This window comes from Ctenocephalides felis, unplaced genomic scaffold (genome assembly GCF_003426905.1).
Source record: "Ctenocephalides felis isolate EL2017-DRISC unplaced genomic scaffold, ASM342690v1 CF-g0.4_SCAFFOLD_03572, whole genome shotgun sequence".
NCBI lineage: Eukaryota > Metazoa > Arthropoda > Insecta > Siphonaptera > Pulicidae > Ctenocephalides > Ctenocephalides felis.
This window is the reverse complement of record NW_020539726.1, coordinates 23,305,298-23,376,933: the sequence shown is the minus strand read 5'-3', so window position 1 is coordinate 23,376,933 and position 71,636 is coordinate 23,305,298. Positions and strand designations below refer to the sequence as shown.

At 28.8% G+C, this 71,636-nt stretch overlaps 6 protein-coding genes and 1 long non-coding RNA gene across 7 annotated transcripts; 4 read left to right on the top strand and 3 right to left on the bottom strand.

Annotated features, from left to right (window-relative positions):
• The first annotated feature begins 1,530 nt into the window (after window positions 1-1,530).
• LOC113387742 (eukaryotic translation initiation factor 3 subunit E-like) lies at window positions 1,531-4,655 on the top strand. The gene is made up of 10 exons (XM_026625110.1): window positions 1,531-1,672; window positions 1,744-1,860; window positions 1,917-2,078; window positions 2,406-2,528; window positions 2,865-2,993; window positions 3,100-3,203; window positions 3,397-3,531; window positions 3,914-4,108; window positions 4,211-4,445; window positions 4,517-4,655. Exons 1-10 carry the CDS (start codon window positions 1,577-1,579, stop codon window positions 4,541-4,543), a joined length of 1,323 nt encoding a protein of 440 aa, XP_026480895.1. The 5' UTR covers window positions 1,531-1,576; the 3' UTR covers window positions 4,544-4,655.
• Window positions 4,656-5,840: 1,185 nt separating this feature from the next.
• Window positions 5,841-23,146, top strand: LOC113387738 (protein vav-like). The gene is made up of 17 exons (XM_026625107.1): window positions 5,841-6,164; window positions 6,272-6,447; window positions 6,581-6,646; window positions 8,364-8,502; window positions 9,731-9,901; window positions 10,083-10,286; window positions 10,528-10,641; window positions 10,802-10,918; window positions 11,070-11,240; window positions 11,319-11,440; window positions 11,955-12,035; window positions 20,082-20,199; window positions 20,406-20,536; window positions 20,614-20,745; window positions 20,816-20,965; window positions 21,059-21,227; window positions 22,961-23,146. The coding sequence occupies exons 1-17, from the start codon at window positions 5,955-5,957 to the stop codon at window positions 23,015-23,017; spliced, it is 2,328 nt and encodes a 775-aa protein (XP_026480892.1). The 5' UTR covers window positions 5,841-5,954; the 3' UTR covers window positions 23,018-23,146.
• A 3,159-nt stretch (window positions 23,147-26,305) lies between these two features.
• LOC113388240 lies at window positions 26,306-27,798 on the bottom strand. The gene is made up of 3 exons (XM_026625639.1): window positions 27,620-27,798; window positions 26,957-27,120; window positions 26,306-26,370 (listed from the first exon to the last, which is right to left on the bottom strand). The coding sequence occupies exons 1-3, from the start codon at window positions 27,796-27,798 to the stop codon at window positions 26,330-26,332; spliced, it is 384 nt and encodes a 127-aa protein (XP_026481424.1). The 3' UTR covers window positions 26,306-26,329.
• Window positions 27,799-34,136: 6,338 nt separating this feature from the next.
• LOC113388239 (intraflagellar transport protein 122 homolog) lies at window positions 34,137-47,665 on the top strand. Its single transcript, XM_026625637.1, has 23 exons — window positions 34,137-34,198; window positions 34,446-34,676; window positions 35,114-35,324; window positions 35,466-35,634; window positions 35,914-36,083; window positions 36,154-36,351; window positions 36,444-36,554; window positions 40,130-40,300; window positions 40,365-40,529; window positions 40,730-40,971; window positions 41,148-41,301; window positions 41,478-41,636; window positions 41,905-42,080; window positions 42,317-42,496; window positions 43,321-43,415; window positions 43,486-43,630; window positions 44,154-44,250; window positions 44,649-44,746; window positions 45,024-45,144; window positions 46,353-46,509; window positions 46,580-46,728; window positions 47,375-47,518; window positions 47,582-47,665. The coding sequence occupies exons 1-23, from the start codon at window positions 34,137-34,139 to the stop codon at window positions 47,663-47,665; spliced, it is 3,489 nt and encodes a 1,162-aa protein (XP_026481422.1).
• A 227-nt stretch (window positions 47,666-47,892) lies between these two features.
• LOC113387669 lies at window positions 47,893-48,155 on the bottom strand. Its single transcript, XR_003368151.1, has 2 exons — window positions 48,056-48,155; window positions 47,893-47,966 (listed from the first exon to the last, which is right to left on the bottom strand). It is a non-coding gene; the product is annotated as an uncharacterized LOC113387669 (long non-coding RNA).
• A 6,810-nt stretch (window positions 48,156-54,965) lies between these two features.
• LOC113388238 (probable RNA helicase armi) lies at window positions 54,966-62,161 on the top strand. Its single transcript, XM_026625636.1, has 11 exons — window positions 54,966-55,021; window positions 55,069-55,519; window positions 55,821-57,043; window positions 57,429-57,677; window positions 58,025-58,200; window positions 58,385-58,566; window positions 59,303-59,531; window positions 60,459-60,574; window positions 60,750-60,875; window positions 60,950-61,120; window positions 61,703-62,161. The coding sequence occupies exons 1-11, from the start codon at window positions 54,966-54,968 to the stop codon at window positions 62,132-62,134; spliced, it is 3,411 nt and encodes a 1,136-aa protein (XP_026481421.1). The 3' UTR covers window positions 62,135-62,161.
• A 64-nt stretch (window positions 62,162-62,225) lies between these two features.
• Window positions 62,226-64,370, bottom strand: LOC113387715 (putative gamma-glutamylcyclotransferase CG2811). Its single transcript, XM_026625081.1, has 2 exons — window positions 63,991-64,370; window positions 62,226-62,551 (listed from the first exon to the last, which is right to left on the bottom strand). The coding sequence occupies exons 1-2, from the start codon at window positions 64,305-64,307 to the stop codon at window positions 62,386-62,388; spliced, it is 483 nt and encodes a 160-aa protein (XP_026480866.1). The 5' UTR covers window positions 64,308-64,370; the 3' UTR covers window positions 62,226-62,385.
• Window positions 64,371-71,636: the final 7,266 nt, after the last annotated feature.

Sequence of the window (71,636 nt, the reverse complement as noted above, 5' to 3'; positions counted from 1 at the left end):
GATATTTCATCAAACATCAGAATACAGTTTTTGCTATTCACATATTTTTTCTGTGCCATAGCTGAACCCAATGTTTACATTACAAGGAATTTACAATACAAGGAATTGCTGAGAGCAACTTTCTCAATGTTTGAGGAGCAGGCAAAACAAATATTTTTCTCCACAAGTAATAACCTCTTGGAGAAATTTTATGCAGAGTTAAAGCAAGAATTTTATCATTAAGTGTAAATTTTCAACCTTTTGGCTTTTTCGTATGTTCTCTTAGTTGACTTAATATAAAATTAGGAGCACTCTTATTTAATGTAGCTGGGAGATAAGCAAAATTTTCAGCACATTTGAGACTTTCTCGTAACTTCTGCCTCAATGTTTTTTTTGTATATTTATCCTTCTGATTTCTTTTCTCAACACATTTGTTATATTGTATAAATTTTGTTATTTTCATAACTGGTCTCTGCACGGCTTATATCTTGAGTTAAGAACCTCTGCTAAAAAAAAATAAATCTAGAATCATTTGCTACGAACATAAATTGTAGTATAAAAAATTTTAAATAACAAATCTTTCAGGGACGGTTTTCCTTCTTCGGTTTTGCCTTTCTTTTGACTTCAACATTCCTTGTTGCTCTACTGCTGTCCAAGAAAGTCCAAGAAAGGCACAATAAAATGTTATATTAGAATAATATAAACAGATGAAAGCTCATTTAATGATAAAAGTTATTTACTTGGCCTGTCCATATCATTCACGCATGCATTATGAGACGATTCAAACATTCCTTGTGTCTCTACTAGTGTAGAGTCCAAAAAAGCTACAATAAAATGTTATATTAGAATAATACAAAAAAGTGTTATAAAAAGAATAATTTTTCAATAACATACCTTCCAGAAAGGGATTTAGTAAGACGGGTGTCTTGTATTTATAACCTTAAAATTCCTAGCATTGATACTGTTAAATGTCTCAGTTATTAAGCTACAATAAAAAATTATATCAGAAGTGCTAGTAATACATGCGAGTATTTTGTTGTGTGCATATTGATAAAACTTCTTATTCCCCTAGTTCTCACCATCAGTGCTCAGCCCGGGCTCCAGTTATTTTACTAACATTTTACATATTACGTCATTTTCTGCAGGAAATACATGCATTTTTGCATATTTGTTGGTGTTCCGCATTGTTGTACACCGCACTTTCACATGATATTTGTTATAAACTTTTAACAAACATTTGACACTTTGACACTAAAATATTATTCCGCCATATTAGATTCTCAAATATTTTCTTTAGCCCGTTTTGTAGCGCTACCAGCACTCCAATCGCGGGAGACGGAACTAAAAACGAGATTACAGATGTTTGTTCCGGGATTACCGGCCATGTAATTTACGTTGAGCCCAAATCGATAAACAGTTTCGATAAACTATCAGATATCGATATTTAATAACCATTTCAAGTTTATCATCTCAAGTCAATCCTTTTTCTCTCTATGGTAACCTTTCCGATGCTCACGTTCACAAAAGTTTTGTCATAGAAAAAGCATCGTAAAACTTCAATTTTTATGGTTTCATTTTACGTGTAAGAAACTTAAATATGACAATGTCAAAGTTTGATTTAACTTCCCGTAATGGTCAATATTTAGATAGACATTTAGTATTTCCATTATTAGAATTTTTGTCGGCTAAAGAGGTAATTACCATGTGTCAGTTTTGATTTTTTGTTAACATGGATATGTAATATAATATAATATTGTCTTGTAGATTTACGATGAGACTGAACTTCTTCAGGCAAAACTCGACATACTGAGTAAAACTAATATGATAGATTATGCTATTGATATTAGAAAGCAATTGTATCCTAATGAGGAAGTTCCAGAGGTGAGTTGATAAACATAACACGAGCCCAACAAGTATTATATAAATATTTTATATAGGAACTTAAGAGCCGAAGAATTCATGTCGTTGCTCGATTGCAAGAACTACAAACTGAAGTGGATCCTATTTTGAAAATTATGGGAATGGAAGATGTAATGAAAACTGTTGAAACCATGAGGGATCCCAAAACTCTTATAAACTATCTTACTAAAGAATTTGATGTGAGTATTAAACAGTTAAATTTAAGTATTTAGTTTCAAGTGCTTTGAATTCTTAACAAGTTGTGTTATATTTGAATATTTAAAATTATAATCTGATCAATATTATCTTCTGCCAATTCTTCATTTCTGTTACATATCACAGTTTAAACATGGTTTAAAATTAATTAATATTTTAATAAGCTTAGTAGAAAATGTCGTAATCAGTAATGACAACTCGATTTCTATAGACATAGAATAGAATAGAACTTATTTTTCATCTATCATTTGATTCAATTTATTTATGTTAAATAAATTTTATGATTTTTAATTCAAAAATTTTACATTTAGTTCAAGATAGAGATGATTGACAGTATGTATCAGCTAGCCAAACACCGTTATGAGTGTGGAAATTATTCCGTTTCCACCAGTTACTTATACTTCTGCATGCTGGTTATGCCTCCAACTGACAAGGTTTGTAATACTTTTGGGTAGATATAGTAATTAATTGTATCTTTATTTAATTCTATTAATAATAATTCGGAATTGCAATTTAGTTGTAAAGGATTTCACAATTATTTTGTAAAGTTTATGTAATGAATTAATGCTTCCTTTTTTAAAAACTATTTTCCTGTAATAATTATAATATCAATTTAATAATTTATTTGATCATATATGTTTAAAATTAATCATTACTGTGATATTATATTCAATGATTTTCAATATATAATTAGTAGAATTAGTAAAATTTTTCTTAATTGAAATCTATTCAATCTTGAGCAATGTTAAAATAGCGTTTTTTCTTTTTAGAATTATATTAATGTGCTTTGGGGGAAATTAGCGTCTGAAGTGTTGGTTCAAAATTGGGATGCTGCATTAGAAGACTTGAATAAATTGCGTGACTATATTGATAATAATTCCTTTGGAAGTAATATTCAGGTAAGTTAGCTTTCATAATTTAATTTCATTATTATGAGCTATTTGTTTTGTTATGAAATTATGAAATATGTCTTAAATATCTACATTACTATGAACATTTTTTTAGGTTCTGCAACAAAGAACTTGGCTCATTCATTGGAGTTTGTTTGTATTTTTCAATCATGCTAAAGGCCGTGACCTGATTGTGGAAATGTTTCTTTACAAACCACCGTAAGTATTTAGTTCTTATTTTTAATTATTTAAAAATAGATATTATAATCTTTTTTCGTCTTGACTTTAATAAAAATAATCAAATTAAAATGTTCAATATTGTATTGTATATTATTATATTATTAAAAAAAATTAATGCTATTGATATTATATTTTTCTAATTAAGTCTCTAATATTTGCTCATTTATTACAGTTATCTAAATGCTATCCAAACTATGTGTCCACATGTACTACGATATTTGGCAACAGCAGTCATAATCAATCGCACTCGTAGAAATGCACTGAAGGATTTAGTGAAGGTTATTCAACAGGAATCATATACATATAGGTGAGTATTAATTAAAAATCATTGTATTATTGAAAAACTATATCATTCTGATTATCTTTAATCTGCAGACACAGTTTTTATGATCTACCAATAAATATCTTTATTGATAAAAATATTTCTAAATATATTTTGAGATGATTTTTTTTAAAACAAAAATATTTTATTTTTTGTTCAAACTACTGTGTGATAAAACTTTTTGAAATAGGATGTAATCTCATTCCATATTTTTTAATTATAAATAATTTTTAAAACAAAATTATGATTATTATCTTAAATGCTTCCAAAATTATGTAATTATACTTCAGGATTTTAGTAGACCTATTTGAATTATTATATAAAAATAAGTTCTCTTTTATTAATAATTGTGTACTTAACATTGCAGAGATCCTATAACTGAATTCATAGAGCATCTTTATGTAAACTTTGACTTTGAGGGAGCACGTCAAAAACTTCACGAGTGCCAAACAGTTTTGTACAATGATTTCTTCTTGATCGCTTGTTTATCTGAATTTGTAGAAAATGCACGATTAATGATCTTTGAGACCTTCTGTAGAATACATAATTGCATCAGCATTGGGCAAGTATATAAAATATATATTATATATATATATATATATATATATATATATATATATATATATATATTGTTTTACATTTTTACAATATTAAAAAATTACAGTATGTTAGCTGAAAAACTGAACATGAATCCAGAAGAAGCAGAATGCTGGATAGTGAATTTGATAAGAAATGCTCGTTTAGATGCTAAAATTGACTCTAAATTGGGGCATGTTGTTATGGGCGGTCAACCACTTAGTCCATATCAACAATTAATTGAAAAAATAGATTCGTTGGCAGTCAGGTCAGAAGCTTTGGCAGGTTTGGTTGACAGGAAACATAAAGCTAAAAATCAAGATGTAAGATCCATTTATGTAGATATAATATTTTAATATGTACAATATTTGCAAGTTTTTTTTTTCAATTTTAGATACGTTGGGGAACGCAGGAATTTTGAGCAGTATTTTTCTCATAATTAACTATAACGTGTTTTAGCAACTTTTTCTGCAGAACCTAAATAAAATGTTTATAATATTTTGTGTTTTTAGTACTTGCTAGTTTCTAATGAGGTTACTGTAAGAGTTGTGAGTTTGTTTATCAGAGAAATCAGATGGTATTCACGGTAAAAAGAGAATCTTGATTAAAATTAGTACTAAAAGCTTCGAATCACACGGATTCATAGCAAAATGAAATAAAGTTATTTATTAAACACTTATAAATTATATTAAGTATGTAATGTAATTATAACCACATTACATATTTAAAGTAATCACTCATTTTGGTTCAACAGAAAAATTTTGATATATTAGCAATTAATTATCAACATTATTCAACTTTTGTAGTGAGTGAATCTGGCAAAGGTAACTTTTCTCGCCTATCAAAATAGGGACAAGTCAGGACAGTAATACATGTTTTATGAGGTTGTCTATGCAGGACATGCAAACTGGGCAAACGTTTTCCCACTTTGGTTTAATTCTGTGCACACCTCCCATCATATTATTTTATTGTCTAGGCCTCTCATTCTGTATTACTTTAATTTCATATTTTGAAACTCTTTCACTATTATATTTTCTAAAACGGCGGCCTAAAACAAAGCAACTAAGCAAAGATTTTTCAAAAATTAATTTCAAGTGGGGCATTTCGAACTTGTCATTCGATTTTGATAAATAATTCATTCGTAGCATACCATAAAACATTCATTTCATCATTTAAAGCTTCAAAATTTAATGATTTATCAAAACTATACAGTTCGAATATATTATTTCAATTATTTTATATACTTTTCAACATAATCTCATAGACGAGTTTGCAGCAGAAAATATGAAAAACATTTTTCTTCCCCATTAAGTTATCATTAAAAAAAAATTAAATAATCTGAATAAAATAATTGAAATATAAAAAAATATATAAATATATAAAAATAATATATATAAAAAAAATATATAAAAAATGATATATGTATTTCAACTTAACCTCAAAAACATTTTTGTAACAGATTTTTTTTTTGTCTGTTGGTACCGCTGTGATAATCAGTTCTGACTTCTGATACTTTAATGAAGGTTAAGGATGTGTATGTCAAAAATATGTAAAATGCAAAATAAATTAGATTTAATTGAATATATATAGTAATATATATTAATTTATACCGAAAAAGTAAGTTTTATATTTTTTGCCACGCCCATTGTGATAAGCCGCGCTGTTCAAAATCTTCTGGTAGAAAATAATCTACTGTATGGACGTATATTATCAATTACTTCAAATGTCAGTTTGAGTTAAGTTGTGCAAAGTCGTGGTCTGATGAAATAATAATAATGGAGAAATTAAAGTGATCTCTCATATTACTCGAATAATAATTAAAGTTTGGTACAATGGAGCCTGAATTGTGGAGACGTTGTGCAGCTTGGTTAACTAGATGTGGAATTCTTAGAGAAGACCACAAAGCAAATTGGCCTCAAAGTTCAATAGGAGACTTAGCCTACACTTTAAGGGATGGTGTTTTATTGTGCAATTTGTTAGTAGCCTTAGATCCAATATGTATGGATATAAAAGAAGTGAACCAAAGACCTCAGATGGCACAGGTACTACTATCAAAACAACAATAAGTTGCAAATAAAGAAATCTATTTTTTTTAATTTTTATTATAAAATTACTTAAACCAAGATGTATTAACAAAATATTTTTTCAGTTTCTCTGCTTAAGAAATATAAAAATCTTTCTTCAAACATGTCGAAATGTTTTCCGACTGCGAGATACAGAATTGTTTGAGCCCTCAGAATTGTTTGATCTAACTGGATTTCATAAAGTGCTAATTACACTCTCAAAATTATCACAATCCAAAAAAATACAACATAAAAATATATTGTAAGTAAAATTCAATATTTTTAAATACATTCCTAATACATTTTTTATAATTATACTTATATATTTTACATTCATAATACATATTTGTAAATTATATAAGCTGAAATCTTCTTATTCGAATAATCTTTTACAGAGGATTCTCTGCAGATTCAGAAGTATTTGATTCCCAAGAGGATATTTATAAGGACTTACAATCAAAGTAAGTAAAATATAAATAATTCTTGTATAATTTTATACTTATTATACATATGTACAAGCTTTAACAACTGTAATTTATCAAATTTATAAGATAAATTACATACACATATGCCCATATACTTGTTGATATAAATCAATTTAGCGATTAATATCACAGATATTTTAAAGAGTTAGAAAATTGTTATATGTTTTGGGTAATGATGTGAAATATTTTGATATTTTAGTCAGGGATTCTTAAAAAATACCAAAAATCTTGAGAGAATATTTTGGTTCAAATGTTTTCAAAAAATTTTGTATTCTCATTTTGGGAACATAATATATTTGATACAAAAGGATGCTTTCAGATTTCAAAAAATATGATCTAAAATTTTTTGAATTATATTACAAATTTTAAAATTTGTTTAATGGACTTTATTTTCTGTGAAATTGACTTCTTCTCATAACATTTGCAACATAAATTTTAGTAATCAAATAATGGCTGCTACAAACGGTAATGACAGTTGGGTTTCTTTCACTATAAAATGCCCACCATTAGATGATTGTGTTGAAGAAATATATGAAGATCTATGTTATGTCACATTTTCATCGAGTTTGCCGGAGGTACAAATTCTAGTTTCGTCTTGCTTATGAATTGGCCAATTTATGTTTTTATTTAGAAATGTTTTTATATACACTTTTATACAAATTTTGTGTGTAGCAAACTTTTTAATCAATTGGGCATAATATTTATTGCGCTTTTGAATGCAAATGTAGGAACATTTGTCATATGAATAGTATTTCTATATGCGAATCTGTTAATGTTGCACCAATTATTTTATTTATATTATGGTTTATATGATTTATTATGTATAATTAATTCTGCACAATTATTTTTTCTAATTAGATTTTATAAATAATGAACATCGAAATCGAACATAATTCTAGTTTTGTTTTATAACTATTGAGACAAGTATAGTTTTATGTGAGAGTAGCAAATAGTTATGTAATCTCTAGTTGCATTTTCAAATATTTATTATTTATTTGAGTATGTATTAATTATAAAATTTAGAAACAGCTGGAATGTAAGATTTGATCCTTTATACATGATTGTGGCATTTATATATTTTTATATGCTATCTTTGGAAATAGCAGCACCAGACTATAGTTTGTCTAATCATCAGCGTTTTCATAAATAACTAATTTTGATTACTTATGGTAATGTTATCTTCAAACATTGTTTTTTGTGAATAATATAACTTTACAATGAAACTTAAGTAACTAATATTTATGAAGTGAATATACCATAAGAAATAATTTAATTAAATCATTTTTCATTTTTCATTTTTCATGAATATTTTCTATATTAAGAGGTTTTATTGATAGAAGGCATAGAAAATGTTAGAATAACTGTCATAATGTCTTAAACTTTAGAACTACAATAATAATTGTTTAATTGTAATTAGCATTAATTGTTTAATACTGATACTTCTACACTAGAATTTGTTTAATTAAAAGTGAAATGTATTATCGAGTTATAATCAAAACATTCCATCTGTTTTAAAAACGTTTTTAAAAATTGGCAAAACTTTTTTAGCTTTTGTTAGAATGCAGTGCAGAATTATTTCCCAAAATGCATCTTTCTTATGAAAATGGCATCAGTATTTTCATGTACGCTTGTTCGTGTTTTTTTTTTTTCATTTACCTAAACGTGTTTGTGGGCATGACGTGAATGTGTTCAGTGGCGCATCAGATGGTGCTCGAGCTAGTGGGGCGCACAGACTATCTGGTGGAGCATTTGGCCATGATTACTCCATGGTACGGGAAGAGGAGACTTATCAAGATCTGTGCGCTGTTCGTAAGGCCACCAGAAACTCCCAGGTAGAATATGTTTATATGCTATGGTAGTTGTGAAGCTCTGAATAGTCGAAATATATGTTCTTACTTGAGATCTAAACTGTAACACTAGCACTTTTTATTACTATTTTGATTTCTAGTTTTGTAATACAGTTATTATTTATTACTATTTGTCATACAAGACAGTTATTAATAAACCTTTTTAAAAGAAAACTCGTTGAAATAAACACAAATAAGAACTTTTCATTATGGCATTGTTTTGTTTTATTTGGTACAACTATTATAAAGGGATACCCCTTAAAAGAATAATGGGTTTTTGTATAAGTTACTGTTAAACTTCAATAGAAATGATTCTGCATAATTAAATTTATCCAAGGCTATAGCATTTAAAATTTTTAATTAAAAATACACGTTGCACTACATTTTATCAAATTCATAGATACAATTTTAAATTGGTATCAGCTAATAAAATTATATTATTTGTTCAGAATATTGTTTTTTACAAAATATATTGAATTTTATAAATTTTAGTGTTCAACTAAAATATATATTAGTTTATATATTAATTTATATCAAAAGATAGATTATTTCATATATTTCAGTCTTCTACATTGTATCGAAATTCCTTTTGCATTACATTTGGGATTAATATATATAATTTTGATTGTTTTGCATGAGATCTCTTGTAAACTCGATTCTTTCGATAATTTTGGCCTTTTTATTTATTTATTTAAATAACTTTTGAAATACATATTATAATATAGAGGATGCCAGGTATGTTACATTATTTTTGCATCTAGATCTTAATGTTATGAGAGAATGAATTACTATATTTTGATATTGCTTGCCATTATATATATATATATATATATATATATATATATATATATATATATATATATATATATATATTTAAAGTATTTTGCAGCCCAATCAGAGAATTAAAAAAAGATTAAAATAGAGAAATTATTCTATTAAACGTATTGACACTTAATGTGTGTCATCATTCAGTTATCAAACCAGGACAAACACAAAAAAAATATACAAATTTATTAAACACTAAACTTGTACAAAAGAACATCATAATAATAAAAGGAGAAATTAAAGGAGCATTGTAACACAACCAAATTTAATTCAACGATTGGGCTGCAAAATCCTTCAAATATGTATCATTGTAGACAAAACTATCATATAGGAGTACTTCGAGGATAAACTATTTTTATATTACTAAAATTTAATACTACATTTTTAGCTCGCTGCCAATATCCAAACTATGGAAAAGCGAGATCATGTCATCAGAGAGCTAGTTGACACTGAAACAAAGTATGTAGAAATGTTAGAAAATTTATTGAATAAATTTATGGTGCCCTTATCAAACCTCATGCGTCCAGCCGATCTTCGGATTATTTTTAACAAAATTCAAGTAAGATTTTATTAAACCTATTTCAATTATTTTAGTTTAAAATATATTCAATATGCCTTGCCTAACAATAAATTAAAATTTTATTTTTGCATAATCAGGTATTCCCACCAGCTATGGTCTTGTTCCTAATTGAAATTACGCGGTTTAAACATTATTTTTAAATGTCTATATATTTTTTCAGGAATTGTATGACATTCACTTAGAATTTTGCCAACAATTGCAAAGGGCGACATTGCCTAAGCCCGAAATTAAGTTGAGCGAAGTTTTTCTAAGCTGGCGAGAAAAATTTCTAATTTATGGTGATTATTGTTCAAATTTAACATTGGCTCAAGATACATTACGTGATATAATGAACAAGGAGGAATCAGTTAATCAGCAAGTAATTGTAAGTATCGGACTATTTTATTATTAATGATGAATTTTAGATTCATTTACTAACATGGTTTTCTTTAATGGATATTACATATAAATATAATGTATCACATATAAATTATATTTTTTTAAATATTATATGTTTAAATGATAAATTTTTGATAATTGATAAAGTTTAATTGAATTTAAATGTGAAATAGACAGCTATATTATATTGGTATACTATTTATGGTTTTTTATTATTCTCAATATAGAAATGCCAAAAGGAACATAGTGATGGTCGAATTCAATTACGAGATATATTACCAGTGCCAATGCAGAGGCTATTGAAATACCATTTGCTGCTGGATAAATTAGTTTCTGAAACAGTACCTGTAAGTTTATTACTTATTAGAATGATAAAATTAATAATGCAATCAATTTTTTATATTTTTAATATAATTTTTTATATATGGTACTCTAAAATGGTATAAATTAAGTTTACAGTTACATCAGATATAGTACTAGCTCAATTTTTTTCATTCGTAGACCCATGAGGATTATCGAGGCTTGGAGAGAGCTAAAGAGGCAATGATTGATGTTGCTCAATATATTAATGAAGTGAAACGTGATAGTGAACTATTAGTAGTACTGAATAAAATTCAAGTAAGTTTTTTTTGTTAAGTATTTTTGTGCTTACATCCTATCTTCACAAAGAATATGCATTTTTGAAACAAATCTATTTTTGTTTATTTTTAAATTTCAATTAAAATGCGCATAAGATATGTATATGATTATATCTTTGGGCTTGTTTTAGGATAGTATATCAGAGTTGTCACTTCCTGAAGGAACAGATCTTCGGTTATATGGTAAATTAATATTAGATGGTGAATTGAGAATAAAAGCACATGAAGATCAGAAACAAAAAACTAGATATGTTTTTATATTTGATAAAATAATGCTTCTGTGCAAAAATGCCAAATTAGGGGTAAGCAATTTCTGTGCATGTTTTATGCTATGAGTGCTGCTTGTATATATAATAATTCATCAATATATTTAATTTTAGAATGCTCAATATACATTTAGGGAATCAATACCTTTACATGAATATAGAATAGATGACTCACAAACCAGAAGGACTTTGGGCAAAGACACTAGGTTTCAATACAGTTGGTTTTTAGTAAGAAAGTAAGTTCTGTCATGTAAATTATTAATTTATGTACATAAACAAATATTAATTTATTTATATAAATTTAATCTGAAAATTTTCCACAAAAAACAGTTTCAATTCAACAGTTCAAAATAAAATTGCACAATCACATAAAATGGATCGCACAAAAACAGATTGAACACTGAACATATATAAACATGCACGTACATGAAAACTGTGTTGAGTTTGGAAAGTTTTCAGACCATTATATATTGTGTATATATATATATATATATATATATATATTTAGTTTTATCACATACCTATGTTTAATTTGTGAAATATAACTGGTTGATTAAATCCGGTCAGTCAAATTACTCAAGAAATTTTCTTATTTTTAATATCTATAAATTAAGAACAAGGTGTTTCTACATTTAATATGAGTTGTATATAAATAACATATGCCATACATTAATTATCATAAACATCATTACTTAATATTTATTACTTGTTTACATCTTTGAAAAAACTCAAACTTTTATACATTTTTAGAAGAAGAGAAACGGCGTATACGTTATATGCACATACAGAAGAGAAAAAAAGAAATTGGATCCGAGCTATGCAGGAAGCTATGTAAGTTTAGATATTTTATTTTTAATTATAAAAACAATTAACAGGAAATGTCTTTGCAAATCATATGTAGAAGCAGCAATGATATTGTTTTAATAAGTTATTTCATCATAAATCTTTTTACCATAATGAATTCTGCTTGTTTTCTTTTCATGGTAATTTCTTTCGTTTAGCTGAGTTTCTATTTGGTACATTTCTTTCATTGAAACTTACATTATGTAGATTATTTTTAGGTTTGTCAGTTTTTATTACCTTTTTCTTAATTAATGTGACACTGTCGCATAAACAAGCGGTATTTATATATTTATTGGAATATTTGTCACAAGGTTTTACTTTTTTATATCTCTGGTTCATATCTGATGCAAGAGAATTATTTTCTTGTGAACTTTCTTGAAATAATGTGCCTGACGAATCTTTATGTTTACTAGTTTTTATATCATATTTTTTGCATAATTGTTTATTATTCTGAAACGCTATAGTTTTGCAATCACAACTGTCTGCACACACTCTGTGGTATCGTGTGCCATCAATATCCCAGCATCTGTTGTCGCTTCTATGATAGTTTGTTACTATTGATGAATTGGAATCGCAAATATCGAAAGAAGATGATTCATCTGATTTATGAAATTCTATTTGTTTGACGTTATTTGGAATACTTGTTATGTAATTAGCATGCACGGTTGTATTTAAAGGACTTCGAATTGTAGGATATTTACACATTTTCATTCGCTCCAGATCTATGTAGGAATCATCATGGTCTACCCAATATGAATTTGTTTGTTTTTTTGGCTTGACTTTCAAAAAACCTTCATCTCTTTTGGTTGATTTACAAATTGGTTTCTGGGTTACCTGTTGATTTTGTTACATTTCAAAAATGTAATAAATTATATAATTAGTCATGTTTTTATGGTATATATTTTCTTTTACCTTTGACTGAGGGGAAGTTGATGGATCTCTGCTGCTAGAAGTGCTTGGTGTATTAATATATGAACTTGTCGATGGGCTGCTCTTCTTTGTATTCTATTTTATTAATATTTATTCTTAGGCTTATTATTAAAGAATTTAAATATATTTGATTAAACATGTAATTCTATAAAACCAATTATTCAAGTACCATTTGTTTTGTATCACAAGCGATGATATCACTGTCGTAGTTGTAGCATCTAATTTCTTTCTCAGATGAAACAGACGTTTTACCTGATGTTTTCCTCTTTTTCTTTCTTTGAGATGATGTTGGTCTAGTTTTGTGTTTTACTGCTGGGGATTTGCTTCTTGCTGTAGCTAATGTAATTGATACAATTATAAATAAAGGAAAAACGTAAGGTAATAAAAATGTGTAACAAAGGGTCTCTAACTTATTACATTCGCTAATTGATATCAAATTTAAACCAATACCAATAATGTAACTCAATGTGTAATATTTTTTTTTAACTTCCCGCAGAAGAAGTTTGTTTTCATCAAAAAATCCGATATGCTAATTTTATGTTTTCTCGGCGTTTCAAGCTATTCTGAATCAATGAGACCAAATTTAGAAAAATTATGTGTGTGTAAGCTTATGTGAACAGATTTTTTGCCATAAATCGACGTTTTCTCAAAAATGGCTGGACCGAGGACTAGCGTTTATCAATATGCGCTTCGATCTGCCAAGCTGTTTCTTTGTAAATAGCAGAAAAGTGAAACTTTTTTCACCCACGTTTTAACCCGCAATTCTGAATCGATTTTGAAAATTCAAAAACTGTTCGAAAGATATATGGTTGGAAATCGTGCTGATTGGTGTTTGGTAAAGATCAGTCGGGCCGTTTTCTAGTAATAAAGTGTTAAAAAAAAATTTTTCGACGATTTTAATGTTTTTTTGTTTGACGATAGGTTCCATAGTCTTGTAGATCATACTAAAATATAACGGCCCTACGACAATACGTTTAATTTTAAAAATTCTTCGAAGTTTGCAAAAATTAATTCATAAATTAATTTATTTTATATTGAATAAGTCGATTATTTAAACATATCGGGAAGTTCATGCAACTTGCCTGAAGGCAAAATACAAATACCAACTAGTTTCTTTTTAATATTTATTCGTGAATATTTTATAAACTTGTTGGTCTGTGTTTGAAAGCTTTGTTTTATAGATATTATCTTACCATTCCCTAGTTTTGGTGGACCGTAGTAATCAACCCAAGTTTTTTTCTCAAATCCTTTATTTGTTTTCGCACATCTGTTCATGACTAATTCATTTTATACATTTTCTATTAGAACTTTCGCGTTGACTTTCTTCCTAATCTTATTCGTCATAGTTTTCAAATTATTGATTATGTTCTTCAAATTTTTAAGTTGTCATGCTTATTCGCAACATGATATTTAAAATCATATTTTTATATATTTTTATAATTTTTTATAATTAAAGTAATGACATTTATTAATTTTGAAGATTTTGTTTTTGACTTATGATTTTTTTCAACTGTCGATTTGCCTTGGTGCTTATCATACTATTTTTTTCGCCATATAGCCATATAGACTGAGAGCCAGTGAACCTTTTGAATAACGGTGTTCCTGTAAGGCTAAAAAATTTTGTACAGGTGATTCTTAACGTGCTAAGTACGGAAACGACGGTCTGGCAGGTTTTAGCCCTGCACATCATGGTCGTCCAGGCGTTTGAAAGTGTAAAAAACACCCGAAAATTAAACTTGTTCCTGTAAGGTTCAAATTTTTATACGATGTAATTTACTCATTGAGAAGTTCGAAAATCAATCTGCCAGACCATTTCGACCTGCACAAGTACCTGCCAGACGAGCCGGAAAGTGAGCAAAAAATGCCCCAAAATAAACTTTGTCCTGTAAAGCTGAAATTTACATATGTGTTTATCTAAGCAATTCTAAAAAGGTCTGTGCAATTGCCAGACCATTCTGGCTAGCATAAGCCCTTGCCAGTCGAGGGCAAAAATGCTATGGCGGGAGGCGAGTAATAGGCGTTGCGTGAAAACTTATAGCATAAATTACAAATTATGGTCAAAATAAATTCAATTAGTCACAATAAAATATATATTATCATGAATTAATCATCATTATCAGATATATCGCTAATTAATACTTCAATTCAGGCTTCTATTGAATATCAATTGAATTTTCTGAAAATAGGTGAAAGTTGGAAAGAAACATTTATTTCTGAATGTTCAACGGAGGGTAACAGATTTGAAGAAAAAATTTCACAGGTAAAAATTATGACTTTCTTTTTCAGAAAAAAAAGAAACCTATTAAAGCTAATAATAAAATTCACGAAATTCGTGTCCAACGTGATTTGGTTGGTCGCCTGTTGGCGCGATAAATCCAATATAATATTGATCTTCAAAAAACCTGATCATATCTCATTACAATTGTTAGCTACCCGAAGAAGTTTGTTTTCATCAAAAAATCCCATTGGTTAATTTTATGTTTTCTCGACGTTTCAAGCCATTCTGAATCGAATGAGACCAAATTTGGAAAAAGTGAACAGATTTTTTTCCGTAAGTAAATCGACGTTTTCTAAAAAACGACTGGACCGATTTAAAAATTCATCAAAATTTGCAAAAATTAATATCGCTTTTTTGGCATTTGTCAAAATTAGACCTTTTATCGACGTTTGCTCAAAAACGCCGGAACCGATTTCAAAAATTCAAAAGCCATTTGATGTACATCGATGAGAACTATCGTTTGTCAGTTTTGTCCTACGATCTGCCGTTTCTTTGTAATTTGGAAAAATGTGTTAAACTTTTCATCCACATTTAAGCTCATACTATCGAATCGATTTTAAAAAATCAAAAACTGTTCGAAAGATATTAGTTGGGAATGATATTGATTATGGTCTTATAGAACTTAGTGAAATATTACCGCATTACGACAAGTAGTTTAATTTTAAAAATTCATCAAAGATTGAAAAAATGAGTATGAGCACTTTGTGAATTTTTATTTTCACATTTGTTAAAATTAAAATTAGACGACTTACTTGGTATAACGATAGAGTACATGGTCTTAATGAACATACTGAACCATTAAAGTCCTGCGAATACTATTTCAATTATAAAAATTATTGATTTGTGAATATTTGCTTTTAGAAAATACTCCGAGTTAACGTGTTCGTTCGTTTTCAATTATGTGTAATAAATCCACTCGGAATACTCTTAATCACTCATAAATTAATTTATTTTTTATTGATTAAGTCGGGAAGTTCATGTAACTTGCCTCAAGGCAAAATACGAATACCAACTAGTTTTAATGTCACTGCCACGCAGATGGAACTATCTATAAAACCGCGAAAACAGCAATGATTGAAGTCTTACAAGCAAATATAACTGATAACGAAACAATTTGGTATAATGCTGTTGTTTTCGATGGACTTTATTTACTGCATTCAATGAAAAATATACCAAAAACATTCGGTAATATTTCGAAAAAATAATGTCTATTTTAGCGCCAGCACATGCTGCACGAGTAGATATAGTTTTCAAATAGTCATTTAAAAGTACCAACAATTCTTAAATCTCAAAATACTGGCTGGATATTGATTGAAAAAATATTTGATTTCAATTAGTTTGTGGAATATACCGTTCCTTCTTCAAATTTTGAAATAATAACATCTTTCTCGTATTGCTGAGGAGGATGCAAACAGAGCTGATCAACACATAGGCGGTAATGTTAAAATTTTTAAATTTGTAATATTTTATATTTATTATATTATTAATATATTTAAATTTGTTTTTTTTTTTATAGACGATAAGTCAGCAATGCCGAATCTTATGACGATGAAGTATTAATTAGCGATATATCTGATAATGATGATTAATTCATGATAATATATATTTTATTGTAACTAATTAAATTTATTTTGACCATAATTTGTAATTTATGCTATAAGTTTTCACGCAACGCCTATTACTCGCCTCCCGCCATAGCATTTTTGCCCTCGACTGGCAAGGGCTTATGCTAGCCAGAATGGTCTGGCAATTGCACAGACCTTTTTAGAATTGCTTAGATAAACACATATGTAAATTTCAGCTTTACAGGACAAAGTTTATTTTGGGGCATTTTTTGCTCACTTTCCGGCTCGTCTGGCAGGTACTTGTGCAGGTCGAAATGGTCTGGCAGATTGATTTTCGAACTTCTCAATGAGTAAATTACATCGTATAAAAATTTGAACCTTACAGGAACAAGTTTAATTTTCGGGTGTTTTTTACACTTTCAAACGCCTGGACGACCATGATGTGCAGGGCTAAAACCTGCCAGACCGTCGTTTCCGTACTTAGCACGTTAAGAATCACCTGTACAAAAATTTTTAGCCTTACAGGAACACCGTTATTCAAAAGGTTCACTGGCTCTTGGTCTAATAATATATATAAGAATTTTTAATTTGTCATATTTTTGAACAACTTCATACAATTTTTTAAGATTGCATAAAATTTAAAATTATTTATTAAATTTTCGAACTTTGTTTCCACATTTAAAAACAAAACTTAATTAAAAAAAATAGTTTTTTTTATTAAAAATTTAAAAAAAACTAGTTGGTTTGGTATTTAGCCTTGAGGCAAGTTACATGAACTTCCCGATATGTGTAAATAATCGACTTAATCAAAAAAAATGTGTAAATAATATACTTCATCAATCCTACTTTAAAAAAAACGATAATAATTTTAGCAAACTTTGACGAAATTTAAAATTAAACTACTTGTAGTAAGGCCGTAATATTACAGTAAGTTCTATAAGACCATGATGTATATCGACAAAAAAAGTTCCATGAAAATCGGCTTAAATTTTTTTTTCAACAGTTAATTACAAGAAAACGGCTCGGTAGATTTTCACCTAAAATTAATCAGTATCATTCCCAACTAATATCTTTCGAACAGTTTTTGATTTTTTAAAATCGGTTCGGTAGGATGAGCTTAAATGTCGACGAAAATTTAACACTTTTTTTCAACAGTTAATTACAAGAAAACGGCTCGGTAGATTTTCACCTAAAATTAATCAGTACCATTCCCAACTAAAATCTTTCGAACAGTTTTTGATTTTTTAAAACCGGTTCGGTAGGATGAGCTTAAATGTCGACGAAAATTTAACACTTTTTTCAACATTAATTACAAGAAAACGGCTCGGTAGATTTTCACCTAAAATTAATCAGTACAATTCCCAACTAATATCTTTCGAACAGTTTTTAATTTTTTAAAATCGATTCGGTAGGATGAGCTTAAATGTCGACGAAAATTTAACACATTTTTCAACAGTTAATTACAAGAAAACGGCTCGGTAGATTTTCACCTAAAATTAATCAGTACCATTCCCAACTAATATCTTTCGAACAATTTTTGATTCTTTAAAATCGGTTCGGTAGGATGAGCTTAAATGTGGACGAAAAGTTTAACACTTGTTTTTCAAATTACAAAGAAACGGCTTGGCAGATCGTTGCACAAAACTGACAAACGATAATCCTCACCGAAATACATCAAATGGCTTTTAAATTTCTAAAATCGGTTCAGGCGTTTTTGAGAAAACGTCGATCAAAAGTCTAATTTTGACTAATGCCAAAAAGACCATACTGATTTTTGCAAACTTTGACGAATTTTTAAAGCTGAACCAGTTGTCGTAGGGCCGTAATATTTTAGTATGATCTAGAAGACTATGGTATCTATCGTCAAAAAAATAATCATAAAAATCGTCGATTTTTTTTTTTTTTAAACTTTATTACAAGAAAACGGCCCGGCCGATCTCTACCAAAAACTAATCAGCATGATTCCCAACCAATATCTTTCGAATGGTTTTTGAATTTTCAAAATCGATTCAGAATTGCGGGCTAACGTAGACGAAAAATTTTTCACTTTTCTGCCATTTATAAAGAAACGGCTTGGCCGATCGTCGCACAAAACTGACAAACAATAGTTCTCGTTGAGATACATCGAATGGCTTTTAAATTTTTGAAATCGACCCAGCCGTTTTCGAGAAAACGTCGATTTACGGCAAAAAATCTGTTCACATACACACACACACACATACTTTTTCCAAATTTGGTCTCATTCGATTCAGAATGGCTTGAAACGTCGAGAAAACATAAAATTAGCGAATCGGATTTTTTGATGAAAACATAAACTTCTCCTTCGGGAAGTTAATATTACTATTTTTATTAAATTTTTCTGAGAAATGTTCAGAACAACTTGAAACAGATAAAAAATATTTGGTTTTTAGAAATTTTAACTTAGGGAATAAGTTTATTGCAATTTAAAAATAAACTAGTGGTGTTTGGCATCGTGCCTTAGGGTAAATTGCTGGTACTTCCCGTACCTTAATGAAATATTAGAGGAATATTAAATGTTTTCAAATAGATTATTATAAATAATGTTACTTTCATTATTCTTATTTTATAAAAATTAAATAAACAAAACTTAATCAATCGGGTTTAAAATGAAGAACATTGTCATATTATATAAACTGAATTGCAAAGTTAAAATTATTTATTTGAAGTATTATATGAAAGTGATATTTAGAACTTTTTCTAGAATTAAAATTAAAATCCAAATTATTTCTTGATATACAAAAAAATATTTTTTTGAAAATTAAAAAAAATTGGAAAAAAAAATCTTTCCCCAAAAGCAACCGTTTCGTCAACACAAGCAAAAAGTTTTTTAATTCATTCAAATCGGATGCTTAGATCTCTCAAAAATTGATTTTTTCACCTTTAGCTCTATATCTCCGAAACGGCTGGACCTGCCTCTGCTAAAATCTAATCACCACTTCTCCCCAACATTACAAATCGAATGTTTTTTGGATCATTCAAATCGGTTGATCCGTTCTCTTAAAAAACGACATTTTTAGCACTTTTTCCATATTTTCCATATTTCCGAAGTCGCTGAACCTGCCTTCGTCAAAAACTAATCAGCACGTCTCCTCATCAATAGAAATCGAATGTTTGTTGAATCATTCAAATCGGTTTATTTCATTTTCGATTTTCGGCCCATTACTATGCTGCGGGAAGTTAAAATATATTATTTATTTTTATTATCCATAATTTATGTCATTTGATTTATATATATCACAGGGATAATGTGGAACCGGCAGTGTGCATGAAAACCGATCACAAATTTGTTTTGAAAACATTTGATCGACCTTTAGCTTGTCATCACTGTTCGAAATTTCTTAAAGGGCGAATATTTCAGGTATATATTATTTAATTGAAAATAATTCATGTAATTTATTTATTCATTTTCAAAATTACTTTTTTTAATAATTCACATTTGCATATAAATTAAATGTAAAGAGCTAATTCAGATTATGGGAAAAATAAATTTTTTTCTCCAAAGTTATTTTTTAATTTTAAGTGATTAGAGAAAGTATTTTTTACTCTAAATTTATTTTGATACAGGGTTACAAATGTGAAAGTTGTGGCATAGCAGTCCATAAGACTTGCATAGCGAATTCTGGGCGGTGTGGCCCACCTCAACCACCGCCACCACCAGCAAATGTGGTCGATAGACAATTAGCGGAATATTTATGGTAATATTCATCACTAAACCATAATGGTATAAATGTTAAAGAATGATAAAAAAAAATCATATTCACTTCTTTCGTAGGTATGTCGGAGAAATGGGTAGAGATTGTGCGACCAGGAAATTAGATCAAAGAATAAATGGTACCTATTTATTACGAGTTAGACCTCAAGGGCCAACTCATCCCGATGAGACCCCTTATGCATTGAGCCTAAAGTGAGTGTTTATATTTCATTTATTTTGTTCAAAATTTTTTCAGATAAGATTTAATTTTAATTTTTTTCAGGACTGATGATAAAGTAAAGCATATGAAAGTATATAAAAAGCAAGTAGAATTAGTACCACAATATTATCTATCCGAATCTCGATATTTTAAAAGTATTGTTGATTTAATTGCATATTATGAGCGTACAAGTCTTGGCGAAAATTATGTTGGGTTTGTATTTTAGTATTTATGTCTAAATGACCCCAGTCTACATTTTATATATTAATTTATATGCATCTTTTTAATGTCATTCAACTTTTATAGATTGGACGTGAGTTTGCAGTGGCCTTTTCATCAAATTTTAGCTATAGCCGAATACAATTTCGAGCCCGATGAGACTAATCAATTGCCTCTAGTCAAGGGATGTGAAGTTCTTATTTTGAGCAAAGAAGGCGATGAGCGAGGATGGTGGAGGGGAAAAGTCATGGACAGAGTAAATATAAATTTGTTAAAATATAGCATACTATTTTTACGATAACTGACTATTCTTACTTGAATTATTTTTTTCAGAACATATTTATTTAATTTTAGCATTATGTTAATTATATGACAAGGCATATTTTAAAAATTATTTTTTTTCATATCCAAATAATATCACATTTATACTACATTCATATCACTAAGGAACGATGTATTTATCTCTGGTGTATATTTTATTAACTTCCCGAAGAAGTAGATTATGTTTTCATAAAAAAATCCGATTCCATAATTTTATGTTTTCCCGACGTTTCAAACCATCGAATGAGACCAAATTTGGAAAAAGTGTATGTGTGTGTGTGTGTGTGAGTGTGAACAGATTTTTTGCCGTAAATCGACGTTTTCTCAAAAACGGCTGGACTGATTTCAAAAATTTAAAAACTATTCGATGTATCTCGATGAGGACTATCATTTATCGTTTGCGCGACGATCGGCCAAACCGTTTCTTTGTAAATAGCAGATAAGAGTAAATTTTTTTGTTTTAGCATTTCAGCCCGCAATTCTGAATCGACTTTACAAATTCAAAAACCGTTTGAAAGATATTGGGAATCGACCTGATTAGTTTTTGATAAAGATCGCCCGGGCCATATTCTTGTAATAAAGTGTTAAAAAATTTTTTTTCGAATATTTCTATGATTTTTTTGACGGTAGATTCCATAGCCTTATTATAGATCATACTAAAATATTACGGCCCTACGACAAGTCGTTTAATTTTAAAAATTCTTCAAAGTTTGCAAAAATTAGTATCGTTTTTTTGTCATTTTTCAAAAATAGACCTTTCATCGACATTTGCCCAAAAACGCCTGAACCGAGTTTGGAAATATAAAAGCCATTGTATGTATCTCAGTGAGGACTATCGTTTGTCAGTTTTGTGCAACGATTTGCCAAGCCGTTTCTTTGTAATTTGGAAAAAAGTGTTAAACTTTTCGACCACATTTAAGCACAAACTACCGAATCGATTTTAAAAAATCAAAAACTGTTCGAAAGATATTGGTTGGGTATGATAGTGATTTGTTTTAGGCGAAAATCTACTGAGCCGTTTTCTTGTAATTCGTTTTTGAAAAAAAAAATTGAGTCGATTTTTATGAAACTTTTTTTGGCGATATATATCATTGTCTTGTAGAACCATACTGAAATATTACGGACTTATGACAAGTAGTTTAAATAGTAAGTTTAGTAGTTTAATTTTAAAAATTTATCAAAGTTTGAGAAAATAAGTAGATTTTTTGACGTTTGTTAAAATTAAAATTAGACGATTTACTTGGTATAACGATAGAGTACTCACTCCTAATGAACATACTAAACCATTAAAGTCCTACCGAAACTGGTTCGATTATAAAAGTTATTGATTTTTGAAAATTTGCTTTTTGAGAATACTTTGAGTTAACGTGTTCGTTCGTTTTCAATTATGTGTAATAAATCCACTCGAAATACTTTTAATCACTCATAAATTAATTTATGTTTCATTGATTAAGTCCATTATTTACACATAAACAAAAAGTTCATGTAACTTGCCTGAAGGAAAAATACCAATACCAACTAATTTTAGAATTATGTTGATTATATGACATATTTTAAATATTATTTTTTCATATTGAAACAATATCATATTTATACTATGTATATGTATGTATTTTATTCTAAATTACCTATAAAGATCTTACTAATCCCATTATTTCATTGTTTCAGGTTGGTTTCTTTCCAAAAGATTATGTAAGAGAGACTCGACATGTAAGTGATTATTAGTGATAATCAAAATGAAGAGCTTATCGGGTATGTGTGCATTTGTTTTGATTTTAATTATTATTTGCAGAAAATTTGTACAATTTTAGAATCATGTTTATTCATACTCATGCTTTGACTTTTGCAGTAATGCGAATTTTTTATTTAGTTGTCGAACATTGGAAACATCTATTGTTTGTTATAGATATAATTTTAATTTTCGACATAGTCATTTTATGTCGCTGACAATATATTTTTACAGAACATATTCTCAATGTTTTATAATTCAAATAACGTTGTGCTATGAACAATTTACAATTTTAGTTGTGACAATTTTAATTAAATAAAATAATACTTATCATCATATTAATTATTGAAAGGAAATGGTTGGCATTGTATTTTTATTAAAATTTAGATTGTTCAAAAATGTATAATGCCAGCAGGAAATTTTTATTTTTTGTATTTACTCAATACAATTTAAAGATTTAGAATGTAACATTTATCTATAATACTTATGATTGTATCTGTTGCATATTTATATTTACAAGAAGCTTGAAATTTATGTGGTATACCATTTCATAATATAGTGAATAATAATAGATATATAAATTCTATAGAAAATTATGTATCTATTAAGTGAAATAATGAGTCTAAAAATGTTAGTGACTGTAAAATGAAAAGAAAAACTTAATAGTTTTTCAATAGATTAAAATACATACTAAATTGATTGAATTGCTCACATAGAATATTTAAATTTCTGAATTCAAATGTGAAGTGCAAAATTAGTTAAATGTATACATTTTTCTAAAATGTATATAAAGCTTCATGCAAATGACATGAACTCTCTCTCTCTCTCACACACACATATATATATATATATATATATATATATATATATAATTATATTTGTATACATACATACGCCCTAATTAAGAAAAGTGCCAAAGGTCTAATTAGTTTTTCAACTCTGATTTGTAATACAATTCGGTGTATAAAGCGCATTCCACAAAATTTGAAATTATTCATACATATCTAACACGTCCATTTACTTAATTTTTCTTGTAAATATATTATTAACGGAATATATTAAAATACAGATTATTATATATTGAAAATATAGATATATATGCATTTAATTGATTCTAAGGAAAATATATTTTATAAAGTACATTTTTGATGAAATCATAGTAACTTTTAAATACCATACGAAAATATTCAAAGACTTTACCAATAATATGATTTGAAATAAATAATAGCATTGCTTATTTTATTAAAGGGTTTTTTGCAATTGATTGAATGCTATTAAAATTTAGCGTAAACTATATATTTGCGTTTCGAATATTTAATTTTTTGTTTACTATAATTTAAATGATATTTCGAATATGATTGTGAATTTACACTAAAATTAATTTCAAAATGTTTACTAGCGGATATTAATTTACTACGAGGTATATTATAGTTTTCACTTCTACCATTGAAGCAAAATATGATATACTTATAATAATCTGAGGTATTTTTATTTAAATTAAACTATACATTATAACATCATTTGCCAACATTAATTTCAATATTAGTACTATATTTAAAACAAGCATTAATTTTAATAAAATATCGACTGATGAGTAAGTGGCCCATTTAACAATGGTATCGAAATATTTTTAAGTCCAATATGAATTTATAGCTTTTTATCTTTACATTTGAATTACTTACTTGTGGATCGATACACCGCTGAAAATCATACTTTTTCTTTTAAAATCTTGCTTAATATTAAATGCCTGCAAATTGCGATTAGCCTGTGCATAATTTTTTTCTCTAGTGATATTAGATTTATGAATAATGAATCGTGTCATGGTTAAAAAGAATCTATTTTTTATATTCTTTTTTTGTACAATGTTACTAAAACAATATCGATAGTTTAAAAGCATGTGGACATATTTTTAAGTTATTGAATTTTTAAAAAAAAGTTAATATAAGCCCAAATTAAGAATTTGGTAGTCAATTGATTGCATAAACGTTATTTCGAATAATTTTAAATTTTATGCAAATATTATATTCAATGCTATCATGCGTGTTCGAAAAATATATAATATTTATATGATTTAAATGTGAATATATTTATGTGTATAAACCTTGACTATAGAAATTAAATTCAAGAGTTGTTAATGTTGAAAATGCTTAACGAAAATACAAAGTAAATATAATACAAGTGAGTTTTTGATTTTTTAAATTATTTGAATTTATTTTTTGTTTGTTTTAAATGTTACGGTAGACAAATATGCTATTTCGTTACTTAATCGATTATAACTCGTTCAAAATTAGCTGATTTTGGACAAAAATCGATAACAATTCAGATATTATACAATCTTAAAAGATAGGTGGAATTCTATAGTGTTATGAAATAAGTAGAGAAATAGAAAAATTTCATTTATTAGTACGGAACCCGACCTTTATAAAATTTATATCATATTTATGCAATATTTTAAGTTTATGAGATTATTAATTAAAACACGATTTTGATTATTAGCGGGTACTGATCAAAATTACTCAAATTATTTTAGCTCAGAATAATTTCTTATAATCTTATCCTAAGGTAGGATTTTGAAATAGATATATTTAATTTTAATAATAAATTAAATATATCTATTTCAAAATCCTTTTTAAATTTATTAAAAATTAAATATATCTATTTCAAAATCCTTAAGAGCTTAAATATTATGAGTAATTTTGATCAGTACCCGCTAATAATCGAAATTGTATTTTAATAATTAATCTCATAAACTTAAAATATTCCATATATATATGATATCAAACACCATAGAGTATAAAGAAATTACAAAGTTGCTGAAAAAAAGTATTAAGTAATAACTAAAATAGTGCTATTATTTGTTTGTATGATCCATTATCATAGTTTATTATGCATTATTCTAATTTGGATAACTAATGCCTTTCAAAACCTTCATAAAAATTGGAATATTCCAATCGAGTAATCTATTGCTATTATTGCAAATATTTTGAGAATTCATACATGGCCTAAGACCAAATTGATAAAAAAATCATAAATTTTAAATTAAGTCAAAGTTAATCAGATTATGTACTACTGGTATTTCTGGAATAGAAAAGATCAACAGTTGTTAATAAAACTAATCTAATTAAAAATTAGAAAGTGCACCTTATAACAACAAACATATTTTTATTAATATTATTGATTATATATAAAAAAAGTATTTGGATAATATACAAGAACTTAATACAATTTTATAATAATAATTAACAACAGAATAACATTAAGTTTTATGTTTTAAATATTTTGGAGACTAATTATAAGTGTTGTCGGTTTTACAGAGGGGCACATGTTCCAAGGCGCACAAACTGAATATCTGAAATAATAAAAATAGTTTACAAACGGAATAGAGATAAATGAAAATATAATTATAAGTTCAAAAAGTTTTGTTGAACTAAAGTTCGTGGCACTCATATAGATAGTGGAGAACAAGAACATTGTAAACCGTACGTTTAAATTATAATTTGTTTGTAGTAACTGTTACATTATCTTTCAGCATCCACACCGATATGACAATCCACACCGATTGTCATATTTGTCTTACTATACTTGAGCAATATTTTTGTTTACTTTTTATTATTATCTAGCAATATACCATGCACTGAATCATATTTGAGATCTATAATCTCAAGTGAAAATCTGTTGGCCGAGATTGGGATCGAACCCGGAACTATTGATGGTCTACAAAACCACGGCTTACTTTTGGTCCGGGTGCTAGCAACGTTTTCGAGAAAGAACTTTAGGCAGGCTGATTTCTTGATATGTGGTCCTTGGTGCTCTGTGAAAAGAGCACAATGACCGCATACCAAAAAATCAGCCAGCCTAAAGTTCTTGTTTTGAAAACGTTGCTGCCTCCTATACTATTTATTTACATAACACATTTGACAAATTAATTTTCAAACCTTCGGATGTACAACTATTTTGACACATCAGCCTCTGTCTATTGTGATAGGTGTTGCCATCACTGGCACAAACAGGATTATATTCAGGAGTTGTGGAACATCTAGCAAGACATGCGGCCAATTGTGGTGAAGGCGGCATTGCAACTGTTGGATCCGGGAAGGAACTAAAAATGGTAAGAAATATAAATGTGGACGAAAATGTTTAAATACTTTCAAAATTAGTCTTTTATTTTATTTGCCGTATTCTATATTCGGCATTTAACATTTAACCTCAACGAGGATTGGATTGAAAATAATCTAATATCCCAAATTAGAATTGAAGTGCCCTAGTTTGCGAATCAGGTGAAAATGCAATAAATTACTAACAGTTTTAGTCGGTTTTAATAATAGGTTCAAATTTTAAAATAATTTAAAAAACATACATTTATAAAGACATTCATGGATTCATTTTAGGCATAAAAGATCATTTTCGGATCTTTTGATATATGAATGTTATAGCAATACATTGATTACAAATATTTGTGATTAAATAATAACTATCTTATCTCTATAAATTTTTGTAAGTTATATTTTATTGCATGTATAAATACTTTTTTCAATTTGTACCGTGATTTATTTGAATTACTTAAGCCTAATTTTAAATTTAGGAGTTTTTATTCATACTTAGTATCATCAGATGATGAAGGAGGTGGTCTTCTCGTGGTAGTTCTTATCAAAGAAGGCTGCTGGGTGTTTCCAATTGGTCTTGAAGTCTGTGTTTGGCCCCAAGACCAACCCTGTCGTCTAAAACGATTGTATGGCGCAACATAGCTTATAGATACACCTGTTGATAAATAAACCATGAGGCATAATTTATTATACAAGAACTGATTTTATAGAGTTATTGGATTTTTTGTGCAGCAAGTCGTTCAATTTTAAAAATTCATCAAAGTTTGAAAACATGAGTAGCATTTTTGACGTTTTTTAAAATTAGCTCTTTCATCGACGTTTTCTCAAAACCGGCCGAACCGACTTCAAAAATTTAAAAGCCATTTGACGAAACTTGGTAAAAACTCGCGTTGGTTAGTTGTTTGATACAATCGCTTTGGTATAAAAAAACGACTTCCTTAAAGTTACCAGAAAAATGAGTTTTTAGGCCGAGTTTTACCCAAAAATTCTAATTCAAATACTATTCGAAAGATATTGGGTATCGTGCCGATTGATTAGTATAGGTATTGGACAAAGATTGACCTTTTTTTTTGTAATTGATACGTGAGAAAAAAAAACTATGATTTTAATGATATTTGGTATGGGATTTTTAATGATTTAACAATTTAGTCCAACTTCGAATTAGTATTTTTCTTATTATTTGATCATGTTGTGATATTTTAGATTTGAGTTGTATAGATATTGGAATATAATAAGAATTAGTAACAATCCAGTCGGAATGTAACAAGAACTAATAATTGTCGAACAATACATATATATATATATATATATATATATATATATATATATATATATATATATATATATATACACACGTTAGTACAAACATCTAATTATCAATTTACATTGATAAGTATACATCTGTACGTATGTTATTATCAAAAATTAATACGGTCAGAGGTTAATTTATGGGTTTTTCTTATCAACAAAGATTTCTATGAAATCATTAAAAAAGCAAGGTTTTGTTGTACATAAATTATATAAATTTGACATAATATAAACACATTATTTTAATGTAGAAAACGAAATACAATAATATTATCAAGAAACTTCATATAAACCAATTTTGAATCTTAATCATAATAGTGATTTATTTTGTGAATACTAGAATAATAACAATTACTTATTATCTTATATTATGCTATATCATAATATTTTGTACTTAATACGAACTTGAGTGAATATAATAATTCAGATTTCATATTGAAATCTGAATCAGATTTTATATTGAAATAGTATTTTATCTTGTTTTAGATTAAATAAAGAAGTGGAAAACAGTAGGAAAAACTTAAAAATGCACTCTAGACTAGCTGTTTAGAGTGCATTAGAGTCTAGCTTTAGATGCATCATTTGATTTACTTCTTCGAAATTTGAATAATTTAAATTATTATTATATCATAAAAAATATATAACTTAATTTCAACAGTTTTAAAATTATATTTATTTAATTTATGAAGTAAATTTTAGTTTATAAAGTAATCAAGAAAAATATTATGTTTAACACTCGCATCGATACAATCGCAATCGCACGCTTTATTTCTGAATTTTATTGACTAACACTCAGTAATATATATATATATATATATATATATATATATATATATATATATATATATATATATATGTATATATGTATATACGTATATTTATATGTGCATGCAATCCGAGAGAATTTTAAAACGGTTATTGAAGATCTTGCATTGGAAAAGTTCGTTAAACGCATTGCAGTGGAGTGAATGAACGGATGATAGTAGGTACCCAAAGTACTATAAGGTTTTATCCGAATATAAAGTCACTCATTTTTTAATCATTAAAAAATACATATATTTAAGCAAAAAAAAATATTATTTATTTGATGAATTTCTAGAATTAATAGAAATTGTTCATATGATTATTATTATCATATGAACTTAACATTTAAAAGAAAAATATATAGACCTTGATTATAAAATATTCTATATTATTTGTCCTTGTGCACTTCATGAAAGCGTGAACAAGTGCGCATCATAAATATGAAATTTCTAATAAAATATTCATGAATATTTAATTTGCAATATATTTTAAATTACTAACAATTTTTACTAATTTATCTAAGTGATTAATATTTTAGATAATAATTATTATCTTATAAGCTTTTTACGATAAATATTATAGGGGTAGTACTTATGTAGTATTTATTATAATTTGTGGATTGATTTTTCATTTATTTTTTCTGCGCTTCATTGGTACAATGGTAAACATTTAAAATACGATTTATGCTTATAAGTTTAGTGAATGTAAAATTTCATATGAGTGTTTAATAAAGAAAATAGATTTTATGATTCTGAAGAAGGGGCATCCCATGCCCCTGAAACGCAAGAAATATTGATGAATGAGAAATTAATTAAAAAATATTTTTTGTACATATGTTCAAAATATTTAAAGCTAAGTCTAAATAATATATAAATAGAATATATTATTTATTTCAGCAACAAAATTCATATACATATGTATATGAATGCGAATGCGATACGTTGCGCTTACCTAAAAATACTATAATGAATATGAATTTCATTGTCGCTGTCTTCTTGTCAAACTATCTCACAAACACATGCAAATATCACTTTAATTTTATATATGTTCAGATAAATTTTACACTTAAAATATTAAATTTCTATTTAATTTTATAAAGAATTTACACAAAAGATGTTTTTAAATATATAATTCAAGTTCAAATGATAACAGTTGTAAGAAACACAGCGTTGGGAAGAAGCTGCTAGTGACTAATGATCTTAGTGTAGCATGATAAATATTGTTTATCAAGTTTTTATAAATTACATGGAATAAATATTTTTCTTACACAAAAAACAAGCAAACAAAAGTAAATATTAATTGAAATACGTATTGAAATTGGATGGATATGGATTTGGATACTGGATGTTGCAGTTGCAGCATCATTATTGCGGTTCTTGTACAGAGCATTGGAGTAGGAAGCAATAAAATTTAAATAAAAAACTACTATAAATGAAGGAGTAGGGGGGATAAAAATATTTATTAAAAATGAACTTCTCAGGTAAGTTTCGTAGTTTAATCTTTTTCCCACTATATGCAATACCCGTTTGACAACTTTTGTGTGTACGAGTGCCGTCTATGAACATCCACTGTCTCGATTTCAAAATTTATCATTATGAGTTAAACTATTGTGTATTCTAATTTTTTATTGTGGGTTTTAGTTATTTAGAATTGCATTTTTTATTTATAAATACATATTCATTGATAATGATTGGAAAATCTCAAAACATTCGTGAAACAAATACTTAGGCAGCTTTTTAGCTTGGACACTCTTGCAGAAACCACCGCCGTAATTAGAGAGTTAAATAAAATTTACTAATTTAAGTGTACTATTTCAGTAAATATAATTTATAAAAACTATGTCAGTAAAGTATCTAAAACTCGTTACTGAAATGATATTATTTTTATTTTTATTCATTACTTTTTTTCTCTGGATTTTCTATTATTTTTCGGTTGCTGAAGTTTAACGATTTGAATCTGAAACAAAAGTGTTTCAGGCTAATCAACTTATATAAGCATATGGATGTATAACCCTTTCAGGTTAGGGTGGTCCTTAATGTGGATATTTTTGAAATTCTTTTTACCCATGGACTCAAATGTTTCCAAATTGATAAAAAATTCTGTGAATGTTTTAAATATTAATATTAACCTTAAGATAGTTCCAACAAAAGTTTATTATGGAAATAACATGGGAAAATTCAATCTGTTTTCTAGAATTTTATAACTTAGCGGCAAATGAATGAAAATGCGAAATGCGCCCAGTATACACTACATGTTGCCGTAATGAAGCTTGTGGGTTACAAAGTTATATAACAAATGTAATATAAATGTTATATAACAATAGATTTAAAAAATGAATTTTTTCAGTAAACATCGAATTATTTTACAAATCTTATGTCAGCCCTGAGAAATTTCCGCTTTTGAAAAAAAACGCAAATCAAATTATGATAAATTCTTTTTTTGAAAGTACGTATGCGCGCGAACAATTACACAGGTCCACAAAAGAAAAGTCGCTGGATAATAATTAAATTTCATTCAGAAAAAAATCTAGATTGAAGATTGTGCCAGTTTTTAAATGTTTTTCAATATTATGTGCCCCAATTTCAACCAAAAAATTCATAAAAAATCACCATGTATCAAAGCTGGGTAAAACATATCAAAGCTGCATACGCGTTGCATTTCGCATTAAAAAAAAATTAAAATAAAGAACAAAATCTAAAAAAACGGCTGATATTGATCAGCTTATTTAAAAAAAGCAGTGCTAAATTAAATTAAAGTTTTCAATTAAAATTTTTTTTTATTTAAATATTATTTGTTTTTATTTTGTATTAATATTTATAAAAACTTATAATATACACTTGGAATTATATAAAATATATACTTTGTTCAATTTTATATTTTTGTTCTTTTTTGTGGCAATTTTGTAATTTTGTTGCCGTTACATTATTCCCGTACTCAGTCAATGAATGTTTTGACTTAATTTTAGATAAGTCTTTTATCAGAGTTTATGAAAAAGCTTCAATTTTATTAAAAAAAACTATTTATTTTTATCATGGCTTGTAAGGCCATAACAATTTTTTTTTAAATTTCGTTCTTTATTTTAATTTTTTTATGCAAAATGGAAAACTGCAGATAACTCCAAATTTTTATTATTTTATAATAAACATTTTAACAGTCCAATCATTTTTTATTTAGATCGGTAATCGATCAATTAACTATTATCGTCTTTTTTGTGAACGTTTTTAATTGAAATTCGATCAAGATTTTTCTGATCTTATAAAAAAGCTTAAATTTATCCGCTCTCTCCGCTGCAACATTTTAAAAATGGCAACGAAATGGTTACCTCCGATAAAACTAACTGATTAGCAGGCTTATCCCATTGTACAAATATTTCTCGATGTGCATAAGAAGTACATCGTTTTTGAATGTCTCACAAAAGGAGCTATTTCAGCAAAAAAATTAGAAATTTAATTTTAAAATCAAGAGACAAAACTGTTTTTGAGAGGAAACTGGATTTTTTTTCAGAGTATAACATAATTGCAATATGGATGTTAGTATTTTAGCGTTGCAGTGGGTAAAATTATATTAATTAAACGTAATAATATTTATACATTACGGGATCAGTTAGTCATTTCTTATACTAATGATTTTCTAAAAATATTATCCGTAGCTAAAGGTTCGCCGGGTCTGCTAGTATACACACACACATATATATATATATATATATATATATATATATATATATATATATATATATAAATTACGTGCGGCCCCCCAAGAAATTTGAAAATTTAAATTGGCCCGTGGGTTCAAAAGGTTGCTCACCCTTGATATAGTACATCAAATCATTTGTGAGAACTCTTTCGTTATATCCGCGAGACTTGTATACTAATAGATTTAAAATCAGAAGGCCCACTTAGCCACTTATTATAATTTTGGCTATATTCAACATAATGCATATGCTATCAATTGAATATGTTAATATTTTTTAACTTCCCGTAGGGTAAGTTATAGTAAAGGGCCGAAAATAGAAAATGAAAATTTTTGCATTTCTCGACGTTTTGAAGGTTTCTGAACATTTTAGCATACTTCAGAAACAATCAATGTGTGTGTATGTTTTGTGTGTCCGCATTTTTTCGATCACTTTTTCGTTCGCACGGATTAACCGATTTGAATGGTTCAAAAAACATTCGATTCCCATTGATAGGGAGATGTGCTGATTAATTTTTGGCAAAGACAGGTCCACCCGTTACGGAGATACGGAGCAACGAGTACAGAAAATATAAATCGAGCTTTTGAGAATATAGAGTATCCGATTTGAATGATCTAAAAAGCATTCAATTTATAATGATTGGGAGAAGAGGTGGTTAGTTTTTAACAAAGGCAGGTTTAGTTATTTTGAAAATACAGAGCTAAATGTGCGAAAAATGGCAGTTTTTGGGAGAACTATGCATCTGATTTGAATGATTCAAACCGTCTGCTTTGACAAAATAATAGCTTTTGGGAAAAAAATGTGTTTCAATTTTTTTGTATATCGAAAATATTCAGATTTTAATTATGATCCTGGCTAAAGTTCTGAAGCTCATTTCAATTCTTATAATTATTAGACAGTACTTATAATAATCTAATTTATTTGAAGACATTTAATATTTCTCGAACATTTCGTTACGCTGAGGAAAGTTCCAGCAATTTGCCTTAAGGCTCGGTGCCATGCACCACTAGTTAAAGTAATTTAATTTGACTTGCGCAATAACATCAAACGTCCAGTCGAACGCTACTTCCCAATTTAACACCTGTTTGCAGAACAAAATATTAGCTGCTAGGCAACGCCGAAGAAGTAAACAAAACAATTTGATGTAAAAATACAATTTAAAATAAAAATTGAGAAGTTTTATAACTATTAATAAAGTATATTGCTAAAATGCGTATAATAACGAAATGGACTGAAAAAATTCACAAAGGGGATAAATATGATGCACCACCGTACGTATTTTTATCAAAATATTGATTGAATATGTCTGAAATGTGAATATTGATAGAATGAAGTATACTGTGTAATTCTATGACATTAGTGTGTAGTTTATAAAAAATCATTAAGATTTCCGATTGCAAATCACTTTGCAATTTTATATGTTTTATTGCAAAAAAACTTTGCCGAAGGAATCACAGCCTGGAAGTGATTTTCAAGCCATATGTAACTACATTTGAATTCTTGTAATTTTTTTTCTAGAATACATTCACTATGTTTCAACCCCGACGGAAGCCAACTGGTAGTCGGTGCAGGTGACAAGATCTTAGTATATAATCCAAATGATGGATCCTTACTACACACTTTAAAAGGACATAAAGATAATATATACTGTGTAGCTTATGCAAGAGATGGCAAAAACTTTGCTTCGGGAGGAGCTGATAAAACTGTTATCATTTGGTCATCAAAGATGGAAGGAGTTTTGAAATACTCGTACTTATTTATTGGTTATTAAGTAGACTTATAATTATAGTTGATCAAAATCGTGTTCAAGTTATATAGACTGTAGTCCAGTCATTATAGTAAGTTCACCTCGGAATTCGAGATACCCAGCTGTAGGTCTGTATATACTTGTATTTTGCACTTTAAAAGTTGTCTCAAAACCTACATATGTTTCATACATCCTACAACTTTCAGGGTGCAAAATACAAGTATTTGCAGACTTACAGCTGGGTATCTCGAATTGCAAGATTCCTGCCTAATTTAAGCTTAAATAACTGGACTACTAGACATGATTCGTGAACGATACATAAATTTGAAAATTATTTCAACTATATAATAAATGCATAAATCGGTATTTTACGATAAATACAGCATATTAATATATCTTGATAATAAACATTTATACTGAAGTACTTGATTTTATATAGACATGCAGAAGCTATTCAGTGCCTAGCTCACAATCCGATTTCTCACCAGCTTGCATCCTGTGCAATATCGGATTATGCCATTTGGTCATCCGAACAGAAGTCGGTCCAGAAATATAGATCTTCATATAGGATAACATCATGTGCTTGGACAAATGATGGACAGTTTTTGGCACTTGGATTGGTTAGTGGACACGTTTCTATACGAAACAAGGTAAGAAATATATACTTCTTATCATCTAATTCTATTGAGGAATTAATCATATTGAGATAGGGTGTGATGATTATTATTTTTATTTTAATTCTTTAAATTAATATTCGTTCTATCTATTAATTCAAATATTTACTTCCGAAGACTGGTGAAGAAAAATTTAAAATAGAACGTTCAAGTAAAGCTATTTGGTCAGTAGCTTTTGCACCACCTTCTGTTGGCTCCACAGATACTTTAGTAATTGGCGATTGGGGCCAACAGCTATCTTTCTATTCCCTAGCTGGCCAAGCTATAAACAAGGAACGACATTTAGGTAAATAAACAAAAATATTGATTGTATTATTATATACTTACTCCTAACAACACATTTATTCGTTTATTAATTGTTTTTTAAAGCTGTTTTATCTTTGTTTTACATTATTTTATTGCATAGATTTTCTCATATCCTAACGGACATATCATTCGAATGTTTTTGCAAAAATATGGTTTGAATTAATAATGATTGAATAATAATTGAATGAATAATTTTGCATAATTATGTATTGAAGTGTACTATAATATATAAATTTATATACTGACTTATGATTTTTAGGTTTTAATCCTTTGTTTATTAGCCATTTTCCTGGTGGTGAATATATGTTAATAGGAGGTTGCAGTAATTCGATAATTTTGATGGCAAAGGACGGTGCAAGACTTACAACGTTGGACGATCAACCGTCTTGGGTGTGGTGTGCCAAGGTTCACCCAAATGCCAACGTTATTGTAAGATTAACGACTATTATTTTGTTTATTTTTAAATTCGTATTAAATATATTAAACGATCTTTTTGCAGGCCATAGGTCGTCAAGATGGAACGATATGTTGCATTCAGCTAAATTTTACTATAGTACATGCTCTTTACAGAGAAAGATATGCTTATCGGGAAAACCTGAGTGATGTAATAATACAGCATTTAGTTTCAGGACAGAAAGTCAGAATCAAATGTCGAGATATTGTCAACAAAATAGCTATTTATCGAAACAGACTAGCAGTAAGATGTTTTTATTTATATTTCATTATAAAGCCAATTAAATTTGCTAAGACTGATTAAGTGTTTTAACAATTCATTTGAACTTGTTTCAGATCCAGTTACCAGAACGTGTAGTCGTGTATGAATTAAATTCTGCTGAAAATCAACCAATGCATTATAAAGTTAAAGACAAAATTTCCAAGCAAATCGTATGCAGTTTTTTGGTATGCATCAGATTCTAAAATTATAGTGCTATGATCAGTGGCGTACCTAGGGGGGGGCGGTGGGGGCGGTCCGCCCCGGGCGGCACTTATTTTGGGGCGGCATTTTTTAGTTTATTTATACATAGTTGTAAAAAGCAACTTATTCATTTTATATTTATTAACTTCCGTAAGGTAAGTTATAGTAATGGACCGACAATCAAAAATGAAATTTTTTACATTTCTTCACGTTTTGAAGGTTTCTGAACATTTTGGCATACCTCAGAAAAAATGGAAGTGTGTGTGTTTTGTGTGTCCGCATTTTATCGTTCACGTTTTCGGGCGCCCCGATCAACCGATTTGATGGTACAGAAAATAGAAATCGAGTTTTTGAGAGAATGAAACATTCGATTTGATTGATGCAAAAAACTTCAATTTGTAATGATGAGGAGAAGTGGTGATTAGTTTTTGGCAAAGGCAGAGATACCAAGCAAAATGTGCAAAAAATATCTGTTTTTGAGAGAACTAAGCATCCGATTTGAATGATTCAAAAAACTTTCTACGTGGATTTTATTTTGAATTCTACCTAAAGTTCAAATGCTCACTTATATACTTGAAATAAATAATTTTAACTTTGTAATTCAGTTTATATATTTCTTATAAATATTAGACAATGCCCTTTATTTCAAATTTGATTGAGTTTTGTTTATTTACTTTTCTATAAACATATATAAGTTACAGTATTTATAATTATATATTTGAAAACATTTAATTTTCCTCCTTACAATTCCATACACCACTAGTCAACTTCCCCAAGGAGAAGTTTATGTTTTCATCAAAAAATCCAAATCGCTAATTTTATGTTTTCTCGACGTTTCAAGCCATTCTGAATCGAATGAGCCCAAATTTGGAAAAAGTATGTGTGTGTATGTGAACAGATTTTTTGTCATAAATCGTCGTTTTTTCAAAAACGGCTAGACCGATTTCAAAAATTTAAAAGCCACTCCGATGTATCTCGATGAGGACTATTATTTGTCAGTTTTGTGCGACGATCGGCCATGCTGTTTCTTTATAAATCGCAGAAAAGTGAAAAAAATTTCGTCTACGTTTTAGCCTGCAATTCTGAATTGATTTTGAAAATTCAAAAACCGTTTGAAAGATATTAGTTGGGAATCGTGCTGATTAGTTTTTGGTAGAGATCGGCCGGGCCGTTTTCTTAATAAAGTTTAAAAAAGAAAAAATTCGACGATTTCTATGATTATTTTTTTGACGGTAGATACCATAGTCTTCTAGATCATACTAAAATATTACGGTCCTACGACAACGGGTTTAGCTTTAAAAATTCGTCAAAGTTTGCAAAAATTAGTATGGTCTTTTTGGCATTTGTCAAAATTAGACCTTTGATCGACGTTTTCTCAAAAACGCCTGAACCGGTTTCAGAAATTTAAAAACCATTCGATGTATCTCGATGAAGCATATCGTTTCTCAGTTTTGTGCGACGATCGTCCGAGCCGTTTCTTTGTAATTTGGAAAGAAGTGTTAAACCTTTCGTCCACATTTAAGCTCATACTACCAAACCGATTTTAAAAAATTAAAAACTGTTTGAAAGATATTAGTTGGGATTGATACTGATCAGTTTTAGGTGAAAATCTACCTAGCCGTTTTCTTGTAATTAACTGTTGAAAAAAAATTTAAGCCGATTTTTATGAAACTTTCTTTGGCGATGTATATCATTGCCTTATAGAACTTACTGAATTATTACGGCCTTACGACAAGTAGTTTAATTTTAAAAATTTATCAAAGTTAGAGAAAATGTTTTTTTGACGTTTGTTAAAAATAAAATTAGATGATTTAGTTGGTATAACGATAGTGTATAATACTTGGTTTTGAACATAGTAAACCATTAAAGTCCTACGGAAACTGGTTTAATTATAATTATTGATTAATTAAAATGATTGATTTTTGAAAATTTGCTTTTAGAAAATACTCCGAGTTAACGTGTTTGTTCGTTCGTTTGCAATGATGTGTAATAAATCCACTCGGAATACTTTTAATCACTCATAAATTAATTTATTTTTTATTGATTAAGTCGGTTATTTACACATTTCGGGAAGTTCATGTAACTTGCCTCAAGGCAAAATACCAGTACCAACTAGTTTTCTTTCTTGAATTATAAATGATCATTATGATTTTTATTATTGTCAATATTTGATTTATATAAATTATGATTAACCATATGATTTAGAATTTTATTCCTCGGTGTATATAAATGTATATTTGTGTAAATTTTGAATTCTAATTTAAGAACAGGTTAATAATTTTATTTTATTGTATTCATTAAAATTCGTTGAATTCGTATAAGCATCTTTACGATTTTGTTCAGCGATTTTTCTTATTTGTTTATATCAGCTTATAAATGTCATTTCTTTTGAAAAGTTTAAATGATTACTTTGAAGTGATTTATCAATATTTTTTTAAATCGTCAATTTTTCTTTTGAAAATCAGGTCTGGCGGAAGGTGCAAAGCCTTAGGGCATTATATAAATATGTTGACGAGTGCATATAAATATGTCTGAAAAATATTACTCTGTGTATTAATTAATATTGATTAAAAACTTAATAATTTTTTAACTTCCGTAGGGTAAGTTATATATAGTCATCGCAAAAATGTCGAAAGTGAAATTTTTTATATATCTTTACGTTTCAGAGGTTACTGAATTTTGGCATATCTTAGAAAAAATGGATGTGTGTGTGTGTTTAGATACAAACTTTTGTCGATGATTGTAGAAACACGCATCAACCTATTTGAACAAAACATTCGATTCGTACTGATGAAACGTGCTAATTAGTTTTTGGCAAAACGGGTCCAGCCGTTCCAAAGATACGGGGCAAAAAAGCCAAAAATTGTAATTTAGTTCTTGAGAGAGCGAAGCGTCCGTTTTAAGTAATTCAAAAAACATTTTATTTGTATTGACTAAACAAAGAACTGTTTTTGGGATGACAGGTCTAGAGGTCTAGCGATTACGGAGAATCAATAAGAAAAAGTAAAAAAATGACATATTTGGCGGTCCAAAATGATCATTAGATATATCCACGTCAAATTATCTGATATTTTCTAGAGATTTTAATAATAAGAACAAATTTAATTTACATTTCTATGGGTTCCGTATCAATGTCTAGCCGTTTCGCTTCGATATTTCGTCTCCAAAACAGCTGCGCAGCGCGATTTATTTGAAAAAAAGTTACAAATTTTCAATAAACTTCAAAATATAAAAGAAAAATTTCAAAAAAGCCATTTTTTTTTCAAAATTTTCGAAATTCTCAAAAATATATTTTTTCCAGATTTCAAAAAATTTTCAATCTTTTTTAATCTTTTTTAAAAATTTTATGTTTCGGTACTAGAAGTGCCAGCAATTTGCCTTAAGGCACGATGCCATGCACCACTAGTTTATTTGTATTAATTTATGAAAACTACTATTTGACTGACTTATAATTGAAAGGGCGGCAATCTGGAGACCGCCCCGGGCGGCAAAAGTTCTAGGTACGCCACTGGCTATGATATTTGCAAGTTATTTATTAATTAAATGTTTAATGATAAAGGTTGTGTGTGCAAAACATTTACTTCTGTGCCAAGAAAAAAGATTACAAAGCATGACATTTCTTGGAATCTTGGAACGTGAATGGCAATTGGATAGTTATATAAGGTACATTAAAGTTACTGGTGGGCCTCCTGGACGAGAAGGCATATTATTGGGTCTAAAAAATGGCCAGGTGACAAATTAGTGTCACATTCAAAAAAAGTTGCATTTTAATTCATATTTTATATTTCCTTTAGGTCTGGCGTATATTCGTAGACAATCCTTTGCCAATAAAGGTGACCCAGATTAATGGTCCTGTTCGATGCTTAGATCTTAGCTTGTCTAGGACGAAATTGGCAGTTGTGGATGAATCTAATAAGCTTCTAGTCCGAGATCTTAGAACAGATAATCTTTTATATCAGGTTAGCAAAAAATAGCGATAAAATTACAATGGCTAATACTAAAATAATAGATTATATACTAAATATGGATCCGGAGCTGGCGAATCTGATTCGAATAAATTCGTGGTGAACTATTGCTGCAGTCTTAGATCCGCATTTTGTGCTTATGTTTGTCCGATATTATCTACTAAATTTTAAATAATTTATTTTTCACCGCTTAGGAAAATAATGTGTCATCCGTGGCTTGGAATATCCAATACGAAACCATGTTATGTCATTCTGGATCTTCTGGAATGGCAATTAGAGCTGGGACTTGCAGTCCTAGATTTTGGTCTCAAAACGGAGGTATGGTAGTTGGTCTAGCAGGATCCACTGCTTTTTATCTTCAAGGCAGTACTGTAGCTGATGTCAAAGTTCCATTGAGTGCGACTATGTACCAATATTATGATTGTGGTTTGTACAGGTTGGTTCAATCCAAAAATATTTAGTTCATATAATTCTATAAAATCGTAAGTAAAAATCTATATACATTTTTTATGAAAATGGCGGTTTTTAAAGTGGATTCCAAAACTAATCCAAAAATGTCAAAACTTTTAAATTTTTATATTAACACTACTTATGTGTAAATGATTTTTCTAGTGAGGCTTATGAAATTGCTTGTCTCGGAGTGCCAACGCACGATTGGGAAGCACTGGCTGAAGCTGCTTTAGAATCATTGAATTTGGAAATAGCACGAAATGCATATATTAGAATTAGGAATTTAGAGAAATTACAATTAATAAATGATTTAGAGGTAAATATAAATATAGGATATACTATAGTTTCTCTAGAACTGGAGCAGATACTCAAATTATCTCCGTATGCTAAGCAACTCTTGCTTCCATTCGGTTCTAGAGGATTTCAGTTATCCCAAAATTTTACTTGAACATTATCTAATAAATATTAATTTCTTTCCTTTTATTTATTTAGGAGCGTCAAAAAAATAACGAGCATCCTGATTCAATAAAAGCTACAATCTGCGCCTGGTTAGGCAAGTTCAAAGTAGCAGCACGCCTGTACCAGAACGCTGGTGAAAATGTTAAAGCTATGAATATGTATAGCGATCTCAGAATGTTTGATTTAGCTCAGGTATGAGGATTTAATTAGATGTAATCAGCTGGGTATTCATTTGTGCTAATATTTTATTAATTTTTTTACCTTCTAATTCGTACTTATATTGTTCTTTGTCCTTGTATACAATTTTGTAAAAAAAATTATTCTGAGTGAAACTAATACTGAATTTCAGAAAACTCAAATATTATTTATGATCACACTATAATGTGTAGTCAATGTATAAATATGCTATTACCTGATCATTAATTTATTTTTAAATCATTTTATTTCGATGAATATGCAGGAATGTCTAGATGCTAACAGTGCAGCAAGCGAATCTGAATCCAAGAGTCTGATCAAACTTCGAGCTGAATGGGCCAGATCAGTTCAGGAGCCTAGAGCAGCAGCAGAATTACTGTTGGCAGCAGGCGAAACTTTGAAAGCTGTACAGGTTGTCGCTGATCAAGACTGGCCAGACGTGTAAGTTAATAGATTTTTAGATACTGCTCAATTAATTCATTCATTCATTATATAATGCATGGGAAATATATCATATATAAAAAATATATAAATATAAAAAATAAAAATATAAATCATAAAGCTCTACCAATAAATATAAGGCCTCAAAAGAGTGAAGAGTGAAATATTTCAAATATTTTTGTTATATTGTTTGTCCTAAACCATTTATTTTTAATTATCGTATTTTTTATTTTTAGGCTTCTAGATATCGGAAGGCGTTTGGATAAATCGGAAAAACCAGCTTTGGAATTAATAGCGCAAAATTTAAGGCGATTAAAGGCAATTCCTTTAGCTGCTGAAATTTATCAAAAACTAGAAGACGATAAACAAGTTGTCCAGTTGCATATCGAGGCAGAAAAATGGGAAGATGCTTTCAAGTAAGAGCTTTTAGATTTGCTGTTTTAATAGGATATATAATATATGATTATTTTAGATTTCAAGATTACATTATTTATGTATGTTTGAACATAATATTATCTCGATGTTTCCTAAAGTATGATTTAATGTGCACTGTACTAACTACAGATTTTTTTTGAAATATTTAGGTATCGCAGGCGCTTTAAAAAGCAGCAGTTTAAGTCAATATTTAAATAATTAAAAAAATATTAGCCGCGGAATTCACAACGAGTAATTTCTTGAAAAGTAATTGGTTTAAACTTTTACTAGCTTATTATTCTAAATAATAATAATTAAGGAGCTTTTAAGTACATTTAATTTTTTAACTTTACAAGAGAAGTTTATTTACTTTCCATAGAATATACAACTTCCATGGAATATATAACTTCCATGGAATATATAATACAACTTATCATTAACGTTTTTGCTACAAATTTTGAACAGGCTCGACCGCGTCTTTTCTTTGCATATAAATTATTTAAATTTTTTTAAAAAATACGTTTTTAATTAAACTTTGTGAAGTGATTAATATCTAATGATAGTTATAGAGTCTGACATGCTTTAAACGAATATCGATGATTATGTCGATTATTTATGCATATTGTGAAGCTTATGCAACTTTCTTTAAGGTAAAATACCACTTCTAGTTCAATATTTTAGTTACTTAAGTAATTAGTTCACATAAATTGCTATTTACCGATTAATTCGATCTACATGATAACTGAATATTTTAGCATTTGCTATTTATTTGTTGATTTTTATTTATTAATTAGTGCAATACATAACATAGTTATATTGTTTTTAGATTAGCTGAGCAAATGCCTGATGTCATAAAGCATGTACATCTTGAATATGCAAAATGGTTAGCCGAGAAAGATCAGTTTGTTGAAGCTAATCAAGGTATGAATGAGCTATTTAAAATAAATAGCATGTTTTACTAAATGTATTTTCAATCCTTTTGTTTTTTAAGCATTTATAAGAGCAGGCCAGTCTGATGAAGCGTTTAGGCTCTTATCGAAACTGGTGCAATGTGCTATTTGTGAGAAACGTTACAAGGATGCTGGTTATTTTATGTGGCTGAAAGCTGTACAATCGTTGGAATTATCCAGGCAAAGGTAATAATAATATAATACAAAGTTGTTTATAGCATAATTAACATAAATATGGTCTTTGATATTCGCATAATGCGCAAAATCAATCAACTTTTGCCTATTTTTTTGGGTGGCGTTTATTGAAATATATTTTATGCCAATCATATACACAACTTCTTTACTTATTACTACAACTATTCTTTAAAAAAAAAAACATTGCAAATTCTTTATGACAATTATCGTAGTTCTGCAATAGCTGACACCGTTATCTTTAGGAGGTAATATTTTTTGGGAATTTGTTTCATACTAAAATATTTTTCCATCTCCCCGTTTTTATGAACATAGTCAGATAATCATCTTCATAGGAATGATGTTGTCAGCTTTATTGTTTTCCACTAGTAAACATTGGCAATCTTTCTCCTAAGCGAAAAAATTTTAAAATATTTTTTATTCGTTAATTGATGGAATCATAGATAAAAGAAAATAAGTGGATGGAATAATCTTTTATTGTTAAGATGATTAATGCTTGATGATATTCTATCTTTAGGATCAGCAAAGAAGAGATACATTTAGATGAATACTATGAACTCAGATCTACTGCTGCTATATATTATGCATATGAATCAATTCATCAGTATTTACAAGTGAGTTTATTGTACTCTTTTTTAACTTCTCATCGAGTGAAAATTCACTATTGAATCATCATAGCAAATGATAAATTTAATGATCTCAGGTGTGCTTATCAATTAATAATGAAGGTCAGTTTCTAGACCACAGATAAAATCAAATTTAATAGACATAATAACAAACTTACAAAATTTATTTTAAATCTACAATTATAATTATAATTATTTTTTAAAAAATAATAAAGGTGTACGAAACAAATTTTATTGAATTTATTTTATCTAATTTGATGCTTTGGACCGAAGAGATAATACGTTGAAGACTTTTATTAACATAAATATCCTTTAGCTCTTAAAAAAATATTTGCTCTAAAATATATATCATTTCTAAAGCTTTCGTTTCATTTTCATTTCCATAGGAACCATTTCGCATGCAGACGCCTGATGTTTTGTTTAATATAAGCAGATTTCTGGCAAATGAGACTAAAGGAAAAACATTACCTGGAATTTCGCAATAGTATCCTTTTTAGACATTTAAATTATTTTTTTAACTATACTACTTAGTTATTTTAAAAACTATATCTGAAGAGGTGTAAGCAAAAATACATGCTGCTAATTAACTACTTAAGTAATTTGTATTTGAATTTGAACTCAGAGCTAGTAAAACTTTTTGCTTCCTATTGCAGCAACGATTTGGGATTTGATTTTTTCAGCTAAGATTTTCAGAATTAAGTGTTTTTCTAATAAGGATAATTAAATTATATAAAGAATATTGTATTCTTTACTAAAACTAGCTCTATCCTATTTGTTCTTTCAAAACATGCAAGAATCTTAGGAGCAAACAAATTAGCTTTACAAGTAATAGACAGATTGCAAGGCCTACGAGCGCCTGCAAATTTACAAGACCAAGCTGAGGTATTACAAAGAATATTAGTTTTCATAATTTTAGTAAAAAATACTATTGTTAAAACTTCTTTTGAAAAAAAGTGAAAGAATTTATATTAGTATGTCCTAAATACAAGCAATGGTAAAAAGCAATGCATTTCCAGTAACAAAGATTTTTATAATTATCTAAGATATAATTCAAAACACTGTTATAGTTCAATAAGACTTAACTTCCAAAATTCCAAAGTTAATTCCAAAACTTAAAATTTTTCTAAATAATTATTTAGAAACATCACCAACTTTAAGAGCGAACTGTTTTGGAATTACGGTCGTTCCGTAACTCGTAATGTTCGAATTATTTAAAGGAAGTGATATCCGTTTTAACTAATATTAAATTAATAAAAAAAATTATATAAATTTATCAATAATTCTATTTTTAAAATAAATAGTTTAAGGGAGGAGCTTGCTTTAGAGATTTCAAAAAATCGCTTTTTTGAGGAATTTTCAGCGAAGGAAATAATTATTTAATTGAAACGAAACCTTCAGGTTTCATTCTTATATATTTCAACTGTCTTCTCATTTTTTTTTTTCATTGAAATATATGTTATAATATGCCGGGTACAAGCATTCCAATTTCCAACCGATACAAACCAATCCAAAAAAGTATATTTTTCACTAGAATTGATGCTAGTTGCACCTAAAAATCCAGAAAAAAATGAGAAATTCAACAATTTTTCGCAACTTGAAAAAAAACATGTTTTTTGATACAAAATTTCACTTTAGTTTGTTTAAAAAGTGGGTTAATTATAACTTTTTTAAGTTTTTTTAGGTTCAACTCGAATAGAATTTAATCCTGAATATAATGAATTTTGTCTCGTTTCGATATGTCGTTTAGTTTTTTTTTCCTAATTTCCCGCCAATTAGGAAGAATCGAAAAAATTAAAAACCGAGAAATCGTGCGTCGAAGTTTTCGTTTCGCTCGTATAATGCATGCTTGACGCTTGCTGACTATTTCTTCTGTAATTCCACAAATAATTTGAATTTGTTTCTGAAATTTTAGGGATATATTCTTGGCTAGTTTTAGAAGACATTTTTGCAAAAAAAAACGATTTTTTTAAGCCTCTAAAGAAGGCTACCCCCTTAAAGCTAAAAAAGCGTTTTTAAGTAAATTTGGGTTGAAGTTTATTTAATTTGATTAAAAATATACTGATCTATAATATAAATTAATAATCTTTCAGATTCATTTACTAACAGGTCGAAGTATAAAAGGCGGTTTTCACGATCCCGAAGATTTGTTACCATTATGCTATCGATGCTCCGCGTACAGTCAGCATTTACAAGGTTCTTCATGCAGTTCTTGTAAACATAAATTTGTATATTCGTTTGTATCATTCGGTATGTAAAACTGAACATATTCATTATATTACGATATTTGAATATTGATCAATTAATAATATATGTGTAGAAGTGCTGCCCTTGGTGGAGTTTTTCATTGAAGATGATATAAGCGACGAAGAGGCTATAAAATTAATAGAATCTCAAAATGTTGAAACGAGCACTAAGGACAAAATGACAATAATGGGAGATCCATTTACTGAAGTATTACTGCAGGAAGTATGTTAATTAATGTGTTAGTAAAAATACTTTAACTACGAATAATGGACTTCATATGGTTCAATCTTAAATAATTCATGTGCCTTGTTAATTATAATAGCGCCATCTCATGCCACTTGGATACAAAATTAAACATAATTTTGGTAGAGAGACTGAAATAAACTTTGATATTATTACAAAAAGAGAAAGCCAGATAAAATTTGAATAGGTGATATGTTGATATGATAATTAATAATAGAATATATCTCTCATTTAAATTTTCTGTAACAGCCAAAAATGGTATCATATTATAAAATATCAAGTTTTCCTAAGAATTTTATCTTTTATTCATTTTCCAGCTGCTGAAAATTCTGGAAAATTGACTAGACTGTAAAAATTTATCCGCAGTTTTGATATCTTAGTTGAAACTTATTATTGGGCTACACATGATGAATATACATACATATATGAAAATTTATAATTATAAAATTTTCAGGGTATCTGCTCAGTAATATATAATATATAGTTCTGGTACTTAGTTAGTACCTAGTATATATAGTTCTTAGGTTAATTAGTATTTAAAAATTAAAAACCTTGGGTTGATATGTATTTAGTTGTTAAGTAATTGAAACTTCCTGAAAATTAGAATATTGTTTTTTACTTTCAGGATTTAATATTAAATCGGTATGCATTACAACAATTGGATCCAAGATATGTTCTAATAGCACATAACAATCCACCAATTCCAACAAAATATTATAAAAATATGATGCCAGGAATGGTTATTACAATTTGTCATTCGTGTTACTGTGTAAGATTTATAATAATTGAATTGAATTAAGTTAAACACAAAATAATTTAACATTTTTTATAGGTTTTTCATACTGATGATTATGAACTACAAGTTTTGCAAAAAGGATTTTGTGCTTTTTGTAGAGTTGCGCCAAAACATAAATAAAAAAATTACAAAACAAGTATAGATATATAATTGTAACATTTATTAATTGATCGCAACAAATATAAAACACATAATTGTATATACAAACACACACACACACAACGTAATATTTACTCTGCATCTACTCCTTCAATAGGTTCGGGTTCAACAACTTTAAGGCAAGCATCACTAAACTCAACAAATAAAGGTATTAACATTGCGTCACTAATAACTTTTGCTGGTTTTTCTGAATTCTTTATAGATACAAGTAAATTTCGTAAATGGTGATTTGTTAATAGAGATTTAATTGTTTTGTCGGAGTCTGGAAGCAAAAGGTGTAATATGAAAAAACTGAATATATGTTAAACTAAGTAACTTTTATAACATGTTTTTTAAAAATAATTTCTTTACCAAGCAGCTTTAATGTGTGTCGAGGTACTGTGTCTTCTGTCGGAAATAAATAATCATCAATTGCTTTACTTTTGTTATCGTGGCCAGATGAGTCATTTACTTCCTTTTCTGGTACACAAGGAAACTCTTTATGTTTCTTATAGCATGTTAAACTGCAGCTGAAAATTAAAATAATAATAATGAAAACATTTGACAAAAGAGCACGAATCATGAAATCTTCAAATGTATAAAAAGGTGATATAAGAATTTTTTTTACAGATACTGATTATTAAATGGATTGTTATATTTAAAATAGATACTTCAAAACATTTTTATGAACAAATACAAGTTGTTCACTTACTATTTAGCCTTGCATGTAGTGCATTTATATCTGTCAGTCTCACAATCACATACCACGCATATGTTATTTTTATATGATATAGAGTCTACCATTTTATTTTAAAGAAACACGACGAAGCAAAAATTCTTTATCGTTTTTCTTAGAATTTTCTGCACATTGATATATAACCTAAAAGTATATCGTGTTTACAATGACCATGAATCGGTTTGACAGATTGTTATTTGAATAAAACTCTTTTACCAACAACCAGCGAATGAAAACGCTTAGGTTACTCACACACGGTACATTCTTTACTTCCCGTAGGGCAGTAGGGTAAGTTATAGTAATCGCAAAAAAATCGAAAATGAAAATTTTTATATATCTTTGCGTTTCAAAGGTTTCTGAACATTTTGGCATATCTTAGAAAAAATGGATGTATGTGTGTGTGTGTGTATGTGTGTGTTTGTATGTGTGTTCGGATACAAATTTTCGTCGACGATTTAGGGAACACGGATGAAGCGATTTGAATAATTCAAAAAAACATTCGATTTGTATTGATAAGGAGACGTGCTGATTAGTTTTTAATGCAGGTCTAGCCGTTCCGAAGATATGGGTCAAAAAAAACGGTAACTCAGTTTTTATGAGAACGGAGCGTCCAATTTGAATAATTCAAAAAACATTTTACTTGTATTAACAAGATGAAGAACTGATCTAATTTTCATGAAGGCAGGTCTAGCGGTTTCGGAGTTCTAGTAAAAAAAGTAAAAAAAATGCCATCTGGCGGTCAAAAATGATCATTAGACATATGCACATCAAATTATCAAATATTTTATAGAGATTTTAACAATAAGTATAAATTTTGTTTACATTCCTATGGGTTACGTTCCAATGCTTATCCGTTAGACGGCGGCGCGGCGCTTACGCGCTTCGATATTTCGTCTCTATGCAGTTAAAGCAGTACGATTGCTTTGAAAAAAAGTTCAGAATTTCCAAAATATTTCAAAATACACTTTTTTTCAAAAAGTCTTTTTTTTCAAAAAAAGTAAATTTTTGTCAAAAAATATAGTTTCTCAAAAATCTAATTTTTTAGAGTAATTTTTTGTTCAAAAATGTTAATCTTTTTAAAAAATATAATTTTTGGTACGGGCAATTTGCCGTAAGGCACGATGCCATGCGTCCCACTAGTTTCTCTTCCGAATTTGAAAATATCATTCAAACGATAAATTATTAGTAAAGAGTAATTAATTTTACGTTAAAACTCGTTCTCATAATCCCAATGGCACTTATGACCGTAAATATTATTTATTCATTAAATTAAAAATTTAAAAATTCATTTAATTTATTTACTTCCCGTAGGGTAAGTCCACTAGGGTATACTCCTCTTTTATCTATGGGTAAGTCATACACTCTTCTTTTATCTATGGGGTATGGGAAATCGCAAAAAAATCGAAAATGAAAATTTTTACATACCTTTACGTTTCAAAGGTTTTTGAACATTTTGGCATACCTTAGAAAAAATGGATGTATGTGTGAGTGTGTGTATATATGAGTATAACAACCGATTTGAATAATTTAAAAAACATTCGATTCGTATTGATAAGGATACGTGTTTATTAGTTTTTGGAAAAACAGGTCTAGCCGATCCGAAGATACGGGGCAAAAAGTGGCAAAAACGTTAACTCAGTTTTTAAGAGAATGGTCCGTCCGATTTTAATCATTCAAAAAACATTTTACTTGTATTGACAAAATGAACTACTGATTAAAGGGTCTGGGCGTGTTTCCATACAGAATTGGCCCCACCCTGGTATTTAAATTATTTTGATGCCATTTTATAGGTATTTTCGAGAAAATTCGATATACCAAATTTCAAATCCGTAGCTCATCATTTGGCCGAGATATCAGTGAAAACATGTGAAAGTGGCCCCTTTTTTCAAACTCACTTTTTGTCGGAAATATGAGAGATATCAAAAAACTGTTTATGTCATTCTATTTGTACTGATCTTGTCTATATTATTTATAATGAATAATGTTAAAAAATTGTCATTTACTGAATGAAAAGTTGAAAATAAGTTTTCATTTGAAATTTTCGACCAGTACGGTTAATTTGACTACTTTCTAAATAGCATAATTTTAAAGCCTGTATATTTTACTTTTATTATCCAAAATTATATCTAAATCGAAGTGGAACTTTTTATAAAAAGTTGAAAAAACCGAAGGTAGTACACGCGGAACCCGTAGAATATCCGTGTAAGTAGCGTCTCTCAATAGCAAACCAGTGCACATTGCGCTTGGCGCGCATCGGAACATATTCTATAATCTATATAAAGGTAATACTTATTTAAAAAATAAAACTAGATATATACATTTATGTCTTTTATATTCATATATTTATGTATATAATTATTGTGGTTATATATTTATATACAATGTTTTTTTGTTTTGAAATTATACCTAAAACTTTATTTGCTTTTTACATTTTATATTTTATATTGTTACTGTATATTATTTTAATACGATAGAAATACATAAATAAATAGTCACTATATTTACCATAGTAATATGGAAGTTTTAGACGATTAAGACACTTTTAATCGTAGTCGCTGACATTGTTAATAGAAACTGTTTAACTTGTTATTAACATTGTTAATAGAAACTTTTTAAACACTTGTTTATTGCAGATTTTGCAATTTTCCGGCATTATTGTTTCTATTAAGTTTATGATTATGAAATTACTAAAATACCCACTAAACCACCAAAGCTCTCACTGAAATAACAATGGATTTGAATCAGAAAAAATCTAAATACAGATTTCACACAGAACACAAAAAAGCAAACAACTAAAATAAAATAACTGTGAAATCTATGATAGTAATTACCGAAGCATTATATTTTCTGATATATAATAAATTCTTGAAGTAACTATACTGGAAGCAGCAAACACAAACTGATGCATTTTTTAAAATAAAATTAAGTAACAAAGCTAGAGCATTTCAAATTACTAAGAATATTTTATATTATATTCTTCTATCTTTGTATTATTGCGGTATCGATAAAGATATGACAGAGTAAAGAACGTATTTTTATCTCAATATTCCAATTGTTATTCAAAGAATAAATGTATATTTAGTTTTTATTGTGAGTGAATCGTTGAATGCATCATTATTTTGTATTACACAAAATATAAATATATAAGACATAATATTTATAACAGAAAGTCTAATATTTATAACTACAGTTTCTATTAACAATGATAGCGACTACGATTAAAAGTGTCTTAATAACTTCGTAACTTAACTTCCATATTACTATGGTAGATATAGTGACTATTTATTTGTGTATTTCTATCGTATTAAAATAATATACAGTAACAATATAAAATATAAAATGTAAAAAGCAAATAAAGTTTTAGGTATAATTTCAAAACAAAAAAACATTGTATATAAATATATAACCACAATAATTATATACATAAATATATGAATATAAAAGACATAAATGTATATATCTAGTTTTATTTTTTAAATAAGTATTACCTTTATATAGAATATGTTCCGATGCGCGCCAAGCGCAATGTGCACTGGTTTGCTATTGAGAGACGCTACTTACACGGATATTCTACGGGTTCCGCGTGTACTACCTTCGGTTTTTTCAACTTTTTATAAAAAGTTCCACTTCGATTTAGATATAATTTTGGATAATAAAAGTAAAATATACAGGCTTTAAAATTATGCTATTTAGAAAGTAGTCAAATTAACCGTACTGGTCGAAAATTTCAAATGAAAACTTATTTTCAACTTTTCATTCAGTAAATGACAATTTTTTAACATTATTCATTATAAATAATATAGACAAGATCAGTACAAATAGAATGACGTAAACAGTTTTTCGATATCTTTCATATTTCCGACAAAAAGTGAGTTTGAAAAAAGGGGCCACTTTCACATGTTTTCACTGATATCTCGGCCAAATGATGAGCTACGGATTTGAAATTTGGTATATCGAATTTTCTCGAAAATACCTATAAAATGGCATCAAAATAATTTAAATACCAGGTTGGGGCCAATTCTGTATGGAAACACGCCCATACCCTTTTTGAGAAGGCAGGTCCACCAGTTATGAACTTACAATAAAAATAAGTTAAAAATATGTCATTTGACGGTCAAAAATGTTTATTTGACTTATGCACATCAAATTATCAGATATTTTATAGAGATTTTTATAATGTGTACACATTTTGTGTAAATTTTTCTGGGTTCAGTACCAAGATTTTCGATTACGGTACGGGAAGTTCTAGCAAAATTTGTCTTAACTGGCTCTACTCTTTTTTCATCTATGGTTTCGGAGATCCAATAAAAAAGTAAAAAAATGCCATTTGGCGACAAAAAAGATAATTAGACATCACACATAAGCATTAGCATTAGCACGTAAAATTATATATTTTAGAGATTTTAGTAATAAGTACACGTTTTATTACCATCCCGTAGGGTAAGTTATAGTAACCGTCCAAAAATCGAAAATGAAGATTTTGCATATATTCACGTTTCAGAGGTTTCTTCACAATTTATCATACCTCATAAAAATGGATGTGTGTATGTGTGGAGACATTTTTTTGTCGACGATTTCGGTCGTATGGATAATCCTATTTGAAAAATTCAAAAAAAAAAACAATCGATTCGTATCAATAGGGTGATGTGCTGATTATTTTTTGGCAAAGGCAGGCTCAGCTGTTACGAAGATACGGAGCAAAGAGTGCAGAAAATAGAAACCGAATTTTTGAGAGAACTGAGTATCCTATGGGAGTATGCGAATTGAATGATCAGCTGATTGAATTGATCTGATAAAAAAACAGTCTGCTTGTGTTGGCAAAATAACTGTTTTCGAAACAATTTTTTTTTCTATTTTTTTCGTATATCGAATTATTAACTTCTCGTAGGGTAAGTTATTGTAATCGTCCAAAAATCAAAATTGAAAATTTTTACATTTCGTCACGTTCTGAAGGTTTCTGAACATTTTGGTATACCTCAGAAAAAATGGATGTGTGTGTGTGTATGTATATATGGATACAAGTTTTGTCCACGTTTTCGGGCGCACGGATTAACCAATTTGAATGGTTCAAAAAACATTCGATTCCTATATATATGGAGATGTGCTAATTAGTTTTTAGCAAAGGCAGGTCCAGTCGTTTCGGAGATACAGAGCAAAAAAGGCAGAAAATAGAAATCGAGTTTTTGAGAGATCGGAGCATCGCATTTGAATGATCCAAAAAACATTCAATTTGTAATGACGGGCAGAAGTGGTGATTAGTTTTTGGCAAAGGCAGGTCCAGCAGTTTCGGAAATACAGAGCTAAATGTGCAAAAAATGGTAGTTTTTGAGAGAACTAAGCGTCCGATTTGAATGATTTAAAGAACTTTCTGCTTTCAAAAATAATATTTTTTTTTTCGAAAAATATTTTGTTTGTATATCGAAAATAATTCAGATTTTAATTGTAATTCTGACTTAAGTTCTAATATACCTTAAACAAATATTTTCAACTTCCCAATTCAGTTTATTTAATTCTTATAAATATTAGACAAAATTACAGTATTTATTCATAATAATCTATTTGAAAACATTTAATATTCCTTGAATATTTTGTTGCGGTACGGGAAGTTCCAGCAATTTGCCTTAAGGCACGACGCCATGCACCCCACTAGTTTAGATTTTAATTTTAATTCCGTCTCAAGTTCTGAAGCTAACTTATATATTTTAAATGAATAATTTCAACTTTGCAGTTCAGTTAATATAATTCTTGTATTAGAAAATGTTACAGTTATTTGAAAACATTAAATATTCCTCGATCATTTCGTTACGGTGCGGGAATTCGCAGCAATTTTCCTTAAGGCACGATGCCATGCACCACTAGTCTGCATTTCAATGGGTTTCGTACCAATTTGTAGCCGGCGCGATTACTTTGAAAAAAGTTCAAAATTTTCAAAAAGTTATGAAACAAAATTCATAAAGTACTCAAAAATCTTATTTTTACAGTTTTCAAACAATTTTGAGTTTTTTTGTAATTTTAAATTTTGGTACGGAATGTTCCAGAAATTTGCTTTAGAGCACTATGCCATGCAACACTAGTTTTCAAATCAATAATTAATCTTGGTGTTTCGTTAATAAATCTAGGTGTTGCGCTTGCTGTTTTGGTTTTTGTGTTATCTTGTATTTTTTGCGAATGCAGCCATTATGGCAGACATGACAGTATGTTAAATTTAAACCCTGTGTGACTTCACACCGTAATTTCGTTTGTTGTGTTGCTTCGTTCGTCGTTCGTCCAGTATTATAATGGCGGTCGGTTAAGATAGACGGTTTGAGGTAGTATTTTTGATCGCTCTTAAATTCCATAGTTTGTAGTCAATATAAAGAAAATTCATCTTAAAATGTTTTGTACAATTACAGGGTAATCAATAACATTTTCGTGGGTTGAGATTCTGTTTATACAAGATGATTTCGTCGGCATTGAATTGGTTCTTCAAGAAAGACAGAGTAGAGGATTCAGTTTTGAAACGTTTGAATAAAACGAATATAGATGAAGCTTTTGTTAACTCTAGCGATGAAGAGCATACTGAGGAGCCGCCAAAACCTTCACTTGAAAAGAAAGCCCATTGTGTGGAAAGAAAAGGTAATTATTGAAAAATTCTACTTTTTTCCTCAAGTCTTCAAGTTTCGTGTTTTCTAGGGGTAATTACTAAACTTACTACGAACTCTGGTTTAATTGACGATAAATTTCCTTTTGGTATTGACCAGAACACGGTCCCAAACCTGAAGGTTGGGCATAATGTGCAGTATCTTGGTTATGTACAAGAGAATGGTGAAATAAGTATTCGGAAAATTATTTCAATTCAAAATGAATCGTGGGATAAAAATGACACTCAGGTTTTAGAACAGAATAATACTGCTGAAGATAAAGCAGTTTATGATGTTCATATGCGTAGTATATGTACTAAAGTAATGGCAAAGATCGGTCGATCAATTGTTTTGGAAAATATACCAATAACATGTGACTTGGATAAAGTAAAGACTACATTTGTTCCTGAAACTGGTGACATAGTGAATGTAGAGGCTGTTTATCAAACAGATGCTACAGAGTTTACTTTGGCTGGAGAGGTAAGTAACTTTAGCGATTCAAACTATTCAATGAATATTCTTTGAAAATGATTAAAATGAGTTAGAAATAAATTTGTAATGCTTTAAATGATTTCCTTAAATAAATATACATAAAAAAAACGAAAAATTATTTATAAAATTTTATTGGTGAAAAACTTGCATTTAATAGCAAAATTATATAAAGTTTCATATGTGTTATCATTTGAATGCTATTTGATATTTCATATTAATGAGAAATATAAGCATTTTATTGTAAAAATAATTTACAACCACATTTATATTTATCTTCGATATCTTACAGATATTGGATGTTGTAAAAATAGAACCTCAACTAAAGGATCATCGTGAAGGAGAGATTTCAGCTTATGATATTGACAACAATCGTGGTGTTGTCGACAAAGACATTTTATTTTATAGAGATGCTTGCGAAATCGGATACAACCCTGTGAAGGGCGATCGAGTTATGACTGAGTTTATAGAAAGTGAACAAGTTCAATTTCCTTTTCGCGCTTTAAAAGTCATTCCACTTACTTTGAAAGCAAGTAATCTAACTCATGAAAATAAAATCGAAGCTCTAATTAAGCATTTGCTTACTCCCAAGAATGGCATAAGTGTAAAACCTCTAAAATTTGTTGCAAAACAAATTGGAGATATAGATCAATCCTTTGTGGAAATAACAAATAATGGATCTTATAAACAACAAATTGTTAATGCTCATTTTAGAAAATCAGTTGATTCACAGTTAGAATTAGTAAACTTAAAGCTGCCGCGTGACTTAAATTGTGGTCAAACACTTAAGTTTAAACTTACTTGTACAGCTAAACACAGTGGTTATTCTAAAGAACTATTAATATTCTCATTCAGAAACTTCAAAATTGCTAAGTATATTGATATCGATGTAGATATTGATACAGAAATAACCAAAGGATCCAGTAAAAAAAATTCAATGAGTACCATGTACCAAAATGCAGCCAAATTGAGATCATCTATGATTAATTTCAAAACAGTTATTCCTGGAGAGCAACTGATTAAAAATCCTTCATTTGTACATAAAGCTTTAGGTATGTATTATATACCGGACAGATTATACAAGGGAGTAACTGGAAAAGGCAAGCAATCTTTTGATTCTATATCTCAAGTAATAGTCGATATGGAACCTATTTTAAAATTCGATGTAAGTTTCGAAACCTACCTTCCAAGATTTCGAGTTTTACTATATCTAGAAGATATCGATTCTCAACTGGCTATTAGCCAATATAATATGCCAAGAGCGCATTTCACACATTGTCAAGGATATTTGGCATTAGAAATTCCTAATCTGTCGGAAAGAAGACCTTCCTTGATGAGTGGAGATTCATTATTAGCAATTGATATTGAGGATCCACAAGCAGTCAAATATCAAGGTTTTATACATAAAGTACAAGCAAATAGTATTTGGCTCAAGTTTAATCCACAATTTCATGACAAGTATAATGGTAAAGATTATATTTTGGAGTTTCATACAACTCGTACAAGCATTCGCAGGTGAGTGATTTATATACACACACATACACACATATTTATACATGCGTATAATTTTCTTTTCATTTTTTATCTTATTATTATAAATTGTAAGTTGTCATAATTATTACATTCTGTTATAAGAACTCATATGTGCAGTTAAATAATTTGTGTTTACAAAATTTATAATATTTCAATTATTTGTGGGTAGAGAAAACACTGTTCATGATTTACATATTACATATTTATTTATATGATAAATCAAAGTTTGTTACAAAATACTTGTTCCGAATACTTGATTAGAGAAAATGATTGCAAAACCCTTCAATCGCTAATTGATGGCAATATGAAAAAATAAACTTTTTATTTATCATTTGAAAAATATTCATTTGCATTTGTTTTATTTAAGGTGTCAGCAAGCAATTGAAATGGCTGTTGAAAATTTGGGAAGAAAAATACTATTTGCTGCCCAGTGCAATTTAAGATTGCCACAATTAGATATCAATTTAGATGAAAATGAAGATTTGGTTCTAGAAGAAAAGAAAAAAGAGATTATAAATACTATATTGCATGAAAGACCTTTATGTTCCATTGAAAATACGAATGATTTTAAATCAGTTGTTAAGAGCGAAAGTGTAGTGACTAAGCATATTGAATGGTAAGACATGATTTTGGCACTGTGATACAGAATATGGTAATATTGGACATGTTTTAGGGCCATTTTAAATCAAATATTACAGAAACAAAAACTTGCTGTATTTTTGTGAATTAAGAATTCATAATAATTTATTACTTTATCATTTTTCTTGGTCAATTATTGAGTATTTTCATTCTTACTCTCAAGTTATTATACCTTCAGTCAATAACAGTTTTCTATATTCACATAAATAATTTTATATTTTATGCAAGAATAATTTCTGATACTGCAATTGTGATTAGTATTTTTCAATCATAGTATATGAAATTATTGTTCAGTTTTAAATCAGCCTAAAATCTTTGTTTTAGGATAAATAAAGATATGAACAAGTTGCAAAAGCAAACTGTTAAAAATATTCTTCGAGGCGATGCAAGACCATTACCATATATTATATTTGGTCCTCCAGGCACAGGAAAGACCATCACTGTTGTAGAAACTGTCATGCAGATTCTTAAATTAATTCCTAACAGCAGAATTTTATTAGGTATTGTGCTTAACTTTTTATTCATTTTCCATTATGTGTTTGCAAATTGTGGTATAAAAATTAGTCTTTTGTGAATTTACATCAATGCACAATCCTGTTTTGCAGATTTATAAATAACTTTTCATAATTATTGTTCAAAAATAGTAAAATAGTGAATGAGATTGAAAATAAATTTATATTTCAGCTACACCTTCTAATAGTTCGTCAAACTTGCTGACTCAAAGGCTGATTGGTTTAGGTTTAAAACCTGGTGAAATGGTTCGTGTTTTAGCCCATCATTTAATTGAAAGTGGCATGGTGCCTGATGATATTCAACCTTATTGTTCAACAGTTGATTTAGCAAGGGAAGGAACAAGAGAATCTAGGGTAATTAGTTCTAGAATATTTTATGGATGTAATATATCTTATAGGAATTTTTTTTTTCATATATCAAAGTTTGTTACTTTTCAACAAGACTTCCACAATTTTATATGTTAGGGGGCGTCCATTAATTACGTGAGCGAGTTTTTAAGGATTTTTGGACCACCCATCCCCCTTGGTGATACATGGTGATATTCAAAATTACCCCCCTCCCCCAACAAACATCACGTGTATTTTTAGTTATGTGAAAAAACTAATTTTTTAGAATTATTTTTTAAATGTTTGAATTTTTTTTAAAAAATTGGTTATAAAGTGATATCTTATTATACCCCTCCCTCCCCTACATGATATTTTGTGATTTTTTGTCAAACCCACCCTCCCCCTCAAAACCTCATGTGATTAATTGACGCCCCCTTACTTTGCATATAGTAGGGCTTTATTGCATACTGCCACTTTCAGATAATTTTAAAGTCTGCGCTTTACCACTGAGACTTTTTCCAATTTAACAAACATTCCTAATTTATAATTTTTAACCGGCACACCTCCCAATCTGGAAATTTCTTTAATTTTTTCTCTATTCTTCATCATTGTATTTAACATTTTTAAACTTGTAAGTGATGCTAAGCAGCTGAATTTGATTGTTAACTAAATAAAACTTTATAAGAAACATTACATATTTAAAAGTGATCATAGAATCTTGAAACAAATTTTTTGAGTTGCTTTTAATTCTATTCAATTACAGTTCAAAACAATGGATACTGGCCTCAGATTGCATAGCACAAGGTCGCAGCTAGCACGTTATAGGCTTATAATAAGTACTTGCATGACATTAGGGCAACTTCATACAATGGGCCTTAAACGTGGACATTTCACACATGTTATTGTAGATGAGGCTGGACAAGCCACTGAACCTGAAATTATGGTTCCGATGACTCATACTCATGTTGAAAAGGGTCAAATTATTTTAGCAGGTAATATTTAGTAAATAAACTAGCAAATAAAATGTTCCTTTAATTTTAATTTTGATTTGTGCTTTTAATTGTTGACTGTCATGTAATATTACTAAAAATATTAGTATTAGTCATGTAAGACGCTCTCCAATTTTTTTTATTTGAACCTTTGTTATTTTGATTTTTTTTATGCGTTATGTATAATTTGATTCTAATATTTATTCCATATTATAATATTGTAGTGTATAGTCATAGTAATCACAGATAGTGTAGTAGTGTAAGTTATAGTAATCACAAAAAAATTTAAAATGAAAATGTTTATATATCTTTACGTTTCAAAGGTTTCTGAGTATTTTGACATACCTTAGAAAAATGAATGTATGTGTGTGTGTGTGGATACAAATATTCGTCGACGATGTCGGGAACACCGATCAACTGATTTGAATAATTCAAAAAACATTCGATTCGTATTGATAAAGAGACGTGCTGATTAGTTTTTGGCGAAGGCAGGTCTAGTCGTACAAAGATACGGGGAAAGAAAGTTCCAAAAACGGTAACTCCGTTTTTAGGAGAACGGGGCGTCCGATTTTAATAATTCAAAAAATATTTTACTTATAATGATTTTACTTATATTGACAAGATGAAAAACTGATTAAATTTACTGATTAAATAAGTTAAAAAAATGTCGTTTCGCGGTCAAAAATATTTTTTTGACATATGAACATCAAATTATCAGATATTTTATAGACATTTTAATGTGTACACATTTTGTGTAATTTTTTTTGGGTTCCGTACCAAAATTTTTAGTTACCGTACGGGAAGTTCCAGCAATTTGCCTTAAGGCACAATGCCATGCACCCTACTAGTTTTTTCTCTTATGCTTTGGCAGTATAATTAAATTGCACAAATATTGATTGTCCATATATTCATTTATATTATTTATTGCAGGAGACCCAATGCAATTAGGACCTATTGTAGGCAGCAAGTTTGCTGCTCATTTTGGTTTAGAGGAATCATACTTGAGCAGATTAATGTTGCGGGTTCCCTATCAAAAAGATGCTGAAGTTAGTGTTATTCTTGACTATTCTAAAATATGCTTATTCTCTAGTATTCTTATTTCCTTCAATTACTGAACACTATAATCAAATTTGATATAAAATTGACTTTTTAATTTTAGCATGCAATATAAATATTCTTTAGAAGGTGAAACTTTATTTAAATTAATATAATTTATTTCAGGGTTTTAAAGATACTGGAGGTTATAATCCGCACTTAGTTACAAAACTAGTCAATAATTATAGATCTTTGCCAGAAATTTTAAAATTACCTAGTGATATGTTTTATGATTCTGATTTAGAAGCTCAGGTAATTCATTTCCAAAAATTTATTGATTATAATTCTGTATTATAAAAGTATTACATTATGAAATGCTGTTACAGAAAGTACTGAAGGGCAGCAATGATGAAAAACTCCTTAATTTAGTTGCTGACATGCTTCCAAAAAGAGATGCTGAAAGGGGGCCTCCGCCCATAGTTTTCCATGGAATACAGGGAAAAAATGTCCAGTCAGATGACAGTCCATCATGGTATAATAAGGCAGAAGCAGGCCAGGTACAGCACAAAAATAATTTACAAAGAAACTTTTTCAACAACAAATTTTCTTGGCTAAAGGAAATTGTGTTGATTGGAATTTGAATAATTCCAAAAGATTATCAAATTTTATTATTGATTACATTCAATAAAAATTTTTATTGGTTAAATTAAATAATTCTACTATAATAATTTTATTTGAATTAAGCACTAATAATGTACATTATCAATTATTTTTAGTCAGAGTGAGATAAAAATATATTGGAATTATTATAGTAAAATTTTAGTATAACAATATCATGAACATACTTATTTATCTTTAGTTTTAAACTATTTTTTTTTTTTTAAAGTTATTTTATCTTGAATATCAAACATGAATGAGCTTAAAAAATCACTTGCTGTTACTTATAGAAGAAATACCAATAATTTCAGTGTTCTTGCATAACACAATAATTCTAATCAGTATCAATTTCTTTTTATCAGAAAATAAGGTTTTTCTTTCATTTTGTGCTCGATTTTCATCTTTGGTTATTACATATTTCATTCTGATCATTTCCTACTAAAGTTTTGTCAAGATTACTATTTTTGTTTTATTTTATTCAGATTCTAGATTTTATGTCCAAATTATATGCCAAGGGTATTAAAACAGATGATATTGGAATCATTACTCCTTATCAAAAGCAAGTACAAGTCATCCGTGGCACCCTTGAAGAATTGCATATTCCTGTTCCCAAAATTGGTAGTGTCGAGGAATTCCAAGGCCAAGAAAGATCAATAATACTCATTTCTACAGTGAGATCAAGTAAATCCAAAGTAGTTCAAGATCTGCAACATACTTTAGGATTTGTTAGGAATCCCAAGAGATTGAATGTTGCAATAACTAGAGCTAAAACATTGCTTGTAATTTTTGGAAATCCATCTTTATTGTCATTGGATAATAATTGGAACCGTCTAATAACATATTGCATATCGATTGGTGGGTACACTGGCTGTGATTTGCCTAGCACCTTTTGGAATGAAGATGAATTACGTTAAAAGGGAAGTGATAAGTTTTATTATTATTGAAAATTTATTTTCATAAATTTAAATATTTTATTTTATAGAAATATATATAAGTTCAGTGTTAATTACTCTAAGTTTAATATAAAACAGATATATATCTCATGTTCAAATTTTTCCATACTATGCGATCTTCATTAACTAAGAAAATTTATTAGTATCTTTATTTTTATTAAACATTGCATCGTAAATAACAAATCATATAAATATTTTTACACACATACACATTAAACTACTAACTTATAGTCCAAATCATCTTTGATGTCAATTGTTCTACTGGATCTTGGTGCGTATAGTGGGTTGGGTGGTTTATTAGTATAATTTTCAAGAAATAATGCAGACAGTAAAGCTGGAGGGAATGTTTTTAATAGATATATCCAACACGAGTGTCGACTGAAAATAAACATTTCATCTTAAGTTAGAATCATAATACCAAAGACACCTTAACATGTTGAATAGAGGATTTTATCATAAATATATTGATGCTGCATGCATTATTATTTTATCAAAACAAAGATTTACATATCTGTGATATTGAATTCCACAAAAATATATCTTCTTTAAAATTGTTATTACCATAAGGTATTTTTATGCTGTGAATTAATAGTAAGAATGTTAAATGCAATGTTTTAAAAATCTATTGCATGCAAATATTTTGTATGTTAACTGTATCAAAGAAATTTTATTTCAAAGATCAATTTCTTTATAATATTTTTAATAAAATATATGAAAATTAAAAACAAAGTTTGTATTGAAAGAGAAAATTTCAGTGAAATTAATACTAATAACCGAGGAGACATAAAATTTCATGTAATTTCAATATTTAACTTCCCGTAGGGCAAGTTATAGTAATCGCAAAAAAATCGAAAATGAAAATTTTTATATATCTTTACGTTTCAGAGGTTTCTGAACATTTTGGCATACCTTAGAAAAAATGGATGTATGTGTGTGTGTATGCATGTGCGGATACAAATTTTCGTCGTCGATTTCGGGAACACGGATCAACCGATTTGAATAATTCAAAAAGCATTCGATTCGTATTGATAAGGAGACGTGCTGATTAGTTTTTGGCGAAGGCAGTTCCAGCCGTTCCAAAGATACGGGGCAAAAAGTGCCGAAAACGGTAACTCAGTTTTTAAGAGAACGGAGCGTTCGATTTTAATAATTCAAAAAACATTTGACTTGTATTGACAAGATGAAGAATTGATCAAATTTTCATGAGGGCAGGTCTAGCGGTTTCGGAGATCTAACGAAAAAAGTAAAAAAAAATGCCATTTGGCGGTCAAAAATGATCATTAGACATATGCACATCAAATTATCAGATATTTTATAGAGATTTTAACAATAAGTATAAATTTTGTTAGCATTCCTATGGGTTCCGTACCAATGTTTATTCGTTAGACGGCGACGCGGCGCTTACGCGCTTTGACATTTTGTCTCTATGCTGTTAAAGCAGTACGATTGCTTTGAAAAAAAGTTCACATCTTCCAAAATATGCCAAAATGAAGAAAACATTATTTTTACCAAAAATAATTAAAAACAAAAAAAAAAAAATTAAATTGTAAAGTAATTTTTTGTCCAATTTATAGTTTCTCAAAAATCTTATTTTTTCAAAGTAATTTTTTTTTAAAAATGTCAATCGTTTTTAAAAAAATAATAATTTTTGGTACGGGAAGTTCCAGCAATTTGCTTTAAGGCACGATGCCTTAATTGCCTTAAGACAGAATTCCACTTTCAGCTAGTTTTATATTATTTCAATGTAACAATGTATGGGGGAGTATAAAGGACCTTCAATTTAAGTGGTTTGCATCAAGTATTGATATGTATTATACCTTTCATCACTTGAGACATCTGCTAATTCACGCACGTAAAGGTTCGGGTGATCTTCTAAGACATCCAAGTTACTTAACATTTTGTCATCTACCTCATAAATTTCTCCGGAAACATTGTATCCTTCTCCCGGCTTGTCCAGTAAAAATGGTATGTTATATCTTGTTGCTATTACTAGAGGATATTTATCATTTGTAGTAGCTCTCGAGACGAAATTGGCTGCTCCATTTTTAATATCTGTCAGCCAATGATGATTCGGTTCACCTTTCTTCAATGTTCCATACACAAATACTTTATGAATTTTGTTAGCCATGTTCATAGTTTGTAACGTAGTGCGTACGTTTGAGAAAAAAACCTATAAAAGTGAGTGATGGCAAAATCCGTTCTTCTGAAATACGAAGGTGGATTCTACTAATTTCATTATCACAAAAAATAACCAAGATATTAAAAAAGTGTCAAAAAGAAATAGCCATAGATAAACAAGTATAAATGGAAACTTCCATTATTTCTTCATCTGTCAATGTGACACTGAACTTTAATAATTGCATTATGACGATCATATGAATATATTACATTCTAATATTATGCAGGATTTGTAGAATTATGACAGCGGAATAGAATCCTATAAATTTGTGTAATATCATAGACAGTGACTCTCGAAATTGATCACAGATGATTATATTGTCTAAGCATATGATTAGCAATTGATAACCTGTTTAAATAAAACATTTTGTTTTACTTAAACAAAAAACAAAAAAAAAATACGTTTTATATACATTTGATCAAAATTATGTTTTGATTTAAATAGTCTACTGCGATCATTCTCCCTTCTATTTTCTCTAATAAACTAACCCCTTCTGACATAATGCATTCCCACCACTTATAGCTGGTTTAATATCTTGTCCGTAATAGTTCAGTTCGCCCCTTTCACATCCCCTCCTTGGCATCAGATCCAAATCGATTAATTTTGGTTTCATCGACCATATAACATTTGTCCAATCATTTACCTAGAAGTGGGCATGTTTTTTAGAGAACGCTGATCTTAAGACTCCTAGTGGTGAGGTTAAACATATCACTCATTATAAGGATCAATTGGTGAGTAAATACCTTAAAGTAGTAACCATAGATGATAAGGAATTTAATGCTATGGTAAATTCAGGCAGTTCCGAATGTACTATAAAGAAGTCACTGGAGACTGATACAAAGTACAAGATATTACATACCCATATGAGGATGAAGAGCTGGAGGCCCGAACACTTTATGGTTGAGTCTCCTGCAGCAATCATTGTGACAATGCAGGTGAACAGAGTTATGGCAAAGGGTGTTTCTGTTAGGATAGTACCAGATGATACACAACTTTGTAGATTATCGGACGGACATTCACTGAACTGCCACACTTATACTATACAAAGGCAACAAACTGATGTTTATCTACTATGAGGAACATCCGATTTCAAACATGGAAGTCATAGGTCTTATTGAACAGAGACTGAGACAATACTACTTGTAGGGACAATAAACTTAGTCAGAGTTATAGATGAACATACTGACTTGACTGTACCAGTACTGAACTTGAATGACAAACCTGTACATTTACCAAAGGACTTGACGGTACACAGAGGGCAAGTTTGGACAGTACAGCGACAAACACAAACAGAGACTAAGTACAAAACTGTAGTTGTAACTGACTTAGACATGGGAAACCAACCCAGAGAAATTGTAAATGAACTATTAAGTGTTCATCAGGCAGCCGACCAGTCAGAGCAAAGTCCTATCGAGCCAGCAACTTAGAGAGGCAGGAAATTAGCTGCATTGTTGGAGGGCTGAGAGCTGGGGTTGTGATGGATACTGAGTCTTTTCATTTTGCAGAGATGAGCAGGTTGCTCACAGGGCTCCTGAAGACTGATGTGAAGTTTACATGGATAGAGAAGCATTAGGAAGTATTTAACGATTTAAAGAGTCCACTAATAAGCAGACCTCTGCTGGAAATACTTGACCCTGACAGATGCACAGAGCTGCATATGGATGCAAGTTCTTTGGAACCGGCGTTCATGCTTTTGCAGAGAGGGTATAACCAGCTGAAAAGGTACTACTCAAAAGACTTAACAAACACATAAGACACAACAAAATCATACCTGACACACAATACGGTTTTAAAGAACGACACTCCACACTACACCCACTGACAAAACTCATAGAAAATACAGTTCTCAATTTTAACAGACGAAACCATACCCGATTGGTGTTATTCGACTTTGAGAAGGCGTTTGACACCATCTGGATGGACGGACTTATACATAAACTTATCCAACTCAACTTTCCACCATACATTACCAGAACATTACACTCATATCTTTCAGACCGTAACTTTACCGTACAAGTAGACAACGGATTTTCGACGGTTAAACAAGTGACGGCGGGAGTACCGCATGGCTCGATCCTGGGACCGTAACTGTTTAACGTCAACATTCACGACATACCCACTGACGTCGACACAATGTTACTGACGTTTGCTGACGACACTGCCATATACAAATCATCACGATCACCGACGCTACTGACTACAAAGATATAGACACACATAGACAAGCTGACCGATTATACTGACAAATGGCAGATCAGGATAAATCCGCAAAAGACGGAGGCAATTTTATTTACTAAGAGCCGAAATGCCACGACTAGACTGACTGACTTGGATAAAATTAAAGTATTGTACTGTGAAGTTGAGTGGTTCAAGGATGTCAAATATCTTGGTGTGACCCTGAACCATGAACTCAGCTTCACAAAACATATTAATACAAAAATTGGACAGACTTACGGGATGTTAAATCTACTGAGACTTCTCTTGAACCACAACAGCCCGCTATGCGTGAAAAACAAGCGGACACTTTACTTAACACTTATAAGACCGCTACTGACGTACGCTGCTCCAGCATGGAACGCGACGACTAAGACAAACTTACGGAAACTACAGACATTACAAAATAAGACACTAAAATAAGAGACCCACTGACTAGACATTACTACTCTTCAAAATACATACACAAACAGACTGACGCACCGACAATACTCGACTATATATAAAAAAGCTCACTGAAAATTTTTATCTAAAATGTGGGAATCATCCTAATATTAACATCGCGGCCTCGGCCAATACACTAGAGACGATATTTGGTATGGCAATCACGCCATGCCAAAATATATACTGATCGACCCATAGTGGCAATTGATACTTGGATGAGAATAAATCTTTTATTTTGTTTTTTTTTTATTTGTATAATTATGTATAATTATAAATATTGCTCTGTGGCTTTTTTTTTTGGGGAAAAAGTTTTCTTTCCTCTTTTTTTTGCCATTCAATTTGTAACACATCTCGCTGTAGTAACAATCAACACTTACTGTATATATTAAGATCAGATATGATGTATAAAGTACTAAGTAGTAATCACAGTGCTGATCAAGCTTCCCGACAAACGCAAGAACATATCAATAAACTACAAATGTGGCTTGCCAAATGGAAGATTTGCATAAATGAAACCAAATCAGCTCATATCACATTTACCCTGAGAGAGGGTACTTGTCCTCCAATTTATTTAAACAACGTCCAGATTCCGAAACAGAACATAGTGAAATATCTTGGTCTTCATTTAGATAGCAGACTTACTTGGAAAAGCCACATAAAAACAAAAAAGCAGCAAATAATGATCAAAATGAAAGAATTTGATTGGCTTCTGCGTAAAAAGTCTAAGCTCGCTGTTGAAAATAAGTTGCTGCTATATAATTCAATTATCAAACCAATCTGGACTTACGGAATTGAGCTCTGGGGATGTGCTTACAAATCTAATATAGCTATAATGCAGAGAACTCAGTCAAAAATTTTACGTACAATTCTTAATTCTCCATGGTACGTAACAAATGAAACCATTCACAGCGACCTCAAGATGAAAACGGTGCATTTAACTTTCCAAGAATTCAATGAAAAATACAAACGCAAACTGGACTCACATTCGAACCCCTCTATAGTTGAAATTACTAAACCTTATGGTATAAGAAGATTGAAACGACAATGGCCTTTAGACTTAGTCTTAGATTAGGTCTAATATAATATTATTATAGCAATTGTTAAACTGAGAAGATCTCATTGGAGCTCTTCTTAGGCTTCGCTCTTACATTGTCATTTTAGCTCATAGGAATCTTAATGTATTTCTGATTGCTAAGTAAAATGAGTTAAAAAAAAAAAAAAAAAAAAAAATGATGTATAAAGTACCGAAGGGTAGAAAAATATGTACTAAAAATAGCAATGCAAAATGTATTCTTAATTACTGTAATAAATACTTCTGTCTGTCTGTCTGTCTGCGCTTTTGAAGCGACTGAAAAACGTGGATGTTTTGACATGTTTTGAATTGAGTGAAAAAATTTTGGACCAAAAATTTTTTGGACCAATATTTTTTTGACCAAAATTTTTTTGAAATTGGGCCAAAAAATTTTGGGAAAACAATTTTTGGAAAAAAAATTTTTGGTAAAAAATTTTTGAAAAAAAAATTTCGGAAAAAAAAATATCGTTCAAAAAAATTTTGGGAAAAAAATTTGGTCAGAAAAATTTTGGTCAAAAAAATTTTGGCCAAAATTTTTTTGACCACAATTTATTTAACCGAAATTTTTTTCGCAAAATTTTTTTGAACGAAAATTTTGTTGACCAAAATTTTTTTGACCAAAATTTTTTGGACCAACATTTTTTTGACCAACATTTTTGTTACCAAAATTTTTTTGACCAAATTTTTTTTGATCAAAATTTCCCAAAATTTTTTTCCCAAAATTTTTTTGACCAAAATTTTTTTGACCACAATTTTTTTAACCGAATTTTTTTTCCCAAATTTTTTTTGAACGAAAATTTTGTTGACCAAAATTTTTTTGACCAAAATTTTTTGGACCAACATTTTTTTGACCAACATTTTTGTTACCAAAATTTTTTTGATCAAATTTTTTTTGATCAAAATTTTTTTGACCAAAATTTTTTTGACCAAAATTTTTTGGACCAATATTTTTTTGGACCAAAATTTTTTTAACCAAAAATTTTTTTGACCAAATTTTTTTCCCAAAATTTTTTCCCCAAAATTTTTCTTTCCCAAAATTTTTTTGGACCAAAATTTTTTTGGACCAAATTTTTTTGGACCAAAATTTTTTGGACCAAAATTTTTTTGACCAAAATTTTTTTGACCACAATTTTTTTAACCGAAATTTTTTCTCCAAGATTTTTTTGAACGAAAATTTTTTTTCCCAATTTTTTTTGCAAAAATTTTTTTCCCAAAAATTTTTTTCCCTTTTTTTTTGACCAAAATTTTTTTGACCAAATTTTTTTCCCAAAATTTTTTTGAACGATAATTTTTTTTCCGAAATTTTTTTTCCAAAAATTTTTTCCCAAAAATTTTTTTTCCAAAATTTTTTTTCCCAAAATTTTTTGGACCAAAACTTTTTTGGATCAAAATTTTTTGGACCAAAATTTTTTTGACCACAATTTTTATAACCGAATTTTTTTTCCTAAGATTTTTTTGAACGAAAATTTTTTTTCCCAAATTTTTTTTGCAAAAATATTTTTCCCAAAAATTTTTTCCCAAAAATTTTTTTCCCAAAAATTTTTTTCCCAAAATTTTTTGGACCAAAATTTTGTTGACCAAAATTTTTTTGACCAAATTTTGTTCCGAAAATTTTTTTTACCAAAATTTTTTTCCCAAAATTTTTTTGACCAAAATTTTTTTGACCAAAATTTTTTTGACCAAAATTTTTTTGACCAAATTTTTTCCCCAAAATTTTTTTGAACGATAATTTTTTTCCGAAATTTTTTTTTTCAAAAATTTTTTCCCAAAAATTTTTTTTCCAAAAATTGTTTTCCCAAAATTTTTTGGACCAAAATTTTTTTGACCAAAATTTTTTTGACAAAAATTTTTTGGACCAAAATTTTTTTGACCATAATTTTTTGGACCAATATTTTTTTGGACCAAAATTTTTTTGACCAAAATTTTTTCGACCAATTTTTTTTCCCACAATTTTTTTGATCGATAATTTTTTTCCGAAATTTTTTTTCCAAAAATTTTTTCCCAAAAATTTTTTTCCCAAAAATTTTTTTCCCAAAATTTTTTGGACCAAAAGACCAAAATTTATTTGACCACAATTTTTTTAACCGAAATTTTTTTCCCAAGATTTTTTTGAACGAAATTTTTTTTCCCAAATTTTTTTTGCAAAAATATTTTTTCCAAAATTTTTTTGACCAAAATATTTTTGACAAAAATTTTTTGGACCAACATTTTTTTGACCAACATTTTTTTGACCAACATTTTTTTGGCCAACATTTTTTTCACCAAAATTTTTTTAACCAAAATTTTTTTGACAAAATTTTGGGAAAAAAATTGGTCAAAAAAATTTTGGTCAAAAAAATTTTTATGACTAAATTTTTTTCCCAAAATTTTATTGACCAAAGTTTTTTTGACTATAATTTTTTTCTCATAATTTTTTGGGCCAAAATTTGTTTGAGTCAAAATTTTTTTGACCAAATTTTTTTAGGCCCAAATTTTTTGGGTCAAAATTTTTTAGGCCAAAATTTTTTTGACCAAATTTTTTTTGACCAAAATTTTTTTGGGCTAAAATTTTTTGGGTCAAATTTTAGACCAAATTTTAGGTCAAAATTTTTTGAGTCAAAATTTTTTTTCGGGCCAAAATTTTTTGGGCCAAAATTTTTTTGAGTCAAAATTTTTTTGGCCAAATTTTTTTGGTCTAAAATTTTTTTGACCAAAATTTGTTTTGACCAAAAATTTTTTTTGGGCCAAAATTTTTTAGGCCAAAATTTTTTGGACCAAATTTTTTTGGGCCAAAAGTTTTCGGGTCAAAATTTTTTTGAGTCAAAATTTTTTTATCCAAATTTTTTTTGGGCCAAAATTTTTTGGGTCAAAATTTTTTGGGCCAAAATTTTTAGGGTCAAAATTTTTTTTGACCAAACATTTTTTTTTGGGCCAAAATTTTTTAGGCCAAAATTTTTGGGTCAAAATTTTTTTGGGCCAAAATTTTTTGGGTCAAAACTTTTTTTGACCAAAAATTTTTTTTTGTGCCAAAATTTTCTGGGTCAAAATTTTTTAGACCAAAATTTTTTTGACCAAATTTTTTTTGACCAAAATTTTTTATGCCAAAATTTTTTGGGTCAAAATTTTTTTGGGTAAAAATTTTTTTGAGTCAAAATTTTTTTGACCAAATTTTTGGCCAAAATTTTTTTGACCAAAATTTTTTCGGTCATAACTTTTTTTTGGGTCAAAATTTTTTTTGACCAAAAATTTTTTTTTGGGCCAAAATTTTTTAGGCCAAAATTTTTTAGGCCAAAATTTTTTTGACCAAATTTTTTTTGACCAAAATTTTTTTGGGCCAAAATTTTTTGACCAAATTTTTTTTGACCAAAAATTTTTTTTCGGGCCAAAATTTTTTTGAGTCAAAATTTTTTTGACCAAATTTTTTTGGGCCAAAATTTTTTGTGCCAAAATTTTTTAGGCCAAAATTTTTTGGGTCAAAATTTTTTGGGTCAAAATTTTTTCGGGCCAAAATTTTTTTGACCAAATTTTTTTTTACCAAATTTTTTTTGACCAAAATTTTTTGGGCCAAAATTTTT

Coding starts and splice junctions, on each gene's coding strand:
- LOC113387742 (XM_026625110.1), top strand. CDS start 1,577: ATGACAATGTCAAAGTTTGATTTAACTTCCCGTAATGGTCAATATTTA. Junction 3,204..3,396: donor ATGTTTCTTTACAAACCACC/GTAAGTATTTAG, acceptor CATTTATTACAG/TTATCTAAATGCTATCCAAA. Junction 3,532..3,913: donor CAGGAATCATATACATATAG/GTGAGTATTAAT, acceptor TTAACATTGCAG/AGATCCTATAACTGAATTCA.
- LOC113387738 (XM_026625107.1), top strand. CDS start 5,955: ATGGAGCCTGAATTGTGGAGACGTTGTGCAGCTTGGTTAACTAGATGT. Junction 20,537..20,613: donor CAATTAGCGGAATATTTATG/GTAATATTCATC, acceptor CTTCTTTCGTAG/GTATGTCGGAGAAATGGGTA. Junction 21,228..22,960: donor GGGGAAAAGTCATGGACAGA/GTAAATATAAAT, acceptor TCATTGTTTCAG/GTTGGTTTCTTTCCAAAAGA.
- LOC113388240 (XM_026625639.1), bottom strand. CDS start 27,798: ATGGTTTATTTATCAACAGGTGTATCTATAAGCTATGTTGCGCCATAC. Junction 27,121..27,619: donor TCATCATCTGATGATACTAA/GTATGAATAAAA, acceptor TACCATTTTTAG/TTCCTTCCCGGATCCAACAG. Junction 26,371..26,956: donor AAATAGTTGTACATCCGAAG/GTTTGAAAATTA, acceptor TTATTATTTCAG/ATATTCAGTTTGTGCGCCTT.
- LOC113388239 (XM_026625637.1), top strand. CDS start 34,137: ATGCGTATAATAACGAAATGGACTGAAAAAATTCACAAAGGGGATAAA. Junction 40,972..41,147: donor TATGATTGTGGTTTGTACAG/GTTGGTTCAATC, acceptor TGATTTTTCTAG/TGAGGCTTATGAAATTGCTT. Junction 47,519..47,581: donor TTTGTCATTCGTGTTACTGT/GTAAGATTTATA, acceptor CATTTTTTATAG/GTTTTTCATACTGATGATTA.
- LOC113388238 (XM_026625636.1), top strand. CDS start 54,966: ATGAAGAGCATACTGAGGAGCCGCCAAAACCTTCACTTGAAAAGAAAG. Junction 58,567..59,302: donor AAGGAACAAGAGAATCTAGG/GTAATTAGTTCT, acceptor ATTCAATTACAG/TTCAAAACAATGGATACTGG. Junction 59,532..60,458: donor GGGTCAAATTATTTTAGCAG/GTAATATTTAGT, acceptor TATTTATTGCAG/GAGACCCAATGCAATTAGGA.
- LOC113387715 (XM_026625081.1), bottom strand. CDS start 64,307: ATGAACATGGCTAACAAAATTCATAAAGTATTTGTGTATGGAACATTG. Junction 62,552..63,990: donor GATGTCTCAAGTGATGAAAG/GTATAATACATA, acceptor GTTTATTTTCAG/TCGACACTCGTGTTGGATAT.